This window comes from Gossypium hirsutum, chromosome A10, assembly GCF_007990345.1.
Source record: "Gossypium hirsutum isolate 1008001.06 chromosome A10, Gossypium_hirsutum_v2.1, whole genome shotgun sequence".
Classification (NCBI taxonomy): Eukaryota; Viridiplantae; Streptophyta; class Magnoliopsida; order Malvales; family Malvaceae; genus Gossypium; species Gossypium hirsutum.
Genome location: NC_053433.1, coordinates 4505004 through 4576518, shown reverse-complemented (window position 1 = coordinate 4576518; position 71515 = coordinate 4505004). Strand labels below are relative to the sequence as shown.

The 71515-nt window shown below is 31.2% G+C and overlaps 8 protein-coding genes, 1 long non-coding RNA gene and 4 other non-coding genes across 19 annotated transcripts in view; 4 read left to right on the top strand and 9 right to left on the bottom strand.

The window, feature by feature from the left end:
• Window positions 1-5409: 5409 nt before the first annotated feature.
• Window positions 5410-7095, bottom strand: LOC121208580 (uncharacterized). Its single transcript, XR_005903692.1, has 2 exons — window positions 7039-7095; window positions 5410-5729 (listed from the first exon to the last, which is right to left on the bottom strand). It is a non-coding gene; the product is annotated as an uncharacterized lncRNA (long non-coding RNA).
• Window positions 7096-15365: 8270 nt separating this feature from the next.
• On the bottom strand, window positions 15366-17021 carry LOC107937526 (BOI-related E3 ubiquitin-protein ligase 1). Its single transcript, XM_016870428.2, has 3 exons — window positions 16588-17021; window positions 16191-16503; window positions 15366-16078 (listed from the first exon to the last, which is right to left on the bottom strand). The coding sequence occupies exons 1-3, from the start codon at window positions 16641-16643 to the stop codon at window positions 15500-15502; spliced, it is 948 nt and encodes a 315-aa protein (XP_016725917.2). The 5' UTR covers window positions 16644-17021; the 3' UTR covers window positions 15366-15499.
• Window positions 17022-36648: 19627 nt separating this feature from the next.
• LOC107937506 (transcription initiation factor TFIID subunit 8) lies at window positions 36649-37503 on the top strand. The gene has a single exon (XM_016870395.1). It carries the CDS (start codon window positions 36649-36651, stop codon window positions 37501-37503), a length of 855 nt encoding a protein of 284 aa, XP_016725884.1.
• Window positions 37504-37960: 457 nt separating this feature from the next.
• On the bottom strand, window positions 37961-40481 carry LOC107937525 (vesicle-associated membrane protein 721). Its single transcript, XM_016870427.2, has 5 exons — window positions 40003-40481; window positions 39242-39383; window positions 39032-39152; window positions 38560-38622; window positions 37961-38334 (listed from the first exon to the last, which is right to left on the bottom strand). Exons 1-5 carry the CDS (start codon window positions 40190-40192, stop codon window positions 38182-38184), a joined length of 669 nt encoding a protein of 222 aa, XP_016725916.1. The 5' UTR covers window positions 40193-40481; the 3' UTR covers window positions 37961-38181.
• Window positions 40482-42761: 2280 nt separating this feature from the next.
• On the bottom strand, window positions 42762-42834 carry TRNAK-UUU (transfer RNA lysine (anticodon UUU)). Its single transcript has one exon. It is a non-coding gene; the product is annotated as a tRNA-Lys (tRNA).
• Window positions 42835-42950: 116 nt separating this feature from the next.
• Window positions 42951-43023, bottom strand: TRNAK-UUU (transfer RNA lysine (anticodon UUU)). Its single transcript has one exon. It is a non-coding gene; the product is annotated as a tRNA-Lys (tRNA).
• Window positions 43024-43117: 94 nt separating this feature from the next.
• Window positions 43118-43194, bottom strand: TRNAK-UUU (transfer RNA lysine (anticodon UUU)). The gene has a single exon. It is a non-coding gene; the product is annotated as a tRNA-Lys (tRNA).
• Window positions 43195-43286: 92 nt separating this feature from the next.
• TRNAK-UUU (transfer RNA lysine (anticodon UUU)) lies at window positions 43287-43359 on the bottom strand. Its single transcript has one exon. It is a non-coding gene; the product is annotated as a tRNA-Lys (tRNA).
• Window positions 43360-44073: 714 nt separating this feature from the next.
• On the top strand, window positions 44074-44705 carry LOC107937524 (ubiquitin-40S ribosomal protein S27a). Its single transcript, XM_016870426.2, has one exon. The coding sequence runs from the start codon at window positions 44074-44076 to the stop codon at window positions 44542-44544; it is 471 nt and encodes a 156-aa protein (XP_016725915.2). The 3' UTR covers window positions 44545-44705.
• A 158-nt stretch (window positions 44706-44863) lies between these two features.
• LOC107937523 (lecithin-cholesterol acyltransferase-like 4) lies at window positions 44864-49390 on the bottom strand. The gene is given in 12 exon segments (XM_016870425.2): window positions 44864-45440; window positions 45527-45580; window positions 46035-46089; window positions 46181-46338; window positions 46568-46640; window positions 46642-46748; window positions 47041-47141; window positions 47779-47830; window positions 47963-48098; window positions 48216-48334; window positions 48562-48653; window positions 48934-49390. Coding segments are annotated over 12 exon segments (1605 nt in total). The 5' UTR covers window positions 49172-49390; the 3' UTR covers window positions 44864-45020.
• Window positions 49391-54465: 5075 nt separating this feature from the next.
• On the top strand, window positions 54466-61426 carry LOC107937493 (protein EXORDIUM-like 7). 6 transcript variants are annotated; one of them, XR_005903691.1, is made up of 3 exons: window positions 54479-54967; window positions 57426-60590; window positions 60746-61426. XR_005903691.1 is itself a non-coding variant. In XM_041079635.1 (3 exons), exon 3 carries the CDS (start codon window positions 60248-60250, stop codon window positions 61241-61243), a length of 996 nt encoding a protein of 331 aa, XP_040935569.1. In that variant the 5' UTR covers window positions 54479-54662; window positions 54839-54967; window positions 57426-60247; the 3' UTR covers window positions 61244-61426. The 6 variants fall into 6 exon arrangements, 5 of the variants coding, with proteins under 5 accessions (XP_016725870.1, XP_040935569.1, XP_040935571.1 ...); XM_041079635.1 differs by having other exon boundaries at window positions 54479-54662; window positions 54839-54967; window positions 57426-61426; XM_041079637.1 differs by having other exon boundaries at window positions 57426-57492; window positions 60306-61426.
• Window positions 61427-62164: 738 nt separating this feature from the next.
• LOC107937518 (uncharacterized) lies at window positions 62165-67176 on the bottom strand. Of its 2 annotated transcripts, XM_041079634.1 has the most exons (6): window positions 67019-67176; window positions 66836-66926; window positions 66160-66243; window positions 65744-66043; window positions 65526-65642; window positions 62165-65431 (listed from the first exon to the last, which is right to left on the bottom strand). In XM_041079634.1, exons 4-6 carry the CDS (start codon window positions 66023-66025, stop codon window positions 62774-62776), a joined length of 3057 nt encoding a protein of 1018 aa, XP_040935568.1. In that variant the 5' UTR covers window positions 66026-66043; window positions 66160-66243; window positions 66836-66926; window positions 67019-67176; the 3' UTR covers window positions 62165-62773. The 2 variants fall into 2 exon arrangements, with proteins under 2 accessions (XP_040935568.1, XP_016725909.1); XM_016870420.2 differs by lacking the exon at window positions 66160-66243.
• A 2700-nt stretch (window positions 67177-69876) lies between these two features.
• LOC107937522 (proteasome subunit alpha type-2-A) overlaps window positions 69877-71515 on the top strand; it is a 3689-nt gene continuing 2050 nt past the window's right edge. Inside the window, exons 1-5 of the mRNA XM_041079633.1 lie at window positions 69877-70134; window positions 70225-70301; window positions 70452-70516; window positions 70972-71018; window positions 71221-71296. Of these exons, the coding sequence (XP_040935567.1) occupies window positions 70094-70134; window positions 70225-70301; window positions 70452-70516; window positions 70972-71018; window positions 71221-71296 (306 nt within the window). The 5' untranslated portion in view covers window positions 69877-70093. The remainder of the gene's footprint in view (window positions 70135-70224; window positions 70302-70451; window positions 70517-70971; window positions 71019-71220; window positions 71297-71515) is intronic.

Below are 71515 nucleotides of genomic sequence, written 5' to 3'. Positions count from 1 at the left end.
CTTACTGGGTTTCGATTCTCTCGATAAATCTAAATGTACGAATCTTTCTAAACTCAAATTTTAGATGACCTCGGGATAAAAAAATCACGTCCTAACTTACTGGTCGCGATCTCATTTTTAAATCCGAGATGGCTAAAATATCTTTCAAATAAGCATTTTTCATTCGCGTGTCGAGAATTTGAGATATTGTATGCTAACTTACTGGATATGATTCTCTTTCTCGATTAACGTGAAATATATTCCTTTTCCAAAAATTTTCATTTTAATATAAGGATCGTATTTTTAGTTCTTTCAAGTTCTCAATTTTCGACATCAAGACATTAGATAATCAACTAGGTACCAATTTCTGGGCGTTACGAGGGTGCTAATCCTTCCTCGTACGTAACCGACTCCCGAACCCATTTTCTAAATTTCGTAGACCAAAACCGTTGTTTTAATAAAATCAAATTATTTATTAAAAACAACCTTTTTCCCAGGTGACCCAATCACACCTCAAAAAGGATTGGTGGCGACTCCCTTTTTCATTTTCAAAACCCAAGTCGACCCCGTTTTTCATCCAAAAAAATGGTGTCAACAAATTTAACCATGGAAGCATAAGCTCCAACATATCTTGCAAAAACCCTAAAGCATCTGAGAACTGAGGCCATTTCGTCTTGCCGGAAAAACATTTCCAAATCTAATCTATAATTGAAAATGCGTAAGACAAATTTAAAAGAAAGATTTAGGGTGGGTTTGGCTATATGGTATTGTGCGTTTAGTTTTTTTTTTTATGTTATAGTATCGCTACAAATATTTAATCTTATCATTACAGTTATTTTACACTAATCGCAGGAATACACACTGTCCATCCAAACTAATCAATTGGAAAAGGAAAAAGAATGATTATGATTAGCAAGAAAAGTGGAACTTTAGTAGAAATGGAAGGGTATATTTAAATACATTGAAATTGAAATTGAACCATACTTCAACTAGAAATTTGACATATTAAGCAAAAGAAGAGGAATATGCAGTTTGTACACTATTTTCCTAAGAAATCAATGGTGGTTATTGTTAGTTCCACATCTTTTTCCTTTAACAAACCTTGCTCACTAAAAATGTAAAAGAAAGGAGAGATTAACATTTTTTTTTATGTTTCATTTAAAGTAAAATTCAGATTTAAATTTTATGGGATGAAGAATAAAATTGAAAGAGTTTTATGTTTCATTTAAAAATTTAATTCCACTCAATTTTAAATTTAATTAAAGTTTAAATGGGTATTGAAATATATATTTATTATTTCTTTTAGTTAAGTTATATTTCGCTGATGTTTTTATATTTTAATAAAAAAATAAAATGAAAATAAAGATTTACGACACAAAAATCAACCAAACCAAACTTTAAACGGTCTAACAAGCATCGTTAAAATTGTATTTAATCTTATTTAGTATTGGAATGGTAAATTCAGTTATTAATTAAACCAAACTATCAGTGATTGAGCTAATCAAAATTTCAAAATGCTTAACTGCTAACCAAATTAGCAAATTAAAGTTTTAATGAAAACAATTAACTGAATTCAACTAATTTTGATTCATTTAGTCAATTTCCAATGTAGTGTTAAGGTTTTTGAGCTTTGAATTTTATTTTGTTAATTATTAGATATTTTATGTATTCAATTTCAAAAATTAATATTTTTTCTCTTTGATGTATTATTATATATAATTTGGATTCAAGTTTCTTGGGTGCATTAGGCTGATATATAATATGTATTATTATTAATTTGTTTAAGTGGTTGTTTTCGAATCAAATTAATTGAAATTTTTAAAAAAATTAATTGATTTCCGAACAAATTAATTTTAAATAACAGGTTGATTAACCTTATTAATTCAATTCAATTAATTAATTTAATTTTAATTTACTTTTATAAATGTTATTTATAATTAAATTGTGGCAAGTGAAATTTCTCTTAATAGCATGGTTCATGAAACAATGTTTGCAATTGAGATGTAATGTCTAGAATTACCCGTTACTCTTCTCTGATCCTTAAATAGGAAAATAAATGCATCTTAGCGCGTTCAAACTATATCTTCTTACACTGACAATAATATCATTGCTAATCAAATTAAGACTGAATCGGTTATATCCCATTAATATTTAAAGCATAGATGAAGCAGTGAAAATGATTATTTGAGAAGTTTAATGAACTCAATGTGTGCAGCTTGGTAATTTTGATATACACATTGAGTTTGGGCCAAGTTCAACCAACTCAATTGACTTGGACTCCCGATTCCCATCTCCTACTGCATCCCATCTTATTCAAGGCTTTGAGAGCCCAAGGAGAGCCATGGAGATGTGCATCTGCAAACATTTGGGTTATAATTCCTATATAAAGACACAGTATTCAATATTTTTTGTTTGGGCCAATGAACCCACTGAAAACCGTTCAATACACAAATTAAGAATCGAGCAGTTCTATATATAGTCTGCAAAACATACCTCTCAATTGGACGGTTGGATTTGATCTCCGATTAAGTCAATTTAGAAAGAATTAAGTTGGGTTGTAAAGATTTTGGGTGATTTCAGTTTTGAACCTATCTCAAGTTTAGGTCAATTTTGGGTTTGGGTTGTTTTTTATTTAAGTTATTTAAATTTAAGGTTAGGATTTTTCGAAAGTTCAAGTCTTTTTGAATGACTTGTTCAAAGAATTCTAGTTCGGATTATTTCATGTTTGGGTTGGTTTTAAATTAAAATTAATTTAGTTTCAAGTCAATCTAGATTTAGATTCAATAGATGAAATCAAATTTAAGGATTAAAATTGAAAAGCAAGTGCAAAGAATAAACCTTACCCAGCACCCTATTGACTTGTTATGACCACTTCTCTATTCTTCATTTCTCTTGATAAACAAAAGCTAAGGTCATTAGTCAGTACCAAAAAGACTAGTAAACCTTGAGACAATTAGCTATAGCTCACTGTTGAATTTGTCTATGAACGCATGCAAGCTACTTCCCTTCCCACTTGCATGAACTATAACATGTTTTTTTTTTTTCATCTTGGATTTTACTACACCTACATGCATGCTTATCCCAAAGGACAATGTATTTAACAAAGACCTTTATTACTTCGTCAAAGGCTTTGGACTTATCAGCACACAAGCTTAACCTCACACTGAGATTCGAGTTTGAGACCAGTTCATTGTGGTCCATCCAACCAACCACATTTTCCTTTGGAACTAGTCGCCCCCACTCGATAACACCCAATTGTCATAATGATGGACCACACATGATTTCCTCTTTCTCTCTCTCTCCATGTGGCAAATGCATTATCATTGTGACTTCAAAGAATCTTTAAAAGTTGATGGATTAGTTTCATAGTTTGAAGCCACTGGATCCAAAAAAGCAAGTCAATACCAATGGTCAACTTTTTTTTTCTCATCTCACCATATACCAACAACAATAATGCATTCATCAAATGGAAGAAAGGCGAAACTTCAACTAGGAAAAAAAGGAAAAAAAAGTGCACATATAGTTGCCTTTGCCTAGTAATCTTGATACTTTACCTATATATATATCCTAAGTTTCAAATTATTATATCTCCACATGAAAAAGCCATCCACTATAAAACAATGAAGGTTGGGTAGTTGAGTTTTGTTGGTCACAACTCACTAGCACCTCCTTTTTTTTTTTAAGGTTTTTATAAAACTAGAAAAAGGAAGTACATAATCATTCTAAACCTAATATGTGTGTTGGGCTGCTTTGCACTCATGAACGGCTTTGAGATGCTGCAAAATCTTCAAATACCCCTCCCCCCATTAATTGAATTGAAAAGGACTTAAAAAGGTTAATGTGTGTAGGCTTAGCACAAAGGTAAAAAAGCTAAAAATATCATGAAGGTTCCTATATTAGGAGACAGATTGCATTTTACTATTCTCTATACGTCAACATGCAGTATATATAGCATATCACGTGTCACTATCTTATTTTTCCATCAGTGATGTCAATTTTTAATAGTACAAATAGATAAAATTTTTAATAGAAAAGACTGACTTACTCTTTGATCTAATGCACAGGGACTAATTTATCAATTTTTTTAAAATAGAGTGGAGGAAATACAATCTAATTCATAAAATCAGGACTGCCATGATACTTTTACCATTAATATATATATTCTTAGTGGAAGAGAATGTGAAGTGTTCACTCCGTATTCTTTCATTACACACCCTAGAAAAAAGAATTCTTATTTTTTTCATTGCTTTTCCATTTTTTATTGATTCATCCTTATTGGGTTTTTGATTGATTCAACCATGGAATAATGATGATATCTTAGCTTTATTTCTACAACATTACCAAAGCCATACATAATATGCCTTAAAAGTAAACACATGGCAAGCTTTAAAAATCCTAAATAAAGGGATATGCATTGTGGAAGGGAACCTTTCTTTTTTATCAATGTATCTAATTTTCCTTCTCTTTTCAGCTTGCTTTGTGAGTGGGATGTCATAAAGAGGAAATGTGTTGTGGAGGGAACAAAAGAAGCAAACATCACTTTTAATGTGATGGAGTGTACCCCCTATTCCACAATTAACCCAAACAATAAATAAAATGTAAATTTAATGTTAAGGTTCACATCTAGGGTCTCTATGTAGCTCTTAATTGGGGTCCATATTTCATGTTCCTTTTTTGCACTCCATCCCCTTCAAAATCCCCCACCCAACCCTATGGAATGTTATGACACCCTTTTCCATCTCTTTTTACCCAAATGTAACTTATTCTCCTTATATTTTTTTTATGATTATTATTCTTTAAGAAAAAATATTTAATGTGGTCTAGTTTCGATAATCTATGCTCGATCGCCAATAAAAAATCATTATAAACATAGAAATTTCAAAAAGTTCAAAAAAAAACCCAACGATCAAACATTAAACTTGAGCTTTTATATATATATATATATATATATTCAGTGTTTAACATTGATGTGTCGTCAAACTCTTTACAATCCTAAAAAAACCTATCTCTTGTATAAAGACCCTATAATGGTTACATCTCTTTCATAATTTTAGATCTTAAAAGTTAAAGGTTATTCTATATTTAGAGATCATCAAAAATATCTTTATTAAAAAAACTTCAACACCCAATATTATTCAACCAATAAAATTATATTAGAGTTATATATTAACTCAAATTTTAATTAATAATTAGATTGTATAATTAGTATAAAAAATTTTATTGAATAACCTTAAGGTTAAAGAGTTGACAAAAAACCAAAATTTTCATTGTCATGGACAGTGCTCCTAATCAAAGATGAAAAGATTAGGGACAAAGACATGCATGGGTCTAGCTAGTTGATGAGATCCTCTATTCTAAGTTGTGTCAGATATTGTGTCCCATACACTTAAAAAACACCACCAAAATTAATAAATAAACAAACACACAGGGTGGGATTAATGTCAATTTCATTACTTGTTTGGTGACATGAGAGTTGGCAAAACATGTGGGATGAAGTAATAGCTAGGTTTTCTTGATAGCATCTTATATAATTTCTTTCTTCTTCAAATACTATTTCCCATGTTATTGTCCAAAAGGAAATAGAAAAGCATAAGCCTCCTCCTCTTTGTGACAAGATCTCAAAGCAATGCCTCTACCAGCTTTTCTTCTTCAAATACTATTTCCCATGTTATTGTCCAAAAGGAAATAGAAAAGCATAAGCCTCCTCCTCTTTGTGACAAGATCTCAAAGCAATGCCTCTACCAGCTTTTCTGAAAGTAACAATACATACATAAATTGTCTTAGCCCTCCATTTACCTCCAAAAACACTGTAATTAAATATTAAAGCACAACAACTGATTGAGTCTTAGCTCAATTGGTGTTGGAATTATTATCAATGCATGAGGATATGGATTCAAGTTTGTTGAAGTGCATTATCCTCCTATTTAAGGGTTTGGGAAGGGGCTATAGATAATTTTAGATAATATTGTATAAAAAAGATTAAGTAGAGAAAAAGAAACTGACAAAATCCTTTCCTATGTGCTTGCAAATTGGAGACCATGGAATTTGTCCACAACTCACAAGACCAACAGTGAAATTTAACATGACGGATTAAACTATTATGGTTTGATTCAAGATTGAAATTTTAAAACTCAAAAAGAAAATTGATTAAAATTGATTAATTTAAAAAATACAAAGGATTAAATGTGTAACGTTCCCCTACCCGAGACCGTTGCCGGAGTCGAGCAGGAGACATTACAAAACTTATCTTAGCACTTAAACAATTTTCGTAGTAAACTATCCATCTGCGTCACGGTCGCTAAAAAAATCATATCTCGAGTTACGAAACTCGAAATCTAATTCCGTAAATTTTTCCTGAAACTAGACTCATATATATACTTACCAATTTTTTTCTAGAATTTTTGGTCAGGCCAATTAGAACAGTTTATAAGAAAAAGTCTCCCCTGTTTCAAGATTCGGCTACTCTGACCCTTGTGCACTACGAATCAAATTTCTTCCTATACAGAAATCCAATGACTATGCCATTTGTTTCAATTAAAAATAGACTCAACAAGGAATCCATTCAAATAAAGTTTGAGTCCTAATTCTTAATACACAATTTATGGTGAATTTCTAAAATCAGAACAGGGAATCCAGAAATTGTTCTAACCCTGTTTCACCAAAACGTAAATATCTCATAAAATACAACTCTTTTATCTATTTTATTTCTTCCATATAAAAATAGATTCATTAAGTTCAATTAAAAATTTTATTTATTATCTAATTCACTTTATACTATTTTTGGTATATTTTCAAAGTTGGACTACCGCTACTGTCCAAATCTGTTTTAGTATAAAATGTTGATAACTAAGTTTATAACATCTTCATTTTTTCTCTCTACAATATTTACCAACACTTCCTCTTATTACTCTTCATTAACATATCAAAACATACCATACTTAAGGTTTTGGTAACATTTACAAAACATACCAAAATATCACTTAACAACTTAGATACTTTCAAAATCACCAAAAGACATCTTAGGTACAATGCCATTTTCCAAAAAGATAGAAACTTCACCAATTTGAGTTTGGGGATCGGCTTGTATGCTGAGTCCTTATACTTTCGTACCTAACCTGCACACGGAAACAAACCGTACCCTGAGAATACTCTCAGTGGTATTTCTATAAACAATAGCTTAATCAACTTTAAAACATGGTAATTCAAACACATTATTGCTATTATTCAATATCAATCAGTACTTTAATAACATTTACTTTATTTACCCTTATTAACATAACTTGGACACTGACGGATACACGGATCCGACCCACACTCCGGGATAAGCACATAGTGTTTCATCGGAATAAATCCGGAACTTTAACATTATAGTACACAAAGTACTTCATCGGAACAAATCCGAAACTTTAACAGTAGTCGACACATAGTGTCTCATCGACTAAATGTCGGAATATCCCAATACTTCCAATTCCTATGGCATTTCAACTATATCCGACTAGCCCGACACTGTTAATAGGGTATTCAAAATCACATTCATTTCAATATGGTAAAAATACTTACCTCATTCACATTTTCATACAATATAAATATCAAATATAGCAATAACGATTAAGCTCGGTTTATAGAAATACAAACTACTATTTATCGAATTTAATCGATATCTTCGTTCACTTTCTCTTTTCCCTTCTTTGATGACGTATCCGGTGCTACGTTTGCTACTAACAATCATACAATTAAAAATCATCAAATATATTAATTCATAAAACACATTTTCACTTTCTACCAAACTTTTACAAAAATTCCAATTTCGTCCTTTTTCCATTACTAATCTTTTTTTCTTTAACTTAAGCTTCATATTCTCTTTTAATCAACTCATTAACAATTTCTAACTCATAAAATTCATTATAAAACATAAATTTTGAGCTCTATTCAACTTAGTCCCTATTTAAACCTAACTTAGAAATTCCTTTAACTAATCACTTCTAACTTCAATTTCTATCAATTTAACCCATAAAACCTCAATTTATTCAACTAAATCAAAATCTAAAAATTCTCTATTTTTCTTCATTTTAACCTCATACATGTAGAACTTTGAATTAGGCATCCATAAACATAAAAATCATAAGAATATGAGCTAAAACAACTTACCAATCAAACTTTAGGGCCTTAATCCTGAAATTTCCCTTTTTTATTTCTTTTTTTCTTTCTTCTTTCTTTCACGTTTGCTCTCTGTTAGTCTTTCTATCTTCTTTTTCTATTTTATCAATTTTACTTATTATACTATTATTAACCTATAATAAATATAAAACTAACATGTGTAATAGCTATAACATAAAATATCTTATAGCTATTACACATATATACCAACTATTACACATGTTATTCAATATTAACACACACATGGCACTTAGGGTCTAATTACTAGATTAGTCCCTTTTACTTCTTTAATCTATAATTAAACTTTTATTCCTTATGCAATTTAGCCCTTTAAACTAAATTCAAGCTACTTCACTTAATTAAACATTAAATAACCATTCAACTATAATTCATAAATATTTCTAATAAATATTCATGAATAAATTTAACGGAAACAGTACTCAAGACTCAATTTCCGATACCGTAACTTTCGGTTCATTACAAAATGTGATTAAATTAACTTACAATGATTAAATCTACAACTTAAATATACATGTATAGTACGACTTACTATTACCCATAACTTCTTTCAATCCTTTAAATCGAAATCCTAATTATTCTAATCAAAGATGATATAATATATATATATATATATCAGAAAACAAGCAAAACAGTCCATTGAGAAGCACGCAATTATTTTAAAAATTGCTGAAACACCCTTTGCAAAAGAGCCCCTGATAAATTTTCGTCATATTGACAAAACTTTGCATACACAATGACAGGAGAAATAAATATTAGTGGGGGGGGGGTGTGAATATATATTATAACTTAAAAGAAATTGTCAAGAAAAGATATGGATGATAGATCATGCAGGGGGACTCGTCATGGGCGGCAAGTTGGTGCACCATATAACTAACCAATTAATACCTCATTAAAGTATATTTAATTTGATGATGATTACTTTTTGATGCATTAACTTAACACCCTCATTAAAAATAATTAAATCAATAGGGACACTTATATATTGTAGTCAATGTTGGGAAACTATAGCTATTTCGGCTTATCCCTAAAACCAACAACTAGGATAATTAAATTAGATTCTATTCATTATTCATTAAGTTATATTAAAAAGGTATAATGCTAAATTTAGTCCTTCATATTTAAATTTTTATTAATTTGGATTTTTTTAGTTAATTGATTCTCAACTTTTCGAAAAGAGTCAATTAATTTTTTTTGGTAGGAATGCTTACTATAACATTAAATTTTAAAAGATGGCAATCCAAATGTACTCCATGCTAATTTTTTTGAACTTTGCTGATGTGACATATAAGGTAAATAGTTTCATGTTAGTATGAAGTATACATGGACTATCACGCGGTTGTCGCGTTATCATCATTAAAAAAATTAATATTTTAGTCGGTATTTTAATTAATAATAATAATTTGATTCTTTTTGAAAAGTTAATGAAAAATTAAACTCAAAAAAAATTAATGACCAAATTAACAAAAAATATAAACGTTGAGATCTATATTTGACATTATACCTATTAAAAACTATATTATAAGAGGCCAAAATATTATACAAGAATATTTTAAAAAATGCAAAATGAGTATAAAATGAACCTTTTCTCCTATAAGATGCAATGTCATCATGTATATTGGTATATATATATTGGTGAATTACAACAACAGCGTAAAGTTTAAACAACAAACACAACTAGCATGACTCAAACCCAGATCGGTGAACACTCTGACCATCAAATCATCACATAGAGTTCAATGTCATCATATTAATCACTACAAAATAATTTTAATATATTTTTCTCCCAAAAACACCCTCAAGCTTTGTTTCTAGTATATTAATTACTATTACCAAGCATATGCAATATCGAACTCTGTGGAGAAAATTGCAAAAATAAATAAATAAATAAATTGTATGTACTAATTATAAAAGAAATTGAATAAGTCGTCATAAAAAATTAGATCAACTTTCTCTTTAATTAATAATTCCTTGGAGATTCATAAATTACACCTTAATTTATTTTTGATAATTTAAATTAAACCATAATTTACGTGTAGAGCATGTAATCTTTTTTGGTAAAATAAAAATTGGGTGAGGGACCTATATAATATAACCCACTTTCTATGAAAAATTAATAAATGAAATTTGTGGGCACTTCTTCTTTTTAGGTTGTTAAGAGTAATAAAATATTTATTTCCATTCCAAGGAAAGAATTGCTACTTTTAATTATTTAATTAACAAAAGCATATAAATTAAATATTATTGATCACTATCAATGTGATCGTTAATTGATGGAACAAATCATTATAAAAATCTTAAACGTGATTTAAGCTATAATATTATCATTAATTAATTTAATCTCCATATGTATAGGGGCAGATTTAGCGGGGGGGGGGGGTTGGTAGGGCCCAAATGAAAATTTTTTTATTTAGTTCTTTTAAAATAGTAAAATTATACTTTGATTTCTAAAAATGACAAAAATTTTAAAGATACAAGCTATTAAAATAACGAAATTATATTTTTACAATTATAATTATATATAATTTAATTCCGACCCTAAAAGATTTCTAATTTAATTTCTGCCCCTTAAATCGTATTTCTAAATCCAACAATACAAATATATTGGCCCGAAATATGTACTTACTTTTTTTTTCTCAACCATAAGTATGTACTAATTTGTTAATTGGATAAGTTAATTTTTTAAATTTCTTATCTTTATCAAAAAGTGATGCTCTCACTGATCAATTCATAAGTATTATTATTGGCACTAGTGATTCTACATAATATAATAAAATAGATAGGCCAACAGCATAAAATAAGATATATAGATATCATAGGAAGTGGTTAAGTCCTCTATTGCCACCCCTAAGAAACAAAGTCCAAATCCTACTATTATTATTATTATTCTCCCCTTTTATGTTGTATATTTTCAAATGTTTGCTAATTTTTATATCATATTTGTTAAATCGATATTGAAAAATTAAAAAAAAATTAAATCGACATAAAACCGTTAAACTAGTAAAAAATTGATTGAATTGGATCAAATTTAAATAAATTTAATAGTTTTTAAAAAAAATATTTTTACCAAACAATATAATTTTATTTAATATTTAATATTTTTAATTTATCTTGTGGATTAAGGTTATAAAAACATATTAACCCCAAAAAGTCATAAAGTAACAAAAGTTACATAAAAATAATGACTAATTTTACTTTTAGATTTAGAGATTAACAAATAATTATATGTATAATCATAAATAATACATGCCCGATTAGAACTAAAATTATTTTAATATAAATCACAATGATTTAAAAATAAGAATATACCCAAACTTCAACCTTAGCCAAAATCATTTTTTATTGAAAAATAATTAAAAAAATTGAACATGATTTTTCAATATGTATCTAAGCTTAGATGTGCATAGTATTGAAAACTACACATATGACCAAAACTAAATAATTATAACAAAGTTATGGTTGCACTAAACTTTTCCTACTTGAGTGAACCTACATTTTGTATGCATAAAAGGATGAAGAATGTATGGATATGATGATTAATACAATGATCTCTCTTTGTGGGTTAGATGAAAAATAGTGATGCTTTTGTTTTGTTTTATATGATAATCATCCACTTAGGGTATCTCAAACTTTTTGTCCCTTTAGACAGAGTGGTTTACTTCATACATATTACATCAAATAAACCCAAAATTTTTAAAGGGTAATCAATTGAATTGGCAAAGCAATTTGGTAATATGGGGCATGGTCAGCAATGTGTATAGGGTGGTTATCACTTAAGTCATCAACTTAATAAAGTCGAGATCTTTTACACATTTATACTATATTTAGGATTTTAACCGAATTGACATAACTTGTTAATTGGATTCTAATAATTTTGAAAGTAATTTTATCTTTTCATATAAAAGTTTAAAAAATTACTCATATATGGTGAGTGTGTCGAAATATAGTATATATTTATAGGAAAATTTCAAATTGTAATTAAGTAACTTTGACAAGTCTTTAATTTGTAATATGTTTTTTCCCTACTTTTATAATAACGTACAAAACATACCTAACTTTGAAACTTAAACCCAGTCAAAATAGTGTTTATCTGTTTCCCTTTCGTACATGTTAGGAATTTTATTTCTAGTCATAGCAAATCAATTGAAAGTTCATCGAAACTTAGCTAAGCATAGCATTGCGACAGTGACCCACAATTATTGGATTAATGCTTTGACAATTGTTTTTAAAACAGTTGTGGTTTATCTTATATGACATGTACATTTTTACAACTTATATGAAGATGAATATCCTTAATTAATGAGATTATAATGAAAGATATGAAATAATAATAAGATGAGAGTGTAATTAGGTGATTTATTTGGGTTAACTTGTATATTGTAACTTTGCTTTTGTTTTTGGATGTATTCCATATATTGGTTACCCAAGGGAACTTTAACTACTAACACTAGAAAAACAATTCTACTCAAATAAGTAACCAAGCTGAAAACTGATAAAAACAAAAGAGGGGGGGTGTGGGTCCAAAAAAACATGACATAACATTAACATATGGAAGAAACAATGAACATGGATGGCAAAGATTGTACGTGTCAGAAACCCAGAGTAAGAAAGACATGAAAGGGAAAAGAACTAAAGCAAAAGTAGCAAAGTCATTTCACGTGGATCCCTCCCTTCCCATGAAAGTTGTTTTGTCATTATTCAAACCACAAAGAGGGGGGACACTTGAAATTGAACTCACACACACACAAAAGTGCCAAAATTAGCAGGTTTATGGGTCTTTTTTTTTCATTATTATTTTATGGATCTTTTGTTTTCGTGCGTTAGCATTACACAACGCACACATACAAGCACCATCTCTCTCAATCTTTCTCTGATTTTTGTCGGCTTTGCACCCTCCAAGATTAGCATCAAACCTCTCTGCCAAAAAAACCCAACACATAAAAAGAAAAAATTTCGAGTGCTGCATAGCATTGATTACTATAACCCCATTATCATATATTATTATGACCATCACTGCACTGCAGGTCTGGTGCAGCAGCAGAAAGAAAGGGAAAAAGAACGTACGCCAATGTTTGGACCCCATCATCTTCGATCACGCTCACTCACTCACAGTTCACGGCAAACCCCCCCCCCTTGCCCCCACACCTTTTGCTGCACTTCCTCGGCGTGTTTCTAGGGTTCTTTTCTTTTCTTTTCTTTTCTGACCTGCCCTTTGGACACTGCCCTTATTCCATGTCTCACCACACGTTGTCCTATGAACACGACATATGTGCCAAATATGCCAATTGATATTGACTCATCCATCCATATACAATCTTATATAATAATTAATAGCTGGAAAACGGTACTGTGGATGAGATTGATCACTCATCTAGGTTTTTAGGTATCGGAAAACATGTACAAATACAAACAAATGCAAGTGGATGAATATAAGACAGAGAAAAGAACATGACATTGGAAGTGAATGATGCTAATTTTGAGGTAATGTGGAAAGGAAAAAGAGATATCACCTGCATCACGCATATTATAAGTAATAAAAAAAAATCTCTTTGTGGGGTTAAATGATACATCTGCTGACACTGAGAGAAAGAGACTCTGACACACATATTTATAATAATCAACAACCAATTAAACAAATCTTTTAGACATTTTATTACTTATGAAGCGTTTAGGGTTTCATTGTATTACAGTCCAACTCCTTACTATTCGAACCCATATCATATTTAATTGCTTTGATTGTTTCTGCCTTGTATTTTACGCTGCAATAACTTACTATGGTACTTGACATAGCCATTTGCCATGCAGATTTCCCCACCCCACATCACATATAGCAATTATTAATGCTGTACACTCTTGTTGTTTTTTGAATCTGTATAAATTTATTTACACAGGAGGGGCCTGACGTGTCAGCTTGTCCTTTAATGCACTACTCCCACATTAGAATTAACAATACAAAATACTTAGAATCTTATCTTATTAGTTAAAAAAACATTTTTTAGAAAATGAATTTTTTTATCTGTAATTAGTCAAATAATGACAAGGATAGCAAAGCTAATCAACCAAACCTGGCTTAGATAGTTAGATAGATATATTAATATAAATCCCACAAATAAGTCTAAGTAAAGTACCTAGGCAAAACTAAGGCAACCTTAGCTAGCTAGTGGGTTTATATATATATATGTGGCATTAAATTCCATTCATTCAAAGGAAAGGGTTGAACTGAGACAGTTTTCTATATCAAATTTGATCATTTCAAAAGGCAATTTATATTCAATTTAATAATTATTTTAATTGAAATAATGTGAGTAAGTGCAATTTGTTGGTATTTTGAAGGTCTAATTATGCTGCTTTTGGTCATTAAACTCTTTCCATTAGATTGGATAACTAGGCATTTCTAATTTTAAAATTGGGGTTTTAGGGTTCTTTAATACTGGTTCACATAATAAACGAAAGTATTTAACTTTTTTTTATCAATTGGACTTAAAGGGAAGAGATTCAATTTCAAGGACTGGGAGCAGAATTTGACCTTGAAAAATAGTTATATTAATGATAAGATTACATCAAAGTAATCTCAGTGTTGGGAGATGAAAATAGTAATTGACAAGGGGAAAACAAACATATATCTTTCACATTCAAATATGTCTGCGTTTCCCTGTTTATAAAACAAAGAAATTTGGACTAAAAAAACAAAAGACATCATAAAAGGTGAAAAAAAAAAGGATGAAATTGAAAAAAGAAAAAAAAGGTGTCATCCATTCTTTTCATCTAATTTTCAAAGCTAAATTCAATTGAGGAGTAAGTACAAACTAAAAATCATAGCCTTTTAAAAAGAATACCACTTTATATGAGAAATGTGAAAATGATTGAAAATTTTGGCCAACAAGAACACCACCTCTTCAAAATGACCCAACACATACAGCTAGATTTCAGATTTAATCCAAAACTCTTATGACTTTTTATAATTTTTTGCCATTTACTAAATGAAAAATAATAGCTTTAAATATTTACTTTACTGTTTGGTCATCAAGATTCCCTACCCCCACACAATCCATCACAGTGGTCACAAAACCATATCTTTTTCACCGCGTGGGTTCTTCTAATTTATCAAAAAACCCCTTCTTTTTACCCTAATACATTAACATTCCACCCTTTCTCTCTCTGCCAAATTCAATAAAAAAACAAAACCCAATGGTGAAAGATAAACAGTCACATTTGGAAAAAAATAAAGAAATTTTCTATGATCCATTTCTTAAAAACATATTTGCATTTGCTTTTCTTTTTTTTTTCTTTTCTTTTTTGCTGTTTTGTTTTCACTAAAATATCTAAAAAAGAAAAAAAAATTGTTTCAAGACATGTTAACATGAACACTGGCATTGGTGACAGAGTCACAAACAGGGCAAGTGCCTACCAGAGTGGACCCACACATTGTACAGAGACAGAGATGCCTGCATGGCAGCAACAGCACACTTGACTCTTTCTCCCCACACTTTCTACACTTCCTTCCATTATTATTACCGTTCCCAACCACCGCTGCCGTCGTATCATGTGGCTGAGTAGGCGGCAACACCACCTTGCGCCACCCTTCATCGCTGCTTCCACAGCTAGATCCCGCGTCGTCGGCCAACGCGGCCGCTCCTCCGCCGCTGGCGTGACGTTCCTCACCGACGTGGGCAAGGACTTGTTCTAGATTGGTGCGTAAGGAATTGGCGGTGGCTTCGTTCGTTTGCGCCAAGTCCCTCCACAGTTGGTTCTCTAAATACAGGCTTTTCACTCTTTCTTGAAGAACCCAGTTCAGTTTCCCCATTCTTTGTATCTCTTCATCTTTTTCCTTCAGTTTCTTCATAACCCCTTCTTGGATCGCTGTAATCAACATCCTCGATTGCCTCTTCCTCCTTTCTTCAATCTCCAACCTCACTTTTTCTGTCTGCAATTAATGCACCAACAAAAAAATCATCAACATCAATAAATTACCATCTTAACCGACCATTAAGGCATTAACAAAAAAGAAAAGAAGGTTTTTTTTTTCTTTGGCTTACATGTTGAGCAATGAAACGGTCGATTTCTTGTTGTTGTTGTTGTTGGATCTGGGAAAAGACATCATCGTCAAGAACAGAAGAAACCCCACAAAAGTCGTTCTTTCGAGCAACTGTGTATGAATATGAATCCCTAGGCCTTTTCCTTGGGGCCGAAACTGGGATATTCATATTATAAGTAACCCCACTATCAGCTTTGGCTGAAATCGGATCACGTACAAGCGACTGATAAACTGCAGGGAAAATCTGTGAAACTTCTTGCTGCATCTGGGTGTTGTGTATATTTCCACTCCCTTGATCACCTTTCATAAAATCTCTGCAAAAAAAAACCATGTCAAAAAACAAATCAAAACCCATTATCAATACAGTGATGCAGATGGATATTTTGAACTATACTCACGCATTAGGGATTAACTGAGGAGGGAAAAGATTCATATTACGAGCTTCGACTGCCATTGATTCTTTTGCTTTTAAGCTCTCTTTGATGTTTTTAGAGTTTGCGAGAGAAAAAGGGTAGAGAGATATAAGGAGAGTTCTTTGGCTTTGAAGAAGGAGAGAAACAAGCAAAAAGAGATCAACAATAAAACAACAGATTTATCAGGCCTTTGCTTTGGATTTTAATAGAGAGAAAGTCAAAAAAGACTTTCCATTTTATTTTTTATTTTTTATAATTTACAAAATAAAAAGAAAAAAAAAGAAAACATGGGTGGCAGGCAGTGGCAGATTTTGTACTTTTAAGAGTTTTGATTCGATTAGATTAGATTTGGTTTATTATTATAATATTGTATAAAATCAATAAATTGTTTCTCTTTTTTTTCTTTAATTAATTAACCCGGTTTTTTCTTGCCCCCGTGTTTGTCTCGGTAAAAGGGAAGTTATAAGGGCATTAAAGGAATTTAAACCTTCAGTTTTCGGTTCTGGCAAACGTGGGATTTAGTGTTTTTAGCCAAAAACTGATACGGGGCTGTCATAGTTTTTTAATCCTAGTAACTGACATGCGGCATATCCGCCACGTGTTATCAATAAACAGTCTTTGCCACGTAAGCCGGTGACTACGGTCCAAGAATATCAAAAAACAAAAAAAAAAAATAGGTGAAGGGTCCGTTGTCAAGACGTGACCCTACAATGGACCCCACTACCTTTCCGCATGTGTGAAGCGTGGATCTTTCATGTTTTAGTAATAAATAAATATAAATATTTCAAAAAATATATATTTAAGAGAAAAAAAAAAGAGGATAGTTCTCTGGTCTACGTTTGTGGGGTCAAGCTGCAGTTGCGGTTTCCCGTTTCGCTACCTTTTGTCTTTGTATGTGTCTCTTTTCTTTATTAATTTATTTAAGACGGTGTCTGTGTACGGACAATTAGGCATAATAATAGTGGTTGTAGTGAGTGAATCATCTCTTGTGGGACCCTTCAATTTCTATTTCTTTTATTTTACAATAAAAATTCCTATTTTAGATAATTAAGAGATTTATGGGTAATTTAAATTTTTATAAAACTGAATATTTATTTTTTTAAAATATATAAAAGTAGACAATTTTGTGTGACAGGTTAGGAGATCAATTGGTTTGGCATGATACAGTTAGAAGCGTAAGAGATTTTATGTGACATTTTTTAATTACTCAGCATTTTTTTTTGAGTTTAATTTCAGTTCCAAACGCATGATATATATTAATAAATTAATAAATAAATGACGAAAAATAATAATAATAATAATAACAAAAAACGTTACCGTCCAAATTATAAGAGTTTGCTCTACTAAAATAAATTTTATTTATTTCATATCATTAATTTCTGACGAAATTTTCAAAAAAAAAAATCTAATGTTAATATTTATTTATATTATACTTAATAAATGTTTAATTGAATTAGTATTATAAGTTAATTAAACATTAATTAGATTGAAAAATAGTTAAAAATCTCTCCTTTTAATAAGTAATAAATATTATTTTGAGAGTATATTTATCATTTTATTTTTATATAAAATTTATAAAAATTGATTTAAAATAGCATACTATGCTTAATTTTATAAATTCAATCGAAATCTTTTTTTAATATAAAATTGTATAATTATATTTAATATATAATTACTAAATTTTAATTTATTCTTTTCCAATAAGGTAATGTTTTTCTCCATTATTTCCTATTATTAAATACGAATTTAATTACTATAAGTTTAACTTATATAATCCATCCTCTCAAAAAAAAAAAACTTATATAATTGATGAATGAGTGTTACAAACGTGAATGATGATATTCGTGTATTGAAAATTAATGGATAAAGAAATTTATGTGTTGGTTTAATAGTCAGAATTTTAGATTTAAGTTATGCTAATCGCGTTATGGTTAGGATTTTTTTTTCTTTTTATAAAAAATTTTTTAATTTAAAAAGTAATGGATAATCTTTCCAAAAAATGGATAAAAAAAAGATCATCCACGAGATCTTGACCTTTTGGGTAGGTTTTTTCTTTTCTTTTTTAGCATACCTTTTGGATAGTACTACAATTAGAAATAAATATGTATCAGAAAATATAAAAAAAAATCGAATCAAACTATTCAAATTATAAATAAATAAAGACTTAAATTTTAGTTAAAAAAAACTTTATAGACAATAATCGCACATGTTAAGATTAAAGATAATATGTAAAGGCGTAAAGCTTCAACATTTGCCAACAATGCTAAAACTTATAAATTAACATTATATAATTTTCAAAAATTCATCAATGTGAAATTAATTTAATTGTAAAGTAGAGGTAATAAAAATTGTAATATTTTAAATTTAAATCTCATGTTGTAATTCTATTTTTTTTTGTGTAAAAAGAAATTAAACAAACTAGCTACAAAAAATTAAACTGTCCCCTCCAATAAGGAGACCTCAAATAAATTTAAACTATTTTGTATGGCTTGTATTAATTTGACCAAATTATCAGCATCCTGGTTATTTTCGCTAGATATGTGGTATATATTTCAATGTCCAAACTGCAACAAAAAGTTGATGAATTTTTCTTATCAAGGTAGGATTGGAATTTTTGGACGAATTCTCCGACCTTATTCGCTTCAAGATTATCAATTTGAATCAAGATATTATCATAATCTCGATCGTTTAGGAGAACTAATCCATCTAAGATGTTTCATAATTCAACATAAAAATCAAAACAATTCCTCGAATACCTATTAAAGCCAAGAATCAATTTTTTTTTTAAGTGTGAGAATTGATCATAAGGGTAGTGGATTGAGATAAGGAATCAAATAAAGGCTATAATTATGATGAATTTCATAATGAAGATGACGACTCTACATATACAAATGCTTCCCACTTGTTTTTAATTTTCATTCCCTTTTTTCGTGTTTTGCTATGCCTTTTAGAAGCTGAATTCACGTAATAAAAGCATGGATAATGTCCTTTTTCTTTTCTTGCTTTCCAAACAGCCCCAAGTTTGTCGGTGCCATACCAGGCCTTATAATTCCCCATCAAGGTTAAACGTTAAAACATGTCCATGAAGTTACTGTGTCAAAAACATATGGAAAGAAGGTCAAGACGACACATGCAATTCATTGTATTGGGATTGATGAAATAAAAATGTGATAATAAATGAAAGTTATGGCAGTGAAGAAATCAATGAAAGTTGATTTAAATAGGTGACAGACAAGTCAAGATGATGCATTAAATCCAAAATTCTCCCAATCCCAGCAGCGACCAAACTTTAGGGTCCCCCCACATTAATAAAGTGGGAAAAAAAATGATGGGAAAATAATCTTATACAAACCATAATCACCATGGGAGCCTGTTGACCAAATGTATGCACTTCAATGTGTATATATGCATGGGAATGGGATATAGATAAGTAGAATAGTCATAGTCACCCCTACAATATCACCACTCTATGTATCTAATTGAATTCCCTCTCACACACGCACTTTCAAAAGAAGAGTAAAAATTGATGCATCAAAAAGAAAATATTGGGACTTAATTGTCACCCACCGCCAACAAAGATAGATATATAGAGATAGATAAAGCTTGATGGGTTCCCCACATCCCACTACCACCGTCCCTCTTTCTCATCTTTCATTATTTGTTTTTTTCTTTTTTGGTCGTTTGTTGTATTATTGCATTTGCTTCCATCATGTCTGGTTTGGGATTTTTCACTTTTAACCCTCTCCTCTAAAAGATGACATAAAAAAATTAACCACCCACCAAAGAAGAGATATACACCAAAAATAAAATAACACAAATGTAGAATGAAAGATGAAATGATGGGCTATATTCATGATTGGTCCCATCAAATGCTTATTTTACGCTTGATTATTTCTAAAGAAGTGTAAGGGTCTGATAAAAATTCTACATATTTTTATTGTTAAAAATCGGTATAGTTAATAAAATAATCAAACAGTTAAATATGGCGTGCTACTTGCATCTTAGGTTAGTATATATAGACAAATTTTTAACAGAAGTTCCTAGTAGAAAGGCTTCCATAATACTTTTTCCAACATTATATATCTATATGACGCGGTTACAATTATGTTCTTAATTATGGTACTCTTCATACAATTCAAATTTAATCATTTATTGTTAAAGGAATTTTATTAGAGTAGGATATATGACATTAAAAAAGATCGATCACGAAACTAATGTTACACATGTGAAAAGTCATATAAACAAATAAAAATGTTAAAAGTCTAGGGTTGTAAGGTTTTTCAACATCATCTCATTTTAAGCATAATGAAAGTTGATACTTCTTTTTGTCTACATAATTTCCATTAGTCACGTATTTTAAAATGTCACCTAACTTAATGAAATTCTTTTTATGGTGTTATGATTAAATTGGATTATAAATCAATTAAATTGTTTTATTTTGAAAAAGAGTATAGATTATATAATATATGGTATGAACCCAGAAGTTTCAAGGGGGATTCCTAGAAAACCCAAAGGTTTTTTTTTCAGCTTTAAAAGTACACGCATGTGGGGTTTACAGCAACAAAAGCCACAATAGCTAAGCTAGGCTGCCCTCTTTATTCTTCATTGTATTATATCTTGGAAGGTAGGTTTTATATGCATTATATGTCAACCACTGGGATATCCCATGAATCATCATATGATTCAAAAAGCTCTCAAGATATGTGTGTGGAGCCATCAGTTTTTTATGGAAGAAAATAATAAGAAGAATAATGAAGGTCTACTCTCTCATCTCATCCACCCATTTTGGTTGAATTATATTGGGTTTTTTTTTAATTATTATTACTCTCTTTAGGTCTTTATGCTCCAAATTTTCTAATTCAAATGTAATCTTTGAGACATGAAAATGGAAACAGATCATCCCTTTAGCACAAGTGTGTGGGAAGAGCCTTTTAAAGTGGGTGACTAAATGATAGTGAATTGGAAGAAAAAGAAAATTCATTGGTAAAGTGTTTATGCTTTTTTAGTAAGATGGAAAATGAACTAAAAATGGGTCCTCCAAAAAAACCCATAATTTTTGGATATGTGCAATTGACCTGTGATTATTCACATAATTGAAAGAAATTTTTTTTCAAGTAATCATATTCTTTAAGGGTAAATTATAAAAAATTGTCACTTTTATTTGTCTTAAATTATATTTTAATCATTTATGTTTGAAATATTACGTTTTATTTACTTATATTATTGTTTTGTTATAAAGTGGTAACTCTACTGTTAAACTCCGTTACCTCCCTAACAGCAATCCTACGTGGCAATCTAAATAGGTTTTAAATGTCAACTTGGATGTCCAATTGTTGGGATAAAAATAGATTTTTAATTAAATAAATTTAATTTAGACTACTATGTAGGAATGTCGTTAAGGAGGTAACGAAATTTCATAGTAGAATGACCACTTCGTAACAAAATGATAATATAAGTGGCTAAAACTTAACATTTTAAATATAAATATATAATTAAAATATAATCTGAGCCAAATAAAAATAATTATTTTTATAATTTACCCTAAAGTAAACCCAAAGTGATTTGATAATGCTGAATTTACCCTAAATAAGTTCCAACCGGTGGCCCCTTGGTTTCACTTTTAACTTTGTTGATTAGTTCAAAAACTGACCCTAAATTAATGAAATTTGGTCAGTAAGAACCCCAAAGAGATACGCACCACCTACTGATGTTATTGATTTTGGCATGTTTTATTTTAATTATTTTGGTCTGTCACACACCCACCTTTTGATAAAATTAATGTGAGGAGATAGATATTTAAAGTTTTGGTTTCCAAGAAACAACGGAAACCAATACGTGGGGACAAAGTTCATTGGATGTTGCTGCAATTTTCTGACAAATGAATATTGCTTCTATATGGTTTAATTTGAATAAATAATAATTAAAGGGGGTTAAAAATTAAAAGGAACCAATTGAACCCCATTGTTGCATTTCCTTTAAAGTCATTTATTATAATAAAAAAAATCCATTAATTTTGCAGGCGGTCCACTACTTTTTCATCTTTTTTAACATTTCCTTTCAGTAGTCCTTTTCAGATTCTCCCTTCTAAGAAACTGCCAAACTTTAGGTATTTATTATTCAACCAGATCTGTAGTAACTTATCTGGATTCTTAAACCCATACTTCGAGTCGAATCTAAATTATTTAAATTTCTAAATACGAACTACACGTTATATGCATTATGTACCGTCCCATCTTTTCAATAAAATTTGTCCATTTATATATAGACACATATATGTATTTATGTACATTGGAGTTGATCTTAATGTGTTGATTTCCGACCATGAAAAAGGGACAAACAACTTTGAAACTTTGCCGTAACCCTAACGATGGTGATGGGATATCAAGTCATTTTCTTGATAGAATATTTTTCATTTTAAGCCTGCTGAAAGTTTGTTCTTCTTTTATTTGAGTGTGTTGTCATTAGCCACGTTCTTCACCAAAATTAACGTTAACACCATTTTGGACCAATCTTTTAATGATGTGGATTGATAATAATAATATAGTCTAAATATGTCTTTGTCTTAATCCAAAAAAATAAAAAATATATATATAAAGTTGGGTTAAAGGCAGTTACTTATTTTGGCTTTACTTGTAATTCAATATATGTAAAAGAAATATGTATGTGGATCGAGTTTTAGCTTGATTAACATGAGTATTGTTATTAATGTAGAAGGACATCGGTTTAAGTGCGTTGAAACGAATTGTCCTTCTATTTATGGGTGAAGGAGAGATTATGAATAAATATTGTATAAAAAATATATAATAATAACATATAAATTTTTTAATAGGGTGATGAAAACCCTTTCAATTATAATAAAAAATTATAGGTACATGTAATGAATATATGTAGTCGGTTTTCATTTTAATCACAATTATTACCTAAATTAAAGGGGAGGCCATTTTCTTTGACTAATTATAAGCTCTCTAAGATACACAATATATCTATATATTTAAATGCAGTTGCTTTTGCACACATAGGATCCGCCCAACACGTCTATTTATATTATTAATCTTACTATCCTACCCTAGTTACACATGATTGACTCGTAATTTACTTAATTAATCCCATATTTTTTTTAAAAACAACTAATAAGTAGTCCCACGAACTAGATTTTGGTTTATTGGTAAAATTGAGGTTTGAGAAACTTTGTCACCTTAAAATTGAGTTTTATTTGTGTAAATTATGGTAAAAATATCATGAAAGCCCCTATATTAAAAGATAAGATTGTATTTTGCTCTCTCTATTAAAATAATGGGTAAATTAGTCATTGTACGTTAAATCAAATAGTAAATTAAATTGGTCATTTTCATTAAAAAATATTTCATCCATTTGTGTTTTAAAAAATTAACATAGCTAACAAAATAACTAAACAATAATACGTGGCATACCTTACTTATATTTAACAATGGAAATGGAAGAAATTTTCACAAAATGACCAATTTACTCTTTGACCTGACGTAAAAAAACTAATTTACCTATATTTTTATTACAGTAGGTAAAATACAATTCGACTCCTAATATAGGGGCTCCAAAATACTTGCATATAAATCATGTTTGCATAGTGAGTTAACCATTCTGTCCGTATTTATAATTATTGATGTGATTAAAATTTAGTTTTATTAGAATAAGTTGTTAAGAAGCTAATGATGCAAAGGTCGGCAGTTTTGAATGTTCTTTCTTGAAGGTGACCAAATGAATATCTTTTGGAAGCAATATGTACACGTAATTCACTTGTTTTTTGGGCACCATGATCAGGATATGTATGTACTATTAAAATTAGCCGTCCTTGTTGAGACAGGCTATTGAATTTGATGGTCTAGAATTTAACAAAATTAAATTTTGAATCGTAAAGAAAAATTATCTAAAGTTGACCCAAATGAGCTTTCATGCATGCAATAATATTATACATCATTTCAGAAATTTTAATTTATTTTTTTAACATTAATTTTATGATAGATTCTTATTATATTTTTTTTATACAATGTCTAGAATTACTCATAGCCTCTCCCCAACCTTTAAATAGGAGAATAATGCACTTCAACACACTCGAATTCACGCTTTTTTACACTAATAATAATGTCAATACTAATCGAATTAAGACTCAATTAACTATAATTTATCTTTTTGAACAAGTACCAGTCAATTTCAATTATAGCACGTTGGTGTCACTAGACAAAATTTATATAGGCTTCAAATCGACTTGACAAGAAATTCAAGGTTTGATTTTTATGTTTATAAAACTATTTCTTTATCGTAATGTAATTATTTGCTTGTATTGGAAACAAAAATTCAATCACAGCTGCCAGGGGCATGGATCCACTAAAATAGAAAATTACACGTCCAGCCTTTTAGGTTTTATAAAATTATAAGTTGGTAATGGTAAAATTACACTTTGGCCATTAAAATGATAAAATTTAATTTAACCCTTTAAAAATTATAAAATTATAAGCTAATAAAATGAAGTTAGGTAAAAGTACCATGGAGACCCCTATACTAGGAGTCAAATTGCATTTTGCCCCCTCAACTCAAAAAAGGGCAAATTGGTCCTTGTCGTTTTATCAAAGAACAAATTGGTCCTTTCTATTAATTTATCCAATTGTTCTATTAAAAACTGGCGTGATTGACAAAATAATCGAATAGTAACATATGACGTGAGACGTTTATCTTATGCTGATGTGACGTGAGACGTTTATCTCATGCTGATGTACAAACACCCATTTTTAACAGTCGAAATGGATAGAATTTTTCACAAAAGAATCAATGTGCTTTTTAATTTTATGTACAAAGATTAATTTATCCATTTTTTTAGTAGAGGGGCAATATACAATCTAAAACGTCTCTATAATAATTTTACTCATGAAATTATATTTTAACTCGCAAAGAAAAATATAACTCAATTTAGAAAAAAAAAACAATTCTATCTTTACTGGTGATAGCAGCTTTGAAAGTCTTTAAATTTATTCCCCCTTTTGTTCATTCCATAGTTGACATAAAACATGAAAATATTGAAGAATTATGTCATGCCATCACCATCCCAACAAAATAGGACGTGTACCTTTCTTTGGCTTTAAACAAAAAATTGTGGTGCAATTCTGGCTTTAATCCCTCTATTATGCTAAACTTTTGGATTTAATTCTACTTTAATTTGATATAATTTTTTTTTAAATTTTATAATGTTATTAGCAGATCCAAATTGATAACACCATTGATTGTTGTCGTTAAAATGTTATTCAGTTGCATAGTCGAGGCTGTGTAAAATTTCAATAAATAATGTTGGGATAATGGTAGAAATTACCCTTGAACTTTACCAAATCTTTTAATGTGGTACTTCTACTTTCAAAATGTCTAACATTGTCCTTCAACTTTAATTTATGTCTATCAATCAGGGTGTTAATTACTGGCATAATTTGACACGTTACCCAATAATAGGTTGCTACATGGCACTATGTTAGAAAAAATTCAACTCTCAAAGTCTAAAGGTTTATTTCCTCTTTCGACTTTTCTCCGGCTGAGTAATTAATCTCCTTTTCTTTTCTTCCACTATCAACCAAAGTTGTTGCCTTTGCCGGTGATTGACATCCTTTACGGCCAGAAAATTGCACCGAAGTGTAGCTCTCCATTCACTCTTTCAATTGTTCAAATTAGATTTCTTAAAAAGCTTTTCAAAAGTCATGAAAATGTCTTCAAATTTTTGAACTTCTCTAACCCCGGCCTGATCTAAAGATCCGTATGTCGTGTAACTTGGAAAATAACTTCTCCTCAATGTAATAAATCTCTTCATCATTCAAATCTCCCAAATGATTCCCAAAAATCTCCACATGAATTTTTATTTTTATTTTTGCTTTTAATTTTCTCTTTTTCTTTTTCTTTCTATTTCCTAAGATAATACAACGATCAATACCTATTAAAAAATTCCACAACGACTAGGTTTTAGAATTCCTTTGCTATTTCAGTCCCAACTACAACAAATGGCTCAAAAAATAATAAACAGGCCACTCCTTTCTTGCCTCACAACACCCACCACATCAGCTTCGTCCTCCTTAGCTACACCTGTCACGATGGAGATAGAGGAACCAATTTATGTCAAATTAAAATAGAAATATTAAATCTTAGATTTCCGCATACTAAAGGGACTGAAATTAAAATTAAACCAAATGAATTATAAATTGGTAGATTAATATTTGCTTTTATTTACCACATTTTATTACAGAGCATAAAGCATGGTGATTTGGAAAATTAGGTCATTAAAAGCCCCACATTATCATCATCATCCACCATAAGCTTATGGTATTATAAAATAGTTGTCTGAAAAAGTCCGTCAACTAAAAAAATTTTTAATCCTAATTCTGAAATTGCAATAATGGGTTTAATCATCTACAGATGCCCTTTACTTTTACTTTTTAATTTTTAATGATATTTTATAAATAATGGGGCTTCCATTTCTTACAAGTTTAGACAACAATCAATCGAAACATACAAGTTAAAATAAAATTAAATACAAGTTAGGTAGCTTATCTAAATCACGAGATAAGTCGATTACTGTACTTGAAATTGATATTTTATGACAATATTCAGACAAGAAAAACAAAGCCGTGTTTGGTGAAACGAAAACCTCGTTGCGATGTTACCTGTATAACACGACAATATTCAGACAATAATGTTTACAAAATAAACCAACACAAGTATATGTCCACACATCTAACAAATTCATTCTCAATTTAATATGTTTTATATTTATATTGATAATGAAAATATATTGTCTTTTTTTTAATATATTGTTGAAAAATCGATACATATTTAAGTTTTTATATTCAATTTTAAAAGAAAATTTAACGACGCGTTTTAAGTTATTGTTGTTGATAGTTTGCAAAATTGAAAAATCCCACATTGCTAAAAAATATGTAAAGTTAAAGGTTTATATATATGATGTTCTTACAATCTTGTGTAGTTGGTTCTCTAAGATTTGCTCTTATATCTTTAAGGTTTTAAGGGAATTGTTTTATGCCTCTAAGTCATATTTTTCAATTCATAACATTAAGATAATACGTAAAACTTTTGAGACACTTAAAAAAACAATACTTTTGTGTTATTTCTATATATATTCTTGACTTAGCACCTTTTGAGATTTTGAGAAGAGCTGTTCTTTGGATAGCAAAGTACGATGAAAGTTGTAAGTTGTGTTTTTTTTTTGGGGGGGAGGTCGGGGAGTTATTGTCTATCATTAGCCTTTATGGTAGAATCAGTCGGAGGCTTGAAAGGCGGTGATTTACCTTGTGGCGGATGTCAGTGGTTCGAGTCCGCTTATCTCTAACTCGTGAACTTAGCCGAAACAAAGTTATATGATAGTACCCAATTTTTCTGATTCGACAGTTAGTTCGATCTATAATTTATCATTTATGGACGTTAATAAGATCCTTCCATTTCATTTAGCAACACCTTAGGATGGCATAGCCTTAAATTAAGTAAAGTAAGGTTAAGAGCCAGGTTCAAACGAGGAAAGGCTTACGATGGATATTTAGGCACCTAGAGATGAGGAAGGGCATAGTAAGAGACGAAATGCTTCGAGGAGTTGAAAATAAGCATAGATCCTGAGATTCCCGAATAGGTCAACCTTTCGAACTGCTCGCTAAATCTATGGTTAGACAAGAAACGACCTGGCAAACTGAAACATCTTAGTAGTCGAAGGAAAGAAAGCAAAAGTGATTCTTGTAGTAGCGGCGAGCGAAATGGGAGCTGCCTAAACTGTGAAAACGGGGTTGTGGGAGAGCAATAAAAGCATTGTACTGCTAAGCAAAACGATGAAGTGCTAAACCCTTGATGGCGATAGTCTGGTAGCCGAAAACATCATTAGCTTATGCTCTAACCCAAGTAGCATGGGGCACATGGAATCCCGTGTGAATCAGCAAGGGCCACCTTGCAAGGCTAAATACTCTTGGGTGACCGATAGCGAAGTAGTACTATGAGGGAAGGGTGAAAAGAATTCTTGTCGGGGAGTGAAATAGAACATGAAACCCTATGCTCCCAAGCAGTAGGAAGAGCCCAGGGCTCTGACCGCATGCCTGTTGAAGAATGAGCCGACGACTCATAGGCAGTGTGTAACAACCTATTTTTAGTGAAATCGAAACAGTGGTTTCGGGACCACATATCTGAGGTCAAAAAATTTATTTTTATCTTATTTTATGATCTACAATATAATAGCATTATTGTATCAAAATTTCGTTAAGAAATTTTATCGTTTATGTGTTCAATTTTTGAAAAAGGATTAAATCGTGTAAAGTGCGAAATTTGTGTTCTATTAGCTAAAGGTATTAAATAGCTATAGAAATTTAAAGTGGAGGTCCTTATACGGTAATTAGACCATTAAATGAGTTAGTGGATGTGCATGGCTTGGTAATTGTGAAATTTTTAAATTTAGGTAAGGGTAATTTGGTAAAAAGGTAATTAAAGATAAAATAATCAAAAAAATTAAAGTTATCATCTTTCATTCTCTTCTCCAACCGATTTTTACAGCAAAGAATAGCCATGGATGCTTGAAATTTTTGCCTAAGCAAATCCCTTGCATGTAAGTGATATCTTGTCTCGTTTTTGTTTATTTTTATATTTTTGGGATCGTTGTAGCTTAACCTAACTAATTAGGGGACTAATTTGCAAAATGATTGAAATTCTAGGGTTTTAACATGAGAGCATTTCAGTTGTTTGTGAAGTTTAGTGGAAGAAAATGAATCTTTGTTGAGAATTAAATAACTTTTGTTAAGTGATTTTTAATGAAATTGTCAATTAGGGGTTAAATTGAGAAATATGTAAATTGTGTGGTAAATGTGTGAAATTATGAAATGTATGGGTTGCTATAAGTATATATTAAATTCAACTAGGCTTGGTTACGAGGGAAATTGCATGAATTTCATTTTATGAGCCTAGGGACTAAATTGTAAAGAAATCAAAAGTATAGGGGCAAAATAGTAATTTTTTAAAACATAATTTTTGGATTGAATTGAATAGAATAGATAGGGGTTTAAATTAGTTAAATTTGATTTATAAATCAAGAAAAGCAACGTACAGATTTAGATCGGGGAAATGACAAAGTTTTGGATTAAACGATCGTTTTTCTCTGCACGAGTTTGAGCTAAGTTCGTGTAATTAAATTATGCATTTATATGCTTTAAATTGAAATATATGCATGTGGATTGTGTAATTACTAGGTATAATTATCAAGCGCAAAACCGACGACGTACAAAAAATACTGAGCCCCGTTTGCACATTAAGAATTCGTAGGATACAAATGACGAATTCCAGCTCTTATCAGCTTACCGATACTCCACTCGTATAAGCTTACCACTATTCAGTTTAGAGGAACTTATTGATACTCAACTCGTATGAGCTTACCGTTATTCAGCTCAGAAGAGCTTACCGTTTATAACTCATATGAGCATACATGTACAATAATTGACGAATTACAGTTCACTACACCTTGTGTGTACTACCCGCTAATGATATTCTAAGTGGTTCAACAGGTGCAATTTTGTTACGAGTTTATATGAGTTTGATACAAACTAGTACAGGTATTTACGTGAATTATATGGAAATGGTTTATATATATAAGATATACAGATACATGGTATAAATGTTACATGTATATGGAATTTAAATAATTGCTGAGCTTATACATAATTCTCAGTTTTTATATGAATTACATAACTAACTTAGTTAGTGATCATGTGTTAGGCTTTGGCCAAATTGAATTGTGTTATGCTTTGAGTTGTTTACCTAAATTGTGGTTAAATGGTAAGTTAAATTCTGTGTTATAGAACTTACTAAGCTTAATTGCTTACTCTATTTATTTTTTTGTGTTTTATAGTGTTTCGGAAGCTCATTCAGATTGGAAGTTGTCGGAGATCTCATCACATTATCAAACGCTATTTTGGTACTTTTGACTTTATATTTTGGTTAAATGGCATGTATAGGTCATTTTGGCTAATGGTAGCCTATATATTTTGTTGTGTTTTAGCCATTTCAATTGGCTTGTATTGTGGACATACTTTTTGTTATGTAAATATGTAAATAGCCTTATTGTATATGGTGCAATGGTTACCATAGGAATGCCTTGTTTATGAATTGGTATTTTGGGTACCAAATAATTGAGATTGATGAGTGACATGCATGCTAAATATTAGGCACAAAGATGCATATATGTGTATAATCATCTAGGTAGATTTTGGAGACATATTTGAATGTTATAAATGGCCTATTGAGGTGTCTATAAGTAACATGGTTGTATGTGATGTTATAACATGTGGTAAGCTTGATATTGCTTGGCCTTGAATGCCTATTTATGTAATGGTTATGTGCAAGTTCTTGTGTTTAGGTTGGTACCAATTTTGGGTGAGAAATATGACTTGGAAAACGGCCAATTTTGTCTACACGGGCAGAGACACAGGCGCGTGTCTCAGCCATGTGTCCCCTATAATTTCTATAGGAAGCAAATCAGTAGCTTCACATGGCCTAGCACACAGACGTGTGGCTTGGCTGTGTGGCACAAGTCAGTATACCCTCCACTTTTCACACAGCCTAGCACACAGTCTGGCACATGGGTGAGTGAGGCCGTTTCGAAGGGTACAAGGCCTGGCACATGGGCGTGCGGTCTGGCTGTGTAAACCAAGTTAATGAGTTACACGGGTACGGGCACGAGCTGGGACAAAACCGTGTGTCCCTATTTCGAAAGCCCATACGACTAGAGATACGGGCTTGTCTTTTGGCCGTGTGAGACACACAGCTTGGCCACATGAACATGTGTCCCCTACACTTTGAAAAATTTCAATGTTTACCTAAAAATTCTTGAGTACTCGGTTTAGTCCCGAACCATTTTTAATGTTTAATTTGGGCCTCAAGGGCTCGTATTAGGGACTATATGATTGAATATGAATGGTTTTTTATTTGAATGAGAAATGAACATGAAATGTTTGATTGTTTGATTTGTAAGTTCAGTAATGCTCCATAACCCTGTTCCGGAGTTGGATACAAGTTAGGGGTATTACAAAGTGGCTTGGTTAAGGGAACCCACTGGAGCCATAGCGAAAACGAGTCTTCATTGGGCAATTTTCACTATTTATGGACTTGAACCTAGGTGATCTATCCATGACCAAGATGAAGCTTGTGTGAAACTAAGTGGAAGTCCGAACCGACTGATGTTGAAGAATCAGCGGATGAGTTGTGGTTAGGAGTGAAATGCCATTTGAACCCAGAGCTAACTGGTTCTCCCCGAAATGCATTAAAACGCAACATTTGACAGGACATCTAGGGGTAAAGCATTGTTTCGGTGTGGGCCGCGAGAGCGATACCAAATCAAGGCAAACTCTGAATACTAAATATGACCATAAAATAACAGGGGCGAGGTCGACCAGTAAGACGATGGGGGATAAGCTTCATCGTTGAGAGGGAAACAACCTGAATCACCAACTAAGGCCCATAAATGATTGCTTAGTGATAAAGGAAGTAGGGGTGCAGAGACAACCAAGAGGTTTGCCCAGAAGCAGCCACCCTTGAAAGAGTGCGTAATATAGCTCACTGTTCGAGCACTTTTATGCCGAAAATTAACAGGGCTAAACGATTTGCTGAGGCTGTGGGATGTAAAAATGCATCGGTAAGGAGCATTCCGCCTTAGGGGGAAGCACCCATGTGAGCGGGAATAGACGAAGTGGAAGCGAATGAATGTTGATGGGTATTAATCAATTTATCTGTTCTTTTTTCCATTACTTTAAAATCTGGGTAGTGACTAAAATTGAAGAAAATAATAATTTTCTTTACTTTTCAAAGAATTTGAGCATTTATAAGCAATTAAAAATAATAATTGTGTTGGAATATTTGTGAGATATACTAAAACGAATAAAAATAAATAAATTAAAATTTAATGTGTAAATTAATTGAAATAAAATTTAGTATTGTTGGGAAATCTTAAATACAGAAAATCGATTAAAATTGTGAAATAGTTTACTGGAGATACAGCGTCCTTGCAGGTGAATCGAATTTCATGAATTTAAAATTATCGTATACGATTAAATATCTTCACCCAACATATTTATATATGTATATTCTTTCATGTGAAAGCAGTTAAGAAAAAAAAAACTAAATATAATATATATGATAAACGTAGGTACATGTAAATTAATCTTTATACATTAGATTAAAGAATAAACATATATTTTCTGTTAAAAATTTCTGTAATTAATAGAATAATTAAACATTTACTTATGATATATATCTCATACTAAAATATATAAAGACCAATTTTTATAGTAAAAATAAATAAACTAATTTACTCTATAAAAATTACTTTATTTATTTTTTAATAGAAGGATAAAATATAATTATGGTATTAATATAAAATCTTCTATAATACTTTTATAAGTATACGACAATCAACTCATCTCACATGCAGCAGAGATGCAGTGTTTGAAGCAGAGAGATGTTTATATAAATATTCCAAGTTATTTGATTGCTGTTTGACCCAATATCTGAGCTTTTGTAGGACAGGAAAAATAGCAGAAGCAGCAGTTGATTTTTTTGCAGAATTTAATGAAGTGGACGGAGAGGCAAAGCACATGCATTATCACTTTATTCTATTTTTATAAAGAAGTTTTTTGAGGGGCAAAATTATTAATAGCAATGACACCAAGATTCCTTAGATTTTGTAATTGTGTTGAATAAGGCAAGTTGGAGCAGGAAGCTATTCAAAGATTGATTTGGGTTTTTTTTGGTTTTATTGTTGGTTTCAATGACAATTTCTTTTTTCCTGAATGGGTCCCTTGATAGGGAAAGAATGTTGTGAGAGGATTTTGATGCCTAAAATTATAAAAGAAAAAAAGGAATGGAGTGGAAGACAAGTTTGAGAGAGAGATTTGTGTTAATGAGTGACCAAATAGAGATGGTGCAAGAAATGAAGAGGGCAATAATGGGGACAAATGCTAGCATCTGTGGCCCATAAGACTTTAATATGATTCAGCCATGGCCACTGTTACATGGTTGGGAATTAATGAGAGATTTGAGGTCAAGGCAGTGGATCCAAGAAAAATCCCAGGTCAAGTCATTAATCCCCCCTTTGGTTGGTGGGTGGATACCTTGTTAATGCAAACGTAATTTACTTTCATTTGGTAAACCCTTTCTTCGTTGTGGGTTGGTGGGTGGGCGTATTCATCTTTCTTATATTGCTTGGTCTGGTCTTACAAGTTGGGAGATACCCTATTAGTCAAAAGTCATAAGCAACCATTGAAATTTGCATTTTTGTTTGTGGATTATTCAATCCTCATTGACCACGGTAAAGTTAATGCTAGTAAAAACAAGTTGTCTATCATGTTTGATTGTGTTATTTTCATTCAAATAAACCGAAGTAGTCTTCTCCTTTTTATTCAAAGATGAAGAAAACTGGTTGGGGGCAGTGTATAAATTGACTTATCTTGTAACTTGGAAGACTTGTAAATATGTGTTCTCATAGGCCCTTTTTCACACTATTAATGATGTAAAGCGAAACGAATTTGTGAATGGTTTGGAAAAAAATTTAAATTTTGAGTTAATTAAATCTAGTTATTTGAGTTAATTCAAATAAGTAATTTAAGTTTCGAGTTGAATTTTACAATTCAGATAATATATTTGTTTAAATACTCCTTTGGTCCCTGTCAATTTTGAAAATGAATAAATTGGTCTCTCAATAAAAAATTCAAAATAATTTTCCAAAATTCAAGCTTTTATAAAAATTCCAAAATTATTTTTTCAAAAAATTAAAAAAAGTTAAATATATATATATAAAGAAAGTTAAAATTTTAAAAATTTTCTAGAATAATAATTTTAAGAACCTAAATAAGTTAATTAATTATTAAAGTTTATCATACTAAAGTATCTTCTTTTTTTTTTTTGCTTTGAAAAAAGTTTTCAAATATATATGGTTTAAAATTTATGTGCTCTAACATGAAATTAGCAACAATATTTTAATTTGACATGTTTAATTTTTTAATTTAACTCGAACAATTTCACTTGATTTAAATCAAATATTTTAAATCAAGTTAAGATGATAAAATAGGACTCCTCAAATCGATTAATACAAAATTTCTTCACTTGATTCGATTTAATTCAATTTGATCAAACGCGCACCCTAGTATTATTGTGTAGTAGTACAACTTTAAGAACAAATTAATTAGCAATGGCAAATAATGAAGCCATAAGAAATGGGTGAACTAAAGCCCAAACCCATTTGGACAACCAAATTCAAAGACAGAATGCAAGCCAGCTCATGTTCCGAAACAGGGCCTGAAAGGCTTTGTAGATAGCTTTAAAAAAAATCATAAGAACAATTAGCAGCCTAGCAGGCTAATAATGTGGGTCACACTGTAGTGATTGAAGTTACACACGGTTAGTTGGTGGGGTTAAGTTTTAGATTTTTTAAAAATTTTGAATTATTTTAATTAGGGTCAATTTTAGGCTTAATTATTTTGAGTTTGCATTGTTATAAGTTTGAGGTACTTATAGGTTCATAGTATTTGGGGTTTTAGTTTGGGGTGAATAAAATTCGATTTTATTAGAAAATGTCAGTTTTTTTTAAAAAAATTGAGTTAATTGAATTGAGTTATTTAGTTTTTTCAAATAAACTCGGATAAGTAATTTAGTTTTTTGAGTTCGAATCGAGTTGAATTGTACAGTTTGAATAACAAATTAATGTAAAACATATTTGACCCATAATTTTGTAAATGTGCAATGTTGTCCGTCTTAAAAATTACAAATAAAATAAAATAATCTTCAAAATATTTATAAAAATATTTTTTCAAAAATTTTATAAATATATATCCAAAAAATTAAAAATTCTATAACAATTATTAAAAATCTTTAAAAATATATACAATTGTTGAATTATATATTTTTTAAAAATCCCAAAATAAAAAATTTTAAGCTTTAACCAAGTAAATTCCAAAATGAATTACATATTCTTTATTACCAAACTCCTTCGTTATTTTAAACATCAACGACTATCTCAAAATATAAACCTCGATATCCCATAATATACCTTCGTCTTGTAAAAACTCGAGAGCACTTAAATCCATCTCCAAACCCATGCTGGAAAAAATGCATATTTGAAATAAAACATCTACCAATACAATCAATTTACTTGAATAATTATTTTAATATGGTTACATTTTTATTAATTATAATTATAATTATAAGTATAAATAACATACATTAGAATTAATCATTATATTTAACAAAAAAAATTATTATAATCGATGACTAATTTTTATTTTTTTTTTACTTTTAAAATGTCACAACAACAAATTTAACTAAAAAAAAGATTGACAATGTTGACAGTTGAATTTTGAAATCTGAAAAGTAAAAAGGCTAAAGGCAAGGCGAAGCCAAAAAATTTTATTAAGGGGGTCAAAATGGAATTTTAATTTTTAATAGTTTATATCTTTATAATTTTTAAAGAATTAAATTAAATTTTCATAATTTTAGGAGGGCTAAAGTGAATTTTACCTTTACTAATTTAAAATTTAAAGGGCCAAAATAATAATTTTTCATTTTAAGGAGGGTCGGGCCTCGGCCAGCCTCCTTGGATTCGCCTCTAGCTAAGGGCCCCTTTGGATTAGCGGTGTGTTTACCTACGCTTAGTATAAAAATAACGGTGATGGTGAGATTAGATACATAACGTGTGACAAAAAATACTAAACGCAACTCACTGAAAATAAATGCATATCGAAACCTAAATTGTTGAAAATTAAATTCCTAATTTTGATGGCAAATTTTTTTTATGAAAATTGCTTGGATTCCATAGGCATGGCCTAATTGATTTGCTGTTAACCTGGGTTCAAAACCGAACACAAGAAAAACTAAATAAATAAATATTTATAGCCAGAATTACTGTCATGCCCTACAAAGCAAATTTAAAACGAAAAAAAGAATATACAGATAATTCCATATTTCCCTCCTCTCTCTAAGATTAATCGAGTCACCCCACCCACCCAAAATATGAGAAAATCAAGATCAAAGCGAAAATCAAATATCCACCTGCAACAACCAACAACAAATCCAAGGGATTTCCAATTCATGATCACCAAAGTAGCAGTGTCTCAAATCTGCAAATCAGTTGGGTTTAGGCGCAGCCGTGTTTCAGCCCTTGAAACCCTTACCTTGGTAGCCACCAAGTACCTGGAAACCCTGGTCAAGTCCGCTGCATCATTCTCCAATGCTGCCAGCCGTACCCAATCCAACATCCTCGACCTTACCAATGCCCTCCACGACATGTCCTTACAGGTGGGTTTCATGGGTGCATCCACTCTCTATGACCACAACAACTGTTTGTTGAAGTCCAGTGCGTTGGAAAGCTTGTCGGATTTTGTCAGCTCCACCAATGAAATACCTTTTGCCAAGCCCATTGAAAGAGCAAAAGAAAGGGAAAGTGAAGAGGTGAATGCTGTTCCAGGGAGTTTTCAAGAAAGAGGTGGTCATATCCCAGAATGGTTACCAAGGTTTCCTGATGTAGGTGATACTAACGAGAACTGTGATAAAAGGGTTAATGGGGAACAATTGTGGGAGAATTCCAGCTCGGTTTTGGGGTGTCAAATTGATGGTTTTGAAGAGAAAAGATGTGGGAGTAACAATGTTGGTAAATTACCAAAAGGGAGATCAAGGATTAAGTTCAGGGTTAATAATGGTGGAGGGACAAGGGTGGATTTGAATGTTATTAGTTGCAATAATGTGTTTGGTCAAAGTAAAGATGAAGAAGAGGCAGAACCAGTAGCAGTGTGTGAGAAATCTGTTAAGTCTGAAGAGAAGCAGATTCTTGTGTATAAGAGAAGGAAGAAGCGTTGTCAGTTTCTTTAGATTTTGAGCATTTGGGATTTTGCCAGAAAGTTAAGTTTTTGATTGGCACTGGCAGGAAATTTCTAAGCTTTTTAGTAGGAAAAAGCCTGGGTTTATATACTATGGCAATATTTTTGGTTGGCCCCTCAATAGTTGAACCCAGGAACTCATATGATTTTAAATGACTAAAATGTTGAAAAAAAGAAAGGCTGTGCTTCTACTAGGCTACAACAAAATTATTTATTAAACTATGATGTTTAGAAATTATTTATTGAAGTTTATATGATTCTACTACATGCAATCTGTTTTCCTTGTTTAGAATTGTGCATTAGCTGGGTTGATTGGTGCAAAACTTTGTGGGACTAAAAGAAGCATTTCAACATGTTTTGGGATCTTCAAACAGGCAATCAATGGCCAACAAGATTGAGTTAAAAGATAGAACATCATACAAAACTTTGCCTACTGACTGAAGCTTCAATGGTTGCAAGCAGCAGCATATTCATTTAACCAAATAAAAAATTATAGGGTTTTCTTCACAATAAAAAATAACTTACACCAGTCACCTGGTGATTGCTAAATGTTAAGTCTTTTATGACATATAAAGTATTATATATATATGTATGTATTTTAAACTTTCCCTTACAAGATTATATCACAAAAGCTGCGGTGAAAGCTAATACAGCCTTCTAAGAATAGCATTTATTTTTTGCCACAGTTGAAACCATGGCAAACAGAGAGGACAATGATAAGGATCAAGGCAATAAGTATTCCTAGAACAATCAGCTTGATCTTCATGTTTTGTAGCCACATTTTTCTTCGGATTTTTGTCCCTGTACTTCGAAAGTCTTGAGCCTGCAATGAAACAGTGAAAACAAGTTAAAACTATGTCTCCTTGCATGATGTTTTATCAATCAAGTTCTGCAGCTCTCTAGCATACTCAACTAACATCTAAGGCGCTACTCAACTCTCGCATGACATCAATACAAACAATATAAAGTCGTTTAAGTTAATACGTGTCTATATTTTTATGTATACCCAGATCTATGCATGAAAGAGGCGACAGAGAGAATCACTGACCTGATTATGAAGATTCTCAGTCTTATCCACTAGCAGCTCTATCTTTTCCCCTCTATCTAACACCTGCAGGTAGGAAATTCAGTAACAACTACCAAAAGCATGTTTCTGATATGACGGTTAGGTACTGACATCATATCATAGTTTAATGTTGGAGAATTCAATTTGCCTCAAGTATTGCAGGATGGCAACATCAACCCTAAACCTACCGGAAAATGTGATATATAAGAAGCTAAGCCAGATAGTTCCATGGAGGTATAGGACATATGTATAGACGTTTGGAAAAACCAGGCAAATAATTAGAACTACTTGAAAAATTCAATCCCAGACAAATTCACAAAGACCCTTTAAGATTTAACAAGGAACTTCAATAGAAAATAAAGGAATATCACCCTAATAGTAAATGACAGGTAAAAATTGCTGACATAGCAACAGGAGCATAACAAAGTTGAAGCGAACAAAGCACATATACTACCTTTTCGATGTTCTCCATCATAACACCTTTGACTTCAGAAACCTGAGCTTTGACCTTAGCTAGCTTGCTTATTTCTTCAGGATGCTCCATACAGTATTGCATATGTTCTTTCAGTTTTGGCCTGCAATTTAATAGCATGTTATATTTGCTCTGGTAATACGAAAAGATATCCCCTGTTAAGTATTTTCAGGATTTTAAAGAGATAGATACCCAAATTCCTTGTTCAGGCTGTTGGCAGGAGCTGTAGCAGCCTTCCCGTTATCATATTTCGACACGAAATCATCCTTGATACGCTCCAAAAAAGCAATCGGCACTTGCCTTCCAGCTGACTCATCTGCAACAACGCAATAAGCTGCAACATCCAAGAGTCAGCCAATCTACCAACATATATAGATAAACAAAAGAGCTGACAATGAGAATGCAAATAATAACACAGTAATAAGGTTCTTTCAACAAGGAGTTCAATTAGAATTCACTGAAACAATATGTTCCAATCATCTTTCAGACTAACCACATTTGCACATGGCCTTCAACAACCTGCATATTACACGAACTCAATACACTATATACAGGCAAAATTTTAAGTTAAAAAAAGGGATCTCATCATAAATCTCCATTTACTAAGCAGTCAATTTGTGTAGTTTCAAATACTATAATGCAGATTAAACACAGAGATAAACTATTAACATGAAGAAACGGCAGCATAAAGCACAAATTTAAGCAATTTTCTCATAAATAATCGTATGGGAGAAACCAAAATCCAAACTTTCCCTCTAGATCCCAAATCCTATTTCTGTTCAAGAGATCAGATTATATCTGAAAGGAATAAAAAAAGAACTCCAAAATTCTCTTCTATTTCATTTTGATTTTCCACTCACTTCCCAAAAAACCCAAACTTCTAAAATCAAGGAAATCAAGGAACCAACAATTTAAAATCATGAAAATTAAAAGTACAAAAAAAAAAACTTAACTGTATCCATTGTCAACAAGATAATTGAAGGTATGGCCATCACAGTTGTAAGTGAACTTGTTGTTTGAAGAAGGAAGCTTTTGGAGGCATTGAAGAGCTATGGAATTGAAATTCCCACTGTATTCAGTATACTCAGCTAATATAACTCCTCCACGAGATACAAATGCATAGATCAATGATTTGGGCACCATTTTCTCAGAAGCTTTTCTTATTTGGGAAAATTTGGGTTTCAAGGAGAAAACAAAGAGAGATCTGGGATTTGAAGCTTGCTTGCTCTTTTCTATTGCTTTTTCCCCCTTGGTTTCTCTTCACAATTACTCTTTTGTTGGACTTTTTTGATATATCTAGAAACAAGAAGTAAAAATGGAAAGTGAAAAAGGGTTAATAAGGTTTAAAAATTGGAACTTGAAAGGTTTTTTGGGTAAATAATTGTTTTTTTTTCGAAAAAAAAATGATTATTTCTGATTTGCATTAAATAAATTTCTGCCCTTTCAGATTTAAAGTTGGGACTTTTAAATTCTTAAACAGTGTGTTTGGAGGGAACTTTAAAGTTTCACAAATAATTAAAAGATAAAATATTTTTAAATAATTCAAGGATTAAATTCGTTTACGTTACATTTTTCCTTTATTTTCTAAATTATGTCTCATATTGTCCTTAATGGTCAAATTTCTATTTTACAATATTTATCCTTAAATTATTATCTTGAAAATTAATAATCCAACAATTTATAAATAATTATAATTAAACTTTTTTAATATTTATTTCTTTAACACTAAAAATTATATCAATTTTGTAAAATTTAATTTTAGTATTATTCTTTTAATAATTCCATGAATATCAAAATAGGACATTTTGGTAAAAAGGAGAGAGAGCGCATTAATCTCATTATAGATTTTTGTTATATCTGTTTTTTTATACAAAAACTGAAGTTATCCATAATTTCTTTTCAAATCTTAAATAAGAAGATAATGTGTTTTAACACGCTCAAACTCACGCCCTCTTACATTGACAACAATATTAATACTAATCGATCTAAAATTTAATCGACATTAATTATCATATATTAAAAGTGTTATATAAATGATTTCAACATTTCACCTATTTTTAAAAATTAGGTAAACTAAAACCTTTTTCTTTTCTTTTCTTTTCCTTTCTTTTTCTTTTAAATTTAAATTATTTAACAAAAAAAAAGCTGATAAACACTAAGACACTCTTCATGATGAAGATTCTTTTAAATTTTAATATATTAAAATTGGAAATGAAAAGCAATATTTAGGAAAGGTGAATAGAATATAGTCCAAGAACAAGAATTTTGAACTTAGAAAATCCAATTGATATTTTGATAACTTTGATGATTTTCTTTGAAAAAGCTGAAAGTGAAGGGTCCCAATGCCATTGGGATTGTCTCTATTGTGTGGATCAAATTGCACAAATATTTAATTTTTTATATATATAAATAAATAAATATATCAGTGTTTGGTTGAAAACAAAGAAAATAATTTGTACTTGTGCTTATCTGTAATTATTTAGATTTAATATTTTAATCCTTTTAGAATAATTATTCTATAATTTGTTTGGCAGGTATAATTAGGAGTTAATACATTGAAAAACTTGTAGACTTGGACTTATTGAATTAAGATGTAACACATTATGGATGTCATGCATACATACATGCATGGAGCTAGTCATGTAAATTCAAGTTAACTAATCAAGCAGATGAACCTATATATACCATGCATACATACATGCATGTAGCTAGTTATGTAAATTCAAGTTAACTAATCAAGCAGATGAACCTATATATACTTTCTTTTTTTATGGGTTAATATTTATTATAATAGAGTGTGTACTTTTATTCCATAAGTATTGTCTTTTTTTTTTAATATTTTATTATATTGTCAAATTCTTATTAACCCTTTAATCTTACTTATAGAATAAACTCGCTAAATATTATTCATTTTTTAATTAATGCTTAATATTTATGTTAATTATTTTCTCCTACAAATCACCCATAAATGAATTTAACCCCCTTAAAAAATAAATCTTATAAATATTCCTCGAATCTAAATTAAGATTTCTATCTCTTCAATTTTAGTTTTTTGCTTTCATATGGTATATTTTTTAAATTGATTAGATTTTGAGATGAATTTGAGTATTTTCAGATATTTGTAAATTGATTTAGGTTTAATTTTTTAAACATATTTATCTTTGTTTTAATGACGAAAGATAGAGTGAATAAATCCAATATAACCATAACCTGACCTAATTCCAACGATGATGCTAACATTCTTAGATTAAAATTCAATCTAACCTTTAATAAAGAAATTATTGGTTAAGGTGGATGAAAGTAGACGAGATTTTCAGGTCATAATAATGAATGAATGATGATGAAAGTGGCACCCTTCCCTTCCCTGCTAGTTTATGCATTTAACCAAGACTTTCCTTTTTATGAAGTGGTAATATTCAGATATAACCTAAATTTGTAGCAGTTAAGTTGGGGGTAGATGGCGCCGGATTAATGATGCACAGCAGTATAGCGGTGGATCACCGGTGTTCTCCCTCTTCTCTTCGGTAAGCAAAAATGTAAAATAGAAACAACAAAACTCAACGCCATCTGTGCGAATCGAACCCACGACCACGTGGTTAAAAGCCACGCGCTCTACCGACTGGTGATGCACAGTAGCATAACAGTGGATCATCGGATTCTTCATCTTCTCTTCGGTAAACAAAAATGCAAAAATAGAGGTTGCAAAAATCGACGCCGTCTGTGGGAATCGAACCCACGACCACGTGGTTAAAAGCCACGCGCTCTACCGGCTGAGCTAAGACGGCTACTGATAGATAGTAACATAGAGTTGGATCATCGGTATTCTCCCTCTTCTCCGGTAAACAAAAATGTAAAACAGAATCTATCAAAAAAAATGTAAAACAGAAATTACAAAACACGACGCCGTCTGTGGGAATCGAACCCACGACCACGTGGTTAAAAGCCACGCGCTCTACCGGCTGAGCTAAGACGGCTACTGGTATACGGTAACATAGTGGTGGATCATCAGTATTCTCCCTCTTCTCTTTGGTAAAAAACAAAACATGAAACAGAAATTTCAAAACCCAACACCGTCTGTGGGAATCGAACCCATGACCACGTGGTTAAAAGCCACGCGCTCGCTCTACCGGCTGAGCTAAGACGGCTACTGGCATACAGTGACATAGTGGTGGGTCATCGGTATTCTCCCTCTTCTCTTTGGTAAACAAAAATGTAAAACAGAAATTACAAAACCCAACGCCGTCTGTGGGAATCGAACCCACGACCACGTGGTTAAAAGCCACGCGCTCTACCGGCTGAGCTAAGACGGCTACCAATGGCCAATCATCCTCGTTAAAGCAATTGTAGACATTATCACAATTCACAAACTAAATCTTGTGCTTCGTTCGAGCTGGAATTATGTAATTATGAAAACAAAGGGTGCCCTATTTTTTCTAATACAATGTTCACAAAATAATTATATATGAATTTTAATTTTGTGTAATTTTATATATAAAATTTTAATTTGATTTAATTTTTATAAATTATTAACATAATTATTCATATAATATTATTTTATGTTTATATATTACATACATAATTAATTATATTTGTCTAATATAAAAATAAATTAATGTATTTATTTATTTTTAAATATGTATGATTAAATTAAAATTAAAGTTTCAAATATATCTTTGAACTATAATTAAAATTTTACGTATATAATTACACTAAATTAAAATTAATATATATAATTACACATTAAATCAAAATATATATATATAATTTTAAAATTTATCCTTATTTTTTTTTATATAAGCTTCTAATCATTGAACAGAAGAAGGGAGATTCAATTTTCATTTTGCCTACTGGGTTCCTTATTATATATCAACGACCCAATTTAGTCCTCACCTTCAATAAAATAAAAATCAAGGGGCAAATACGTAATTTCGAAGGTTAACCCTAAACTCCACCTCCTTCTCACATATATGAACACCCAACACTCAAAAAAATCTCCCATTTTTTGAAACCCTTGCGGCGTCAAGATGCAGATCTTCGTCAAAACCCTAACGGGGAAAACCATAACCCTTGAGGTCGAGTCTTCCGACACCATCGACAATGTCAAAGCCAAGATCCAAGACAAGGAAGGCATCCCTCCAGATCAACAACGCCTTATCTTCGCCGGGAAGCAGCTTGAAGACGGCCGCACCTTAGCCGACTACAATATCCAGAAGGAATCCACTCTTCACCTCGTCCTCCGCCTCCGCGGCGGTGCCAAGAAGAGGAAGAAGAAGACCTACACGAAGCCCAAGAAGATCAAGCACAAGAAGAAGAAGGTCAAGCTCGCCGTTCTCCAGTTTTACAAGGTGGACGAGTCGGGTAAGGTTCAGAGGCTGAGAAAAGAGTGTCCCAATGCCGAGTGTGGTGCTGGAACCTTCATGGCTAACCATTTTGATAGGCACTATTGCGGTAAGTGTAGGCTCACTTATGTTTACCAGAAGGCTGGTGGGGATTGAGTGGGATAAGATAGATTTTTACTTGTTTTCAAGTAATCGTATTGTCATGTTCTGATTTTTGTTTGTTTTTAGTATGTTATAATTTTTGGGTTTCTATTTTGGAATTTTGGTTGCTAATTGAAATGTTTGAATCAAATCTTATGAAGTTCTCTTCTTCTTTATGATGATTTGCTCTGATTTCTAATTTGATCATGAAAAAACAACAATTCGAACTTGTTGAATTCAGAACCGAAATTGAAATGAATCAAAATGGACACTCAGATCAATTTGATCTGTCCATGTCATTGCAAGACTATTTCGAACATCATCGACACCAAACTTCAATAATATACAACAGTTTTATTATTTCATTACTATGTACAAATGCATATATACTTTAGTTCCCATTGTCTGAGTTCGAAGCCATGAGCTTTTAATATACAGACAGCTTTATACACACGTGTGCTTTACTAGGTTTCATTGAGTTTATAAACAATTCAACTCTGAGCATCAATGGATACACTTATGGCATTTAGCTCGACATGTTGTTTTCCCTCGTTTTGTGGATGAACAATGACAGTTGCATGAGCTTTAGACCTTGAGGATTGCTTACTTGGCCCTTGTGAAACAGATACGGAGCTAACAAGTGAGTTTTTATTAGCGTCTTGATTGCCTTGATCTTCTGTAATGATTTCCCATTCCTCTTTGAGTGATGTAACTTGTATGCCATTCTCATGGAGGCTTTCCATTTCGAACGTCGTTGGTAATATTACGTAATCATTTATTGGGTTGTAGAAAGGGTCTGGATTGCCTGCCTTCAACCAATGCTTGAGAATTCGATATAAATGAGGTTCACAAAGAATTCCTCGGTGCTCACCGGGGATTCCAACCCTTGCTTCTGCATTGAGTCCATCAGCCTGAAAATAACCGGAATTAGAACAAGTTCGAAATCACAATATGCCTATAAAATCATGGAAGGTTGTAAGAATAGGGGTCAGCTAACCTTAGCTGATTCTACTGGAACTGTTCCATCACCATCAACACATACATACGTGGGCTGATATGCAGAAGAAAGTCAGCATTAGTAACCAAATCTATGAAACGTATGAAACATACCAAAAGAATTTTCTGGCAGATGTATCATGGTTCTCTATACTAGGAGTCAGATTACACTTTCTCACTCCTATTCAAAAAATGAGCTATATACATTAGAACGAAGCAAGTTGATCTCTTTTAGTAAAAATTTCATCAATTTGTAATTTTAAATGTTGATAGAATAATCAAATAGTGGTATGTAACGTGCCACATTTATATCATATTGATGTATAAATATTAGTTTTTAACAGTAGAAATAGAAGGAATTTTAGTTTGTTTTTTGATCTAATATATAATAATTAATTTGTTTATTTTTTTAGTAGAGGGGTAACCTTCAATGATACTTCTACCGAATTTTCTTAAAGTGGCCCTAGAACTACAGCAAGAAAATAAGAGCAGCCTACAACAAAAATTACCTCAGAAAACCGCAAGTCTCGGATATCTGTGATAGGTGCCTCCTTACTTCCGTAGCTGCAAAATTGTGAAAAATAATCATATATATATTATGATATGTTTGTAAGTGAATCAGTACTTTCAACGAAACAACCAAAAGAGGTATTACCAGACGCTATGTGGTGTCTCAAGATTGATCCCATATATATTGTAGAATTTAACTCCAGATGGAACCTTAGCTTCAGACAACACCTTATGTGTCTCTTTAGCCCATTTCAAGATCTCCAAATTGAATGGAAGTGGAATATTCTCTCCACCATAGTCGATCTGAATATAAAATGCATAAAATCGAAATGCAGTTGAGTAAAAACAAATATCTTAAACCATTTATAAAACTACTAACTAAACTTGTTGGAACCATTAATTAAAGATAAACTCCTTATGTTAACATCTGGTACTTAACACTGAAGCTTTCTATTTTCTATGTATTTATTTTCAGCCATTGACTCAACCTAAGATCAACTACTTCCTTATATAAGCAAAGTTCATAGCTTACCGAGTTGCCTGAAAGAGACTCCTTAAAAATATCAATGCTTTCTCCAGGACGATAGGACTCTAGAATAGTGAGGAATTCCATTACAACCTTCTTTCTCCCTCCAGATCTCAAGAAGTGGCATATGTTGCCAATGGAAAGATGGACAAGCCATTAACTCATAGATTGATGGGCACTCAATGAGCTGAATGATGCAGCAAAGAAATAAATACCTCAAAAATAACAACGAAGAAACAAGACTGGAGTCTAAAAAAAAATTAAATAAGCACATAAACACAACAAGGAATTAAGGTTGCAGAATGAAGTGAGAGCGCGACATTTTAACAGACTCCAAAAGAAGAAAAAAGTTCAACGAGAAATTGATTTTTCAAAAACATTCATAAATAATGGACATGTCAACAGACTATCCATGCCCTCGTTGGCATCTAAGTAGAAATGCTGAAAATGAAAAAAGTAATTAGAACATAATCACGTACTAATTGATGCATGCTACACTTTGAAATGAAAAAGTTCTGCTCCCACCCTTCAACGAATGACACTCCATTTAGGAAGGTAGAAGCAATATATCCAGGTGCACCTGTTGAAACATTTCAATCGCAACTCAATAAGCAACGCAACTCAATAAAACCAGCTATTGAGCATATGAAGTTCTTTTGAAGTGATTCAACTGTCAGTTCCAGCATACTATTAACTGGAGAAACTTAAATATTTCAAAACCTGCTTATAAGAAATCATCTTGGAACATATATAAGGAAAAAGATGAACATCAAGGGAACAGCATGCCACTGTTTGATAGAACTGCATTGTCCTAGACTTTGCGTGACTAATCTTAAGATAGCTTCTAATGAAACATATCAGAGATAATCCTCACTTGGACATGCCTGCGGGTGCTTGAACAAATATATATTTTGTAATTTTTGTTAAAAAAAGAAAAAGGCTCATCCTAGGATTCATTACTCTATAGTCTGTACAGTAATTTCTCCTATAAATCCAATATTTTGACCAATTTTCAGATTTTAGTCGATCAAGAAATGTAATGGAAAAAATTCAACATCGTATGGTTCGAAGAAAATATTCTAATACGTCTTATGTGACCTTTAAAATAGAATTTGTTTAATTCAGGTATTGTTGTATCATTTTGCAGCTTCCTTTTGGGCAACAAATGATCTGAAACTATCATCTTGCATGATACTCAAGTTATAAAGACCATTTACCTCGAAAAGGTACAGCAATCGCAATCCAGTTCTTCACATATTTCTCGAAAACCTGTACAAGAAAAGAAGCATTGTATCACAAAGAGATAGAACACGAAACTATAACTCGTGAGGGAAAATACGAGGATAAAGAGCACAGTAAAGCAGAAAAAGGACGAGATAGGAGATGCAATAGATAGCTTACATCACTGTGAAGGCCCATGAAACATTTTACGAGAAGACCCCCCATAGAATGACTTATGATATTTATCTTTTTCCCCCCTGATGCTTTATACACTGACTCTAGTTTTGCTGCCAGGCGATCCAATGTGTCTTGCAACCTAAAAGAAAGCTAGAATCAACCACTAGAAAAAAAATCTATAAATTGCAAGGAACGACAGGCCACCACCCTTAATTAGAAGGAAAATAATTTAAAAAAATCAATAATATGATTATACCTGTTACTTTGGCGAAAATCATAACCGAAACCAAAAAGTGTTTTCCCTTCTTGAAAACCCCACTTTATCATTTCAACAATCATATCATGGAAATAGTAAACGCTCTCCTGTCCGATGATCTGAAAGAAAACATAAGAGTTTCACCAAAACCAATCATTAGTTCATACTCTTAAGCTTAAGGAGAGACTTAGATATTGGTTCTCTTAGCATTTCAGTATCTATAAGCCTCACTTTTACCAACAAGGTACTTAAAACAAAATAGTCTAATCTAACTTTTGGTTAAGGTAATATCCAAAAAACCTTCCTTAATCAATCATTAAATAGTAAGAAATACAAAGAAGCATACCAAGTCAGGATCCAAGACATCAATGGCGTACAATCCATATCTTTCTTCGGGAACAGTAATACTTGTGCTTGGATCTAAGGACACAGTTTTACCTGTTCCACAACCAATGAACCAACAATATCATAATCACTCCACAAAATTTCAAACACAAAAAATAGCAAAATTCACTATAATAAAGAAAAATCACTTTTGAACTGTTTACACCTAAGTCAAGTGAGCTCATTCTTTCATCAAATTCTACCAAATATTAGTCACAGATTAAAACGGCTTAGTTGATTTTAATGACTAGTGGATATAAAATTTCTTAAATTCTCCATAATACTACAGTTCCACTAAATTTCTTTCGGACGAATACCAAAAAAAAAAAATTACCAGTGGAAGGATCAAAGCGAGACCAGAGCTTGGAACAGAACTTAGAATCGGCCTCGAGAATCCGAACCCAAACCCGCTCTTCATTCCCATTCTGATGGTCTACAGCTTTCAAAATCGAGCCGGCAATACCCGGAACTAGTAAAACCGGGTCGAGATCCGGGTCAACGTAGGGTTGTGGTTTCCTTATCAACTTCAACAACATCTCCACAGATTGAACAATGTCTCCCAACATCGCCATATCCAATCAGAACTATTTATCCAACATAAAAAGGTGATTGATGCAATTTCTCTCTCTCTCTCTCTCTCTTTTTTACACTATTTAAAGTGTGAAATTAGGATGGGAATTGGGAAATTAAACGTTTTTTTTTTCTTTTTTGTTTTAGGGATTGGGAAATTTGGGGAAACAACTGTCTAACACTGCAAAAAAGGACATGTGTGCTCATTGACGAACAAAATAATTACAAAAATACGATTTTATCATAGTTGTTATTATTGGTCTGACTTTTCACACAACTTCCTTTCCTAATCAAAATTCAAAAACTGACAAATAAAATATAAAATATATGTCAATTAACTTATAAAATATTATTGTCAATGACGTGAGTTTAAATATTTTATCAAGAAAATAAATATGATGAGGAAAATTATTAAAAATATATATAAGATAATCTTTTAGAATTTAAGATTTAAATTTTTAAAATTTAAGATTTCATGAGTTTAACTTTGTTGAAACAAATTAGCTATTACATATAAACAATTTATCACACCCACATAAATTTATATTTTAAAAAATAATAGAGTAGATAGGTTTTTTTAATAATTAGAAGTTGTTTAAATAAGTATTTTAATCCAGTTATTTTATAAAAAAAATTAATTATGTTGCTGCTATCGATAAATTAAAATTAAGTGTTAGAACTTTTTTCATCAACTTTACATTAAAAATTATTTGATAAATTCGTAATAATTAAATATTGAATATGTAGTTATTGATTTTTTTAAATGATTTCTTTTTAATTTTAATTTTTATATTATTTTAGTTAATTTTAGATAAAATTAAATATACTAATTTAAATATCACTTTTAAAATTTTTTATTTTAAATATATTTTTAATGGAATATATATTTATATTTATAATTTATTTAATTCAAAACTTTTATCCTTTTGTTGAATCAAAGTAAGAAAAAAAATTTAAAATTTGAAATCAATTCATTTACTTAAAGTCTTCGGCAAGCAACTTAGTTATGTGTCGTATTATATAATTTTATTGGTTTTTTTTTTTCAATTGAAAACGGCAGGTCAGAGATCTTGTACAAGATTTTTACTATTTTTTTTATTCGTTTAACCAAATAAGGAAATAATTATGATTGAATAAATTAAAATTTGATGTTTTTGTAAAACTTAATCTTAATCTGCATTGCAACTTAATCTTTGTTGATACACGGTATCAATAGAGATAAAAGAGGAGGAAGAGAGTAAAGAAGCTGAACTAAAAATAAATCGAAAAATAGATCTGAATCCCCATGAATAGAGTATTTTGAGTTATTTAAACCATGAGTTAATCATGAATTTTCAAGTCAAGTTATTAGTTATTTTATTATAATTTTCTAATAATCTTAAAATATTTAATTTAAGTCAGATATTTATAGATTATTTTTTTATTTTATACATCCTGAGTACATTGAAGTTATTAGAAATAATTAATAAAATATAGAATAAGGTGTGACAATTATAATTCCATCCAATATTCATAAATGTGACAATAATACTCAAATTTTAATATGCACGACTGAATAATACGGGATAGAATAAAACTTATCAATAGTGGAGTATTGGTAATTTTAGCAATATTTTTTGTCCCACTCAATTATTGGTTTTTTTATTTTTTTTACAAAGCTTAAAATCAACGAGCTCAAAATTATATCTTCTTATTTTAGCAACAATCACGATGTCGGTTAAGTTAAAACACTTAATCGACATATTATTATTGATTTTTAAATATATACCAGTTAATTTGAAATTCTCACAAATTTATTATTAAATTAGTGATATGATTGGCCAACAACACATTAGAATGCAAATACTCTTATATTATTTTATTTACACTCTCTTTTATAAAGTTTTCGTTTTTGGAATTATAATTAATAATATTCCTATATTATTTAAATAAATAATAAATCTAATGATGTTAGTATTTTTGTTTTCTCAAATAAATAGTTATAATATGTTATATGAAATTTTACATCCGACACCGACACAGGTCGAGGGATTTTTTTTTTGTTGCATTTAAAAGGAACCCAAAATCACAAGTAATCATATTAATTCACTTGTCTCTTTGGTTAATGCATCTTAATCATCCTCTTAATTATCTGGAATCAAATTAATTGAACATGTTTGCCATGCCCATGCATATTTAGACCATCATTACCTTTCAATAATGGCATTAACTATATATATATAGGAAACATGGAAACATAATCACATTTTGGATGGACCCCTTGGCCCCTTAAACATTGTTTAAATGAAAGAAAAATTTAATTGTGAATCGATTGACTAAACTCTGCTTAACATGAAAGTTTAGTTTACAAATTTTGATGTACAACTTATTGAGGTGATGGGAATTCTTCAATAAAATAAAGTTTATGGTGCTTTTGAACAATTAATTTAATGTAATTCTGTTTTATTTATTTAAAAAAAACTAATCAATTTCCTTATACATGCTAAAGTTTATTAACACTTCATTCATAACTTATTTTTCAACAAATCACCGTTAATTTTGCTTAACTTAATCAATCTATATTAATAAAATTTAAAATTTAAAAATTTACTATTCAAAATGAACCAGCAATGAATCATCACAAGATAAGGTAACTTTTAGCTCTCTTTCAACTCTTTAACATATGTGACCGGTCGATATTGATATGCACAAACTGCATAGTCATGTCAATCTTACTAGCTAAGGGCAAAAGGATTAGCCAATCCTCTTTCATTGACAGATCTAGGACAACTTCTAGGGTATCCTCAAACCTAGGTATCATCTCTATCTTGACCATCTTTCATGTTTTTTATCGCTATTCTTCATTATTACTTGAACTGAACTTCAAAATCAAAAACCATCTTAAAACTCAAACTTCAGTGTGTCCATCGCTTATCTCCCCATGTAAAGAATCTAATAGCTCTAGCTTAAATATCCAGTATCCAACCCAACTCTTTACCTAAACATTGCGGTGAAAGTATGTAGTATATGTATATCACTCTATTATATAGATCGAATCACATTCATCTCTTCACTATTAAACGAATTAATTTAACCATTATATTATTAAAAAATTAAATAAAATTAAATTTTAATAATATTAACATTTATCATTTAAAAAACTATCAATTTTGTTGAACAGAATTAATATTTCAAAAGCTTTTATAAGTTTGTAAACAAATTAATTTTATTTGAAATTGAACTCTAAAAAAATCATGTAATTTTTCTAAACGACAAATAATAACTTTAATATAATTTAAATTTATTCAATTTTTTTAATATTACAAGGAATAATTTGATTTACTAATATAAAGACTAATTTAATAATTATAGGGACTTGGCTAAATAATGCCTATACATCTAGGTAGTTGTGGATGCACAGGCTAATAGCCTAAGCATGGGTAATGGGGGTGGGGGATTTGGCAGAAATAGTAACCGTATTTGAAACTTTAATCCCAATGCGCCATGGAATACTTCAAAAACTTGAATTTTAGGTGTTATGATCACTAAGTCCTAAAAAAGATTAAAAAAAGGGAGATTGTATGAAATTGTGATTTTATGTCATTTTTATCTCTTTTTCAATGGGAGAATGACAAATTAGATTTTTTCTCTTGATTTTCAGCTTTTTTTCTTGAAAAAATTCAAATCCAACTAAAAATGCTAAAAATTGGGAGGAAAAATCTCATTTGTCATATAATCCCTGTGATTCCACATCATCATTATTGTTTTTCGATGGGAAAATGATAAATCAAATTTTCTCTCCTGACAAAAAATTAAATCCAACTAAAAATGCTAAAAATTAGGAAGAAAAATTTAATTTGTTATTCTATTATTTAAAAAATAATAATAACGTGAAATCATAATTTTATATAATTCTTTGCACGAAGTTCTATAAAAGTGCATTCTTGTGAGATGTGAAAACACTTGAAAATTCGTATTCAGAGAAATATAAAAAATAATGAAAAAACCCTCAAGAAAACCCTAATTAAATTTAAGTCTTGTATATGAAACAACCACATCATAACCCTACCTTAATCAAAATAGATTCAAACTCCTTGAGGCTAAATTACAAACCAAAAACCATGTGACCCTATCCATAATAATAAACTATATTAAAGAAAAGTGTGTGGGGTCCTTAATTTACTCCTTTCATTACAGCTTTCTCACTATGTCCATGGAAATCCCCCTCCAAAGTACCCACCCAAAGCTAAAGACAAAAAGGCCATAACCCCCTCCCTCTACATTACACGACCTTCACATAAAATAATTAATGATTATTTGTTTATTTGGAAGGCAGCAAATGGTCACTGTCCACATGCCAAACACCCATATACAAACTGCTGTTTGGCTAGGTCTATGACGTTTTACATGTCGTGAAAACAAAGCATATATATTCAAATATGCATGCCTTTTTTATTTGTTTTTTTACCCAAAAGCATATGCATGCTTAATTTGCTTCTATCATCCCTTCTGTCTTTAAGTTCTTGCCAAAAGTTTTAAGAGATTTTAATAGATTTGCATTTGGTTTTAACCCTTCTATTAAGTTGGAAATTAAGGTTTAAGTCATCTAATTTTTTTTGGTTATCTATTTTTATAATGTTATTAATAAGTCTAAATCGAAAACATCATTAATTGCTTTTGTTAATTAAAGTAGTCTCGTAAAATATTTTAAAAATAATTTTAAATGTTCGACTGTCGTATAAATTTATTATTAATTACACATAATATATTGAATTTTTATGTGATTTTGATTGTGTGCTTGAATATATAAATAAAAAAACCTCGTCATTGCTTTAACAGTAGCAATTAATAGTATTATTACCTTGGACATAAATAGAAACTAAGTTATGCCATATTAACATGGATTAAATCTCAACATCCGAAATACATGAATGACTAAAATGAAAATTAGATAATTTTCATTCACAACATTCAATGAAAGAAGAACATGATGAGGCAAATCTAGGGGTAATCTGGAGCCATATTCTCAAAATAAAAAAAATAAATTATGTTGGCATCTTTCAAAATAATGAAATTATAAATTAATATATAATAAAATTATATTTAAATTTTTCAAAAAAATTATAATTTAATTCCAATATTATAATTTATATATATATTTTTTGTCTTCACTCGTGATCCTGTGGTCCTATACGTTAGTCATGTTAAGCGTTAACTCTCAAGAGAGAGAAGGAAGAGACAAGAAGTTAAAGTCTCAATAGCTGTAAGGGAGGGACCAAAAACCTCCATTAAATAGTAGCTAAAAACATGCATGACTATCTCTAGTGTATCAAAAAAAAAAAAAAAAAGAAGCTTAAGCTCTTTTCCTTTCCTATATATAAGCTTAATAGTTTTCCAGCAAAGGCAAAAAAAAAAAAAAGAACCCTAATTCAATATTTCGGTTCATCTCTTGTTATTGTCTTTTTGGTATATATATGTGTTGGTTTGAGAGGTTGAAGCTGCCAGCATGATCTGGTGATTAACCTAGCTATCACTTTTTCTTTTTTCCTCCCTTTTTAAGTATTTTTTTTCTACCTCTTTAGTGGTATATATGCAGATTGAAAGACCAGTTTTGGATTAAATTTCTTGAGTTATTTTCAGGGTTTAGTTAGATATGTCTTAATGGGGGAAACCCTGCTTGAACTTTATAGCTTCATAGGTATGGTTTCAACATCAGATCATCTTGCAGCTTCAATCACTCACTCACCAACAAAAGACAACTCTTTTTTATCTAGATATTTATGGATACATTTGTGATTTTGGCTCCACCTTCATTCCAGGTATAAATCCTTCTATTCTTTACTCAAAATTTTCCCTACAACTTAATGAACTTTTTCCTTGATTGATCTGGTGAGAAATTGCAGTACTTTCTGAATGTGTTCATACACACATGAAAGCCACATGCATAAATCTGTCCTGTCAGAATCAAATTAATATCATAAAACAATTTCAGCTTTATTATCCTTATGCATGTTAGACACCTCTTATAATTAGTATTGTCATGTTGCCTCAGCTGCTTTGCTTGTGTTGTTTTGCATGCCTATATGCCTATATGTGTTTTACTTTCCCTAGTGGTATTATCACAACCAACAAGTAAAACAAAATCCCATTACACAAGACCCACATGATTGCTAATCAGACAATGCCAGTTTTATAATATTGGGATAGTGGTGTATCAGCATTCAGCACAAATAAAAATTTGTAGCTATACATGTTAGGGGACCAGTTTCATATTTCGTCACCCACCAATTTAATACACTTCATTTCAATATATATAGTAAAAACCATTTCATAGGAACATGATAGCTGATTTAAGTGTTACTCTTAAATATTAATTGGAATTACTGTGGCTTCTGTGATGGGTTTTTTTTTTTTTGTGAGTTCATATTCTTCACATGAACATTAGCACATGATTTTGGGACAAAAGTAGGTAACATTTTAATTTGTATGGATCAGACAAAAAACATTTATGGACATCTACTATATGTCCCTAAAGTTATTCGGCAGGTTTTGTTATATTCTAGTCTGTTCCATGAAATTGAACCACTCAGAAAACTACTTACATGCTAATAAGTATTCTAATAGTTTCTTTTTTTTGTACCATTGTCTTTTTTTCTATTTGAGTGGGTCAAGTTTCACTTTTAGGGTTTTATTGTCTCAAGGTTTGTAATTTAAAATTAAGGATCCCTACATGGCAACTATATATATATATGTATATATGAAAGGTAATTGATGAATAATCATTTTAATTATCCCAACCCCATTTTTTTAGTTGTTTTAACTTCTTCTTTGTGTACTTAAATGGAAAAATCCATATTCACCAATCCCACCTTAATCAATCTGACAGCTACTTGGATGGCCTGCTTACTATAGCTGATATCATTCAATATATCTATATGCATTCTCAATTTTTTTTTTGGGGTGGGGGGGGGTGGGGGAGGGTCTAGCTGCTACATAAAGTTGAGGTTATGCCCAAGATTTATTATATAGAGAACATTTATGGAAATATATATTATTTGAGAGAAGATATGAAAGGGAGTATCTTAAGCCTTCACTATCATAAATATTACAAGGATCTATGACATATATATTATATAATGTATTACACCACCATTTTTGGACAGGTGTATTTGATAATAATTGATGAGGTCTTATTATAATTAGTACAATATGTTGTTGTTGGGGTGGAACAGGAAGTCATAAATGGAGGGTAAGCAAAGCTAGTTGACACTTGAAAAGAACCAAAAAAGAACGAATAATGGTAGTACATCTAAGGAAATGATTGATGGCTTGAGCTCTTAATTTGTCATTTTGGTTAGAAATTAACATCCATGTTTGGTTTTCACTACTCACTCAATACTGTGAAATTTTGCTTATTAACTACCTTTGTTTTGCTTTCAACTACAAATAGGGTGAGTAAAATTCGATTCGATTCGAAACAATCGAAATTTTTTTTGAATTTCGAATTAATTGAATCGAGTTATTACTCGAATAACTAATTCAAATTTCGAGTCGAGTTGAATTTTACAATTTGAATAATAGATTGACGTAAATATCTTTTTGGTATCTGATAATTTTGAAAATGAACAAAATGATCTATCTCTCAACAAAAATTACAAAATAAATTTTAAAATTCAAAATATTTATAAAAATTTCTTAATTTATATTTTTTAAAAATTTAAAAAAAATCTAAAGCATACATAAAAGAAAGTTAAATTTTTTAAAAAAAATTCTAAAATAATAATTTTAGGACCTAAATAAGTTAATTAATTATTCAAGTTTATCATACTAAACTACTTTTTAAAAAAAAATTATTTTGAAAAAGATTTCAAATATATTTGGTTTCAAATTTATATGCTCTAACATGGAATTAGTTATATTATAACAAGATTTTAATTTGACATGTTTAATTTTTTTAATTTAACTCGAATAAGTTCACTCGATTCTACTTGACTCAATTCAAACAAATTTCAAAAAAAAAATCACTTAATTTAATCAAATGCTCACCTCTAACTGCAAAGGATACTAACGGGCTTTAATTTAACTTTTTTATTTTATCATCCGTACTCTATTTTACCATTGTTTTATCTCATAATTATAGTATTCAATCTTAATGTCATAATAATTAATTTCATCTCCTCACATTGGTTCAAAGCTTCGTGTAACCAACAACTCCAAAACTACATTGAAGATAATAGGCCCATAAAAATACATCATGTTCTTGCTTTACATTTGCAGAGCCCATCAATGGTTTATTCCCATACCTATCATCAGTTTGGGCTGCAGGATTAAAGCTCCAAAGCAGGTTTATTTGCTATGTCTTTCAATTCAATGATAAGTTTTAGATTTGTGTCCAAACGAGTTTTAATTTGATTTGTATGAATATTATTACCAATGCAAAATGACGTGGGTTTAAGCATATTGTAGTAATGCATTATCCTTCTATTTATGGGTTGGGAATGAGCTATGTGTAATTTTAACCATTGTGTCAAAAAAAAGCAAATATAATCAAAACCTATATTGAGCTCGAGTTCAACTCAATAATTAAATTTAGAGTTAATAATATATTAGAATAAAAAAACTCAATAAGACTTGTAAATCATTTGAACTGAGTATTATTAAGCTCGAATTCGACTTGATCATAAATAATTCAAGTTCAAATTGATAATTACCTAATTAAATTTAATTTTTTTTAAATTAAACTCGATTAGTTTAGGATTATCATATCTCATTTATGATGTTGCAGAGCATGTGAAATTGATGTCAGAAACAAAATGCAACCTGACATAAAGTTGACACTCCACCCTTCTATACCTTTACTTTTGTTTCATTGGATTGCTCCTTCATCATCGCCAATCTCACAGACAAAAAAAATATCAAGAGAAAAACCCAAAAATGGCACAAGAATGTTGTTGAATGAATCAATTAGTCTGAATTCATAATTAGTGTTGACCACTTTAAACCCCCCCCCTTTTTTTTAATAATTAGGTGGGGGCTATGGAGTTTCCCTTGTTTAGAAATCAATCATCCCCCTATAATCAAGGCCATGGGAAGTTGAAGATGCTTTCACATGCATCTCCTAACTTTTGCATGATTGCAGCTTTTTTTTCTTCTTAAAATTAACTGTTAATTAAGCTACCATAATCAAGTGTCACATGGTTCTTCTTTGATCTCTATGGTTATCTAACCCCACATATTAAATGTAATTAATTAACTCATCCCAAAGCAATTTAGTCACTCCATTTCTGTTTAATCTACTGGAGTATGCTACCTAATTCCTTACTTCTGTCCCAAAAGTATTTAACTTTCTTCGAGGAAATTCATATGGGCTATATATATATATTTCTCTTCTTTTTTTTTTCTTTTTTGGGATTTATAACTATACAATCACGGAAAGAAATAGCATCAAAGTTGTGAAATTTGTTTGTGGGAAGGATGACACCGTGGAGAAGTAGGGTCTGTGTGGAGATCCAAGTTGGTGGTGGATTGGTTGATTTAAATGATTCAACAAATTTAGCCATTTCGCAAGTAAATAGATCTCCGACCAACCAATCAATCTAATTTTAAAAATTTTGTTTGTAAGTGTCCCAAGTTTGAACATGTGTCCATGAGTTTTATATTGATATATATGTCCCTTAAGGGACATAACGAGCCTTCTCTTTAAGTTAATAATATGACTTATGTGATGGAGATGTAGAGTATGTGAGTAATAAATAATAAATATCTCATCAAACAAATCTTTTTAGTGAACGAAATGACTTAATCTGGTGAACTTCATTTTTAAGTAATATCTTGTGTATAACAGAACAATAAGTTAATCGAGCATGTAAAAAGATTAAATTACTAGATATGTGAATTAATATTTGTGTATTTTGATTAGTATTTATATGTCTGAAAAAAAAAAAGTTGTTCCCAAAATATACAGTGAGTCAAAATTACTGAAGGAAAAGAGGTGTTAAAAGGGCAGAAAGATCATGCTTGCTGTTTACTCTCTGGTTTTGACTCCCCCAAACCATTTTCTTTAATTTAATACTACCCAAATTCATGCTAATCTCAACTTAGTCAAGGGCATCTTTTCAATATATCTATCAGAGAGACAGGAAATCAAATACTATATAGTATTTATTTATGAAAACTTAAACTATCTGTTTATAACTAAACAAATAATATGAAAAATATCATCCAAGAAATCAAGGTTTAACCAGTGCCAGAAACATATAGAGATTTGAAAATCTGATATATGAAGTCATAATTAAGAAAAAGAATCAAAAGTTAAAGATGCAAACAACTGTTACATGTACCAATATATATATATATATTTAGTTTTCTTGTTGATCCCTTTTAACCGTTGGATTAACAAGTGGAAATAAGTGGTAAAACCATGGGTGAAGGTGAGGAAGGAGGTTTTCTTATAGGAGAGTTTGGGGTTGGAGGAAATGTATACGTGAGAGTGTGTGAGTTATTTGTATGAATTTTTTATAGTGGGAAATAAATTTAGTCACGCTTTTTAAGGCAATTAACTTGGAAGTTTAATTTTATACTTTTGATACTGATGATGATGTTACGTCTTAAGACGACTGGTATTCAAAAATTATGTTTTCACATAGACCTAGTATAGTTTTAATAGAGTCTTCAAGGTTCGCAATTTAAGGTTCGCAAATTAATTTAAAATTTATCGATTGATAAATTAGCAATACATAATTTAGATATTAATTTCGCCTTGAAGACATCTATCGGGCTCTATTGAGATCAGCCATGTGAGGTATAACAATCCCAATATTCTGCGATTATTGACTTTAAGCATTAAAAAAATGGTTTTTTTTTTTGTTGATCCCAGTATTCTCGAATTACTTGATTGAGGGAAGCAAAATTATATATAATTTAAGATTAAACAAAAGGAGGGAACAACATTGTTATCATTAAAAAGTAAACCATGATGGAGAATTGAAACAATGTAGTGTTCATCACAAAGGAAAGTACTAAAGAAATAGGACTCTCTCAACCACCCTCCATTATATATTTTACATCCTCTTCTTCCCTTACCATTGAAAGAAAAAAAGATGCAGAAGTTTACTTCTTATGTTGTCTTGCTATTGTTCTTGCTTTGTTTCTTTCAAGCTTTTTCATGGAGTCAATTCAACCAAGGTGAGAATTATGAGGGTTCTTCAGACCTTATTAACCTTGAATACCACATGGGACCAGTCCTTGCATCAGCTATAAATTTGTATATAATCTGGTATGGTCAATGGAATCCAACACATCAAGCTACTATAAGGGACTTCCTGGATTCCTTATCTTCTTCTTCTTCAGTTCCTTACCCCTCAGTTGCTGATTGGTGGGACACTGTGAGGCTCTACACTGACCAAACAGGATCAAACATTACAGCTACCATTTCCATTTCGGGTGAGTTTTATGATTCTGGGTACTCCCATGGTGTTTACTTAAGTCGTTTATCGATGCAATCGATCATCAAAGCTGCGGTTACATCTCATTTGAGGCTATTGCCTCTCAATCCTCACAATGGACTTTATTTGGTGCTAACTTCACAAGATGTTCAGGTTGAGGATTTCTGTAGAGCAGTGTGTGGGTTTCATTACTTCACTTTCCCTATCCTTGTTGGTGTAACGGTTCCTTATGCTTGGGTTGGTTATAGTGGAACTCAATGTCCAGGTATGTGTGCTTATCCATTTGCTTGGCCTAAGTACTCGGGGAAGCCACCCCCGAATGGAGGTAATGACATAACACATGCGCCGAATGGGGATGCAGGGGTCGATGGGATGATCAGTGTTATCGCTCATGAGTTAGCGGAAGTGTCGAGTAATCCATTGATTAATGCATGGTATGCCGGAGAAGATCCAACCGCACCAACCGAAATTGCGGACTTGTGTTTAGGTTTATATGGCTCGGGTGGTGGCGGTGGGTACATGGGTAAAGTTTACAAAGATGCTTGGGGAAATGGCTACAATGTACATGGAGTTAAAGGAAGGCGATTTTTGGTTCAATGGGTGTGGAATCCTGTGAAAAGAAGATGCTTTGGGCCAAATGCCATGGACTAGAATGTGTACCATGTATTGAGCTTTAACACTGTTTCTTGCAATCTAAGTTAGTATTAACGCCTATCGAAAGGGGGTTATTAGCCTTTTCGATAAATATTGTATATTTTATAAACTTATGATCCTCTGCTTCTTTAATCTCATTTTTGGTATAGAGATGCAAGAAAACAAGTGTCTATTGATTAACTAGGCCAGTCCAACTAAATAAAATCATTGAATCAGATTTTAATAAACTATTTGAAACCACTATTGAATCAGAAATTAGAACTAATTGAACCAATAAAAAAACCCCAAAATAAGATTTAATCCAAATAACATTTTTATTAATTGAATGTTGTTTTTTATTAATTTAATTTAAAATATTTAATTTATGTTTTAACCTCGCCCTTTATTTTACTTTACTAATTTTACTTTACTTTTAAGGCTATATCATCTTAGTGCTAATGCTAAATAAAATGGAAACTGTCGAATATAACTTTGTCAAATCAGAAATATTGGATACTATCATATAACTTTGTTTCAGCTAAGCTCACGAATTGGAAGTTTCAGCTAAGCTCACGAATTGGAAATAAGCGGACTCGAACCACACATCCACCGCAGGGTAAACCATATATCATTATTGTTATTTAATTTCATAATTTTTTCTAATTTTTTTTCCAATTTTCTGATTCCTTTTTAAATTTTGAACCGTTGTACTGATTAACCCAACAATAGTCTGACCCGAACACCAATCCGATTTAAGATATTGAAATCATTAGGCAATGTATTCAAATTTGCAGCATCCTTATTGTGATATCACATACATCAATGATGTAAGCTATGATTATAGTCAAATAATGAAACATATGGATGATTCATTAATGGATGATTCATTAACCATCCTATGTACTGATAATGGAGATGCAAGTAAACAAAGACTCAATATAATAGCAATCGGTCCTATGGAATAGACATGTTCCTATAAAAAAAACGAAATGAAAACATGTCATGGTTGCCACCAATGTTCTCTTACAAAACAAACTACTTCCACCAAACAACAGGAGAAAACTTTCCCAAGTAATAGTCAGCATTGTCTTTAAACAAAAATTCACAATCTTTGTTAGCATGTTCGATCAAAATCCCATGATTAAAAAGAGTAACTAAATGGCATGAACTGTAAAGCTTTGTTTGTTTCTCATGATTCTCACAGATGGAAGCACATACTCATGATATATGACTTCAGAGTTTTGTTACCTGATGATGATCATGTTATGACTGCTAGAAGAAACTTGCCGCTACGTTTCTGCAGCTTTCACCCTTCAATGATTGTAGAAAGTACTTCCACATTAAACATTTTATCATGCATTTCATGCCATGACTCTTGCATGTTGAAGCAGTTGGTGGCTTCCAAAAGTTTGACACGTTCTCTATTACCAAAAATCCAAAAGATGGCTTCTTACTTTATGTCAGGAGAGTCCCATTTCTGCAAAGATATGTACATTAAAACGAGCCTCCACAGGAGGGCCTTTCTCATTTGGCGCTCGGATCATGCCTTTAGTTCAGAGTGCTGATGGATATCTCACCACCAACAGGAGTCAAGTCATTCATCTGTTCAATACTGTAAACAAACTCGCTCTTTGCAGCTCCATCACCATCATTGTGTTCACAGATTTTTGGAGAAGACTCAAAAGTAGAATGGCTTGCATCATTACGGTCTTGAGAAAATCCATCTATCCCAATAGCAGTCATAGCTTGCTTAATATCAACATGCATGTTCCCACAAGAGATTGAAGTCATACTTGAAGTGCAATGATTTTTCAATGATTCTTTTCGACCTTCATCAGCACTTCCTGAAGCAAGAAAGCTTTCTGCATTGAACTGCTCTGAGTTAAAGCTACTTCCCTCCTTGTCACTATTGTTGCCTTTAATAGCAGTCTGGCGGACAGCATTTGGCAATTTAACATTTAGCAATAAATCCTTTTCATTTACATCGACAACAGAAATCCTAATACTTTCAGCATTTTTGTTGACAGAACATTCTGCTGAAGCCACTATTACAAGTTCGGGAGCATCAACTGATACGCCCAGATCAGATGACTCATTCTCACGGAAGTCTGGCCTAATCAGTTTTCTCTTTTTACTTTGGGCGGCTGGTGCACTCTTTTCCTTAAGAGTTTCACAATAGGTCTTAATCTTACCATCTTCAAGATTCTTTCTCACTGCACTACGACGTTTAAAATCGACAAAAGTTGACTCTCCAGGTCTTTGGCTGCTATTCCCCCTGCTGAATGATGTAGACTTCACATTTATCTCCTTTGAGTTCATAGCTGAGCCCTCTTTCCTGGTGACCTGTTTTTGGCTGCTATTCCCCTTGCTGGATGATGTAGACTTCACATTTGTCTCCTTTGAGATCATAGCTGAGCCCTCTTTCCTGGTGACCTGTTTTTGGTTGCTATTTTCCTTGCTGAATGATGTAGACTTCACATTCATCTCCTTTGACATCATAGCTGAGCCCTCTTTCCTGGTGACCTGTTTTTTATCCCTAAAGTTGTCAGCATCATCATTGTGCTTAAGTAACTGCTTACAACTTGTTTTCACCCAATATTTACGGCTTCGATGCAGAATGTCCATGACTTCATTAACTGAAGAATGCCTATCGATGTCAGCAGTCCTAAGAGGGGTGTTACTTTCTGGTTCACGTCTCTTATGAGGCAAAGCCAAGCGAGAGAACACACTCCTTTTCTTCCGGCGATCAGAATTCTGATAGGGAGGAGGGCTCAATGAAGTAACTTCATGGTAGTCCACATTTACTGGTTCATGAATATGCTGCTGGCCCTCTTTGTTCTCATTTTCCACCTTCTTGTATATTGCAAATCTTCTATCCTCAATGGTTCTGTTATCATTATAAAAAGATTCACCGTGGGGCTGGCACTCTTTAAACATAAAACCATCATTACCAAATTCAATATCACTTTCACGCTCTGGCACTTGAAAATCATATCTGTCTTGTATTGATGTAGGATACCTGTCAGAAAAGGTAAGAGATGGAAACTTGCTAGGACTGGTTCTATAAGATGATGAATGCTCATTGATCCTGACATTATTTCTAATTTCAGAAGTAACATGTGCTAAAGAGGGCTTCAGAAGGGAGAGATCTCCACAGCATTCTTTTTTAGAGTATTCAGCTGCTAGGTCATCTAAATAGTCAGGCCTTTGCAGGCTAGTCCTGCTGGAGCATTCATATGAATTAGAATAAGGCAATGGAATAAAGTCCCCAGAACCAGAGTTGACATCAGAGGTTATGACTGTCCTCCTAGTCTCTAACAATGAAGGAATTGATTGATTTTTAGAAGTACCAATGACATGACCAACACAACTATCATGACTAGCATATTCTTGCAATGAAGCATGCTCCTGACTGAACCCTGAATATGAGGAGCCCCAATGATTCATAGTAGGGACATCAAGTTCATGAGGAAGACTATTAGTAACAATTGAATCTTCAAAATTCATTGGATAACTAACATTAGAGTTTTGCATCTCCATTGAGGGAAGGAATGCTGAGGATGGCCTAATTGGATCATCAATAAATGAACCTGTTTCTAGAACATGTTTGCTAGAATACACCAGTGGATTAACTTTAGATTGAAAAGAAGTAGGATAAGCGGTTGAGATGGTTGGTGCAAAACCATCATCCTTGTAACATTTTGTTTCAGTTCTATCACTCTTTGCAAACCTAACATCTTTGGAAATGCTTCTGAAATTACCTGAAGAATACCCAGCTGAAACTGCTGGTTGTAGCTCCATACCAGTTTTCCATTCAGTGTCCACCCTGTCACTTCTGGCATATTCACCAGAAACTATGTTCCCTTCAACTTTACCCATAAGATCCCGAAAACACTCATTTAGGAAGGCGCTTGCTTTATGCTCATATTCAACATCCGTGTATGTTCCAAATCTGCCATCGTCAGTTTGTCTGTCATCATTATAGAAAGAGTCCCCTTGGTGCATGGTGGAAATATCTAGTCCATGATGGTTGTCCACACCACATTCACGTGGCATCTGATTATTCATTGGAGAGTTATCAACTAGTCTTCTAGTTTTACTTGTAGAGTACCCACTTGGCCATGCAACTTTACTTCCAGTCAACCACCTCTGAGGTGCCTGATCTTTCATCCTCTTCAAATTGAACAATGATAGAAGCCTTCGGACCTGCACATTTTAAACAAAGAGACAAACATTATAATGTTTCTAAAAGGTGGCATTTCAATTTATCAATCTGGATTTTGATAGCAAAAGGGAAGACCTGATCTTCGGACAGTCCAAATTTAAACTTGTGCTTGGAGAAATAGTTTTCTCTGATAGCATCACGGAATTCATTTTCAGAAAGTGGATGGCAGTTCCACATAAAGATGAATTTTACCTGGAAAAAATTGTAAAGATTAACACCAACTCCAAAAATTCATTCTTCCCATCCTTCTCTGAGAGAGGGAAGGAGAATAAAACACATAAATATACCCATACCTGTGCAGGGTATTGCTTCCCTGATGAATTGAATGCATGAGGCAGAATATTCATTTCACCATCAGAGCATGCTTGAAACACACCATGCAGTTCTCTCCTCTCAAACTCAAACAGGAAAAGAATCATCCCGGCTTTAACCTGTTTCACAAAGTGGTACTGCGAATATGGGAGGGCAAAAACTTTTCTTCTAAAACATTCTCTTTTCGTTGCATTGTTCGACATGAAGATGGCGCCAAACTCAGGACAACCTCCAGGAAAACTATTCTTCATTGCATCACCCATTTTGCTCACAAAGACGCACTGTCATTCAATAATAATAATGACAATAACAGCAACCAAATGAAGGGTGTATATGTCTAACTTAATTGCTTAAAGAGTAAATAAAAAACAGAGTCATTGCTTCGTTGAAGCTGAACCTATATATTGTAGCCAAGTTCTTTAAGCATCTTCAACCAACAACATACCCCTTCCCCTTACTTCCCCCCTACCTCTTGTTTTCCCTAAGCAAGAAAGAAACTTCTTTACTGGAAAAATAACTCATAACCAAAGTACGTGAATTAGAATTACTATAGTAAGCAAAGAGAGCAGGCAGAAGCAACCAAGTATCATATATTTCAATCCAATCACCAGCAAGTTATAATTGTCTGATTTGCCAACTCCCCGACTCAAAAACAGATAGCTGAATTTCACTGATTATTACAAGGAAACACTCAAAAGGGATGAATAATTAGAATTAAAGTTAAATAAGTTCTACTAATTACCAAAGCCAACACAGCAATCCAAGAATTAAAAACACAATAAATAAAATATACATAAATCACAATTATTTCAACAATCAAAACCTACTTATCTTAATCTGTAATCTAAGCAATATAATAACAATATAAAGACTAAAATCTTAAAAGTGAAATGAACGGGAAACCACTACATGCACCACCAAAAATACAAAAAACAACAAAGCTTATCAATTTCTCATAATTATTTTCCGGAGAAAATCGATCAACAACAGATAAACTCAGCAAGGAGAAGATTACAACAGAAAAAAATAAACAAAATAAAATCAATGATAGAAAAATAAAATGAGATCAAAACCTGAAATAAGCGAAAGACCGAAGAGTTGGTAATCGGCGATTTCAGAATCTCGAAAATGAAAGATCAAAACCACGCCGCATTGATATTATGCCTTAGGAAAATTAAAATTTCATTACAGTTTTTTTTAAAATAAAAAAAATAGAAGATTTGCATATTAACAAAAAAAAAAAAAGAGGAAGTTACCTAGACGGGAAAAAAGGAGTTTGGTAGAGTAGATAAAGGGCCGGAAAATGGCGTTGTTTTAAAGTTTAAACGGAAGTTTTGAAAACAAAGACGTCGCTATCTTGCGGAGAGAAAGCGAAGAAAATAAAAATCTTTCTCTGCGCTGGAGTGGGTATGGTATTTATATATGTGCTTGAGTAGAGGTGGCGGTTTTGAGCTTTTCTTTTGCAGCCCTTAAATTAATTAAAAATGGTAAAACTTTGGTTTTGGTCCATCATTTATGCTTCAATTTTGAGATTTAGTCTCTATTTCTTTAGATTAAATCACTATTCGAGGCCTAAACTTGGAAATAACTCCCACATCGGCGCCTGAACTTTTTTTTTGTTCAATTTGATTCCTGAACTTGGTAATTATTCCCATGTTGAAGCCTGAACTAGACAATTGTTCTCACGTTGGGGCTTGAACTTTTTTTTACATTAGTCCATAAACTTGACGATTGTTCACATATTGGAACATGAATTTTAGGATTTTCAAAGAAATATTAGGCATTATCTTAGATCAAAAAATTTAGGTCCTAATATGAGAATAATTATCGATTTTAAAGATTAATTTGGACTCAAAAAATTTAAACCCCAATATGGATTTAGCTAATAAGTTCAAGCCTCAAAAAAATTGTTTAATCTTTTTCTTACAATGTTTAGTTTTACCTTAAATCAAAGGAAAATATAAGTTTATGTACATTCAAATTCATATATTCTTAAATATTGCAATAATAATGATTAAAATTTAATATTTATATTTTAATTCAAGATAAAATATTTTTTCTAATTTGTAATGCCATTTGGAATAGTTAACTATTTCAGTACTATGTATTTTTTTGGTATATTGCTTTCTTCTCTCTCTAAACTTCAATCGCTAAAAAAAAAAGAAAGCCTTTGCTTTGTGAGTGGTGACCACCGCCCTTGTTCCCTTTCATGGTGGGGGCATCCTCTTTCTTCCTCCCTCCCTTTATTTCTTTCATTTGGTGCTGGAAATCCACCACCGGCAACAAGCAATCGGTTTCTGTCCATCCCTCCTTTGTTCATTTTCGGTAGCCAAAATTATACACCAATAAGAAATTTTCTTTTAAGGTTTATTATTTTTTATATAATATCTAGAATTATTTATAATTATTCCCAAATCTATAAATAAAAAAATAATGCATTTTAATGCATTTAAACTCACGTAATCTAATATTTATAATAATATCTATATCAATCGAATTAAGATTGAATCTGCTAAAACAATCAAAATTATAATGTGATTTATATAATAATAAAATAAATAATTTAACACATTGTTTGTACTTTGATGCGCCTTTTTGCTTTTCTCCCTGTGAGGTAGGGGAATTCCATTTGTGGCGAGTATTTATTTATTTATTTTTTTGTTAATTAACATTGAAAACAATTGAAAACTATTTAATGGTTTGTTTGTTTTTTACCAAAATTAATATTTTTTATACATAGAAAGTATTTAATGCTATTCATTGAATTTTATTTTTATTTTTTATCTTTTCGTAACCTTACCATGTCACAAGGTGTAAAAGAAACATTTTTAAATTATTTGTTTTTATTCACGATAGGGTAAAACTATATTGTTGGTGATTGAATTATAAGTAGGTTCTTTATTTTTAAATAGAATTATAAAAGTTACAAATTTTTTATTTAATTATTTGTGCTGTTTTATTACTTAAATGTTAAATGGTTGATAAAAAGATTATGTGGTTTTTTAAATTCACATAATAATTGTTTTATCATGAATTTGTCTATCTTATCCTGGAATGTGTAAGGGTGTGCATACGTTAAATTTCAGCAAATATTTCATGAATATAGTAATCAATATTGAGAGAATAGGATTCAGAGAAAGATTTAAAATAAAATTATCGAGAGAATTGAGATAAAAGAAATAAGTTTGAATTGAAAAGAAAGAAATTTAGAGGAGTTTATATAGGAAAAAAATATGGCTGATGGAGTGTAGCCATTGAAATTGTGATCGGTGGGGGGAAAATTAGTGTTGTCTTAAAAACTATATGACTTGTTTTTATTTCTCTCTCAACAAACAACATATCCTGATAAATATATATATATAAAAAATCTATTTACTTAAATATTAAAAATTTTCAGCATATTTCATTAATTTACTCAACACCCTATATGTAAAAAAAATAGTATGTAGGTTTTTTTTGAGTAAATTATTTAGTTAGTAACTAATTTTTAGATTACTTTCATTTTGAAACATTAAATATGAATTATTTGAGTTGTTTTCATTAAAGATAATTTAGAAACATAAAATAAAAATTTAAAATTTAGGAGAATATTAAATTAATTAATTTCAAATTCATAATAATAAATCGGTTGGTATTATCAAAGGATAATTTTTTTTCAAAAATCTATTTAATTTATTTTAATGTTTTGAAATTTAAATTTTTAATATAAAAAAATAGATTTTTTTTGCAATGGGATAAACAGGTGCAATTTGAAAAATTTTGTATATTATTTTAGTTTCTATTATTTTTTCACTTTAGTCCTTGATTTTTTTGCCCCATATCAATACTTAAAAAAGATATTTTTATGTGACCAAAATAAAAATGACGTAGAAGTTGGGGGACCGAAATGAAAGTGTAAACATGATGTGGCATATATAATTAACTGACATTAGAGATTTAACACTTGAGTGACTAAAATGAAAGTATCTTAAAATTTGAATGTCAAAATTGTAAGGATTTCATTTTGAGTGACCAAATTGAAATCACTCTAAAAGTGAAGTGGCCAACTAAGGATTTTACTCTTTTCTTTTTAGTTCTGTTTTAAAAAGGCAATGGGTTGATCCAACGGCCTTCCATGGCTCAAATCTTTATTTTTGTCACCTAAGCCCAACCCATCTCTCTAAAGCCTAACCTTCTTCCCCAACAAGAAACCTTTTTCGATCTATATACCATCTTCAAACAAATACAAAATAAGCTGTCCTTGTTTCGTTCCATTCACAAACACCCCCAAAGTAAATCACTTTTCTTTCTTTACAATCTTCATTTGTTCAGGTTTTTGAAGTTTTCATACCATGGGTGACAGTCAGTATTCATTTTCTCTCACAACTTTCAGGTAATAATCCCTTTCTTATTCTACTTTAATGAATTGAATTTAGAACTAATTTTTGAATTATTTTTTTTTCTTTTTTGTGCTTTCGAACAGTCCTTCGGGAAAGCTAGTTCAGATCGAGCATGCCTTGACGGCGGTCGGTTCGGGTCAAACATCTCTTGGAATCAAAGGTTTTTTTCTTTTCAAATTTATTTATTTTTTGTTTTTTAAGTGATCGGTTTAGGGTTTTACAACTAGTGAAATAGTGACTAACTGGTTAAATATTTATGCTTGTAAATTAATACATTGGGCTTAATTTGACGATGGGTTTTAAATTACAGCTGCTAATGGGGTTGTAATTGCTACCGAGAAGAAGTTGCCTTCAATCTTGGTTGATGAAACTTCTGTGAGTAGTTTGTTTCTTACAATATACTTGGCCTTTCCATCTGTATTTTTTTTTCTTTACTTTTGGATTTTTAGACAACTTCACTTTTGCTGTTTTAATCTATTACCTTCTAGAAAATATGAGAGAGTAACTTTGTATGTTAATTGAAGAATGAAAATGACTGACAACTACTGCCAAGAGTTGGGTGCGTGGGTGTTATAGTAAGGTATAGTGCACTCTAGGGAGGGAACTCAAGTTCAAACCCTGGAGATAAAATTGTTGTTGGGAGGAGCAACCATGAATCTCGAAAGTATTAGTCTTCATGGACTGTAAAACAGACAAGAATGATACATTGGTCATACCAAAAGAAAATGACCGACTACTATATTGCCTCAACCATTTTTGTAGTTCTGCTTCCAAGCTGATGAGTGGTTATTAATCAATGCGAAATGTGGTTGTTTGCTGTTTGCTTTCAGGTTCAGAAAATACAGTGTCTGACTCCAAATATTGGAGTTGTTTACAGGTTTGCTTTTCATGTCTTCAATCATATTGAAAGCTAATTTCATTAGTTCTTTCAGTATGGGTTATATAGAATCTGATTCACAGATTGCTGATATAACTTACATGTTTTAAACTTTTAATCTTGCTACTTTCTGCTGATGTAACTTGTCTATTTTTTGACACTTACATCTTTTTCATCCTTATATTGTGTTACTGTTCTTCAGTGGCATGGGTCCTGATTTTCGAGTTTTGGTTCGGAAAAGTAGGAAGCAAGCAGAACAATACCATAGGTTGTATAAGGTATGTTTGGCTCTTAATGATAATTAATTTACTTATACTACTTCACCTTGCATCTAGGAAAAATTAATATCAAATCACATTATGGTTGTAAACTTGCAATCATGATCTGTTGGTCACAATAGTCTTTATAAATTTTATTCAATAACTTTACTTCCTAGTTTCAACATAAAAATTTATGTGTTCTTCTACCTTGCCTGGTTTTTTAATATGTGCCAATTT

Bases quoted from the DNA above. Each gene is read 5' to 3' on its own strand.
- LOC107937526 (XM_016870428.2), bottom strand. From the start codon at position 16,643: ATGGCAGTCGAAGCTCGTAATATGAATCTTTTCCCTCCTCAGTTAATC. The intron at 16,504-16,587 runs GTGAGTATAGTT...TTTTTTTTGCAG, and splicing joins CCTCAGTTAATCCCTAATGC to AGATTTTATGAAAGGTGATC. The intron at 16,079-16,190 runs GTAAGCCAAAGA...CATTAATTGCAG, and splicing joins ACCGTTTCATTGCTCAACAT to ACAGAAAAAGTGAGGTTGGA.
- LOC107937506 (XM_016870395.1), top strand. From the start codon at position 36,649: ATGAGAAAATCAAGATCAAAGCGAAAATCAAATATCCACCTGCAACAA.
- LOC107937525 (XM_016870427.2), bottom strand. From the start codon at position 40,192: ATGGTGCCCAAATCATTGATCTATGCATTTGTATCTCGTGGAGGAGTT. The intron at 39,153-39,241 runs GTATCTATCTCT...ATTAAATTGCAG, and splicing joins AGCCTGAACAAGGAATTTGG to GCCAAAACTGAAAGAACATA. The intron at 38,623-39,031 runs GTAGTATATGTG...TCCTACCTGCAG, and splicing joins TGATGGAGAACATCGAAAAG to GTGTTAGATAGAGGGGAAAA.
- LOC107937524 (XM_016870426.2), top strand. From the start codon at position 44,074: ATGCAGATCTTCGTCAAAACCCTAACGGGGAAAACCATAACCCTTGAG.
- LOC107937493 (XM_016870381.2), top strand. From the start codon at position 60,248: ATGCAGAAGTTTACTTCTTATGTTGTCTTGCTATTGTTCTTGCTTTGT.
- LOC107937518 (XM_041079634.1), bottom strand. From the start codon at position 66,025: ATGGGTGATGCAATGAAGAATAGTTTTCCTGGAGGTTGTCCTGAGTTT. The intron at 65,643-65,743 runs GTATGGGTATAT...AATTTTTTCCAG, and splicing joins GGAAGCAATACCCTGCACAG to GTAAAATTCATCTTTATGTG. The intron at 65,432-65,525 runs GTCTTCCCTTTT...TAAAATGTGCAG, and splicing joins TTGGACTGTCCGAAGATCAG to GTCCGAAGGCTTCTATCATT.